Source organism: Anolis carolinensis, chromosome 3 (assembly GCF_035594765.1).
Source record: "Anolis carolinensis isolate JA03-04 chromosome 3, rAnoCar3.1.pri, whole genome shotgun sequence".
Classification (NCBI taxonomy): domain Eukaryota; kingdom Metazoa; phylum Chordata; class Lepidosauria; order Squamata; family Dactyloidae; genus Anolis; species Anolis carolinensis.
The window spans coordinates 174,854,841-174,926,929 of NC_085843.1; the positions used below are offsets into that span (position 1 = coordinate 174,854,841).

At 40.1% G+C, this 72,089-nt stretch overlaps 1 long non-coding RNA gene across 1 annotated transcript; it reads left to right on the forward strand.

Moving 5' to 3' along the window:
• The first annotated feature begins 38,105 nt into the window (after window positions 1-38,105).
• Window positions 38,106-44,417, forward strand: LOC134297664 (uncharacterized). The gene is made up of 3 exons (XR_010004489.1): window positions 38,106-38,354; window positions 40,070-40,199; window positions 44,259-44,417. It is a non-coding gene; the product is annotated as an uncharacterized LOC134297664 (long non-coding RNA).
• The last annotated feature ends 27,672 nt before the right edge of the window (window positions 44,418-72,089 follow it).

The following is a 72,089-nucleotide window of genomic DNA, read 5'->3' on the forward strand; positions in this document are numbered from 1 at the left end:
ACAAGTCAAACGTTCTTAGATTTGGTGAGCTAACAGTGGTTTCTGTATTCTACCACTGTAGCAAATTTCATTACGATAGCTCAAAAATGAGGGGGAGAGAGGCCCCTCAAGTTTCCCCATTGATGATAATGTTTTCCTTCATGTGTATGCGCATCTGCCATTAACTAAGTACATACGAAGATTCTGATGTTTTGGAAAGTTTTGAATTTTTTGCTTCAAAATTCGGAAATGACTTTAGAAATGAAGCACCAGCGCTCCCTACTTTTGAAGTGAGTATTGAACCATTTTTTTCATGGATCGCACATGCCTAATAATTAGGACCTCATCAGACTGATCCTCCACCCATTTTCTTCCATTTCTCCAGCAATCACTGTTGAAACGAAAGGCACATGCATTACCTCATACTGACCCACAGACCCTCCCTTCTTCCCCATCATATGGGGGGATCAGAGCAAGGGGAAGGACACCCTGTCCCTTCCCCAATCAGACAGGGGAAAGTGCTGTGTTGTCATTTCTCCTATCAGGAGAAAAGTGTTAAAACCACGGGTAGCTCCATTGGAGCTACCTAAAAGTACATTCTCTTACCGACGTGGCAAGGAAGCTAGAATGCAACATTTCCTCACCACTTCATCCACAGATGCAGCGGGGCCTCAGCCTGCGTCATCTGATGTGGTCCATCTAGATCTGTCTCTGAAGTAAGGGGCCAAAAACCACTTTTGTAATGAGGTGGTTAGTCTTAAGTTATCATACTAATGAACGAATGCTCATAATAAGCATTCAAATAATTACATTTATTTACAGGTGCCTCCTGCTTAATAGGGAAGTATTTTGATTTGAAAGGGGGAGGATAGTCCTTGAAGTTGTTGCATATATAAAACATTTTTGACAAAGACACATAATGATCCTCTTGAGAATTATTGAAGGCTCTGCCTAACTTGTTAGCAAGTCAGTGCTTTACTGAATATGATGTCCAAAGTTTTGCACTTGTAATTCCACAATTGTAGTACAACATGAATGAATAAGACTTGCACACGCACACCAGGGAACCAGGAATGCTTGTTTCAATAAAGTGTTCCATCAAATTAGTGAGTGATGCAAATGAACATATGCAATGCAATTAAAGAAGACAGCATTTAAGCCTCACCTACCTATTTTCAAGGTGACCATTTTTGTCTTGTCTATTTCCTTCTTTAATGGTAGTGCTCAAAACTGGACACAGTATTCCAGGTGAGGTCAGACCAAAACAGAATAAAGTGAGAGTATTACTTTCCTAATCTAGATTAATCAGATTACCAAAAATAAAAGTCAAATTGATATCAGTTAACAACAAAAAACTGAATGGTATTATTTTAAACTTTCATATACATATAATAATTATGCTTTCCTACTTTGAAGTCCCCTGCAAAGGATTGTTACCTTGATGTGGTGCTAGAGCTTGGGTGCCTCGATGATGCCATGAGCTAAACCGCGAAAGGGCACCCAAGACGGGAAGGTCATTGCAGAGAGGTCAGACTAAATATGATCCCTGGGAAAGGTAATGGCAACCCGCCCCAGTATTTTTACCATGAAAACTAAACTACAATCAGAGATATGTTGGTATACCATTGGAAGATAGGGCTCCCAGATCAGAAGATGGTCAAAATGCTACTGGGGAGGAACAGAAAATAAGCTCGACTAGCCCTAGATGTGATGATGCAGTTAGGTCAAAGCTGAACGGCTGACAGTGCTGGAGGTGAATGACGATTCTGATGTTCTAAAGATCAACACACTATAGAAACCTGGAATGTAAGATCTATGAGCCAGGGCAAATTGGACGTGGTTATAGGTAAAATTGGTGAGTGAACTGAAACGGACTGGAATGGGCCACTTCACAAGAGATGACCACCAGATCAAATATTGTGGACAAGAGGAACACCGAAGAAATGGAATAGCCTTCATAATTAATAATAAAGTTGCTAAAGCAGTACTTGGATACAAACCAAAAAAATGATAGAATGATCTCAATTCGAGTTCAAGGTAAGATGTTTAACATCACAGTAATTCAAATATACATCCCAACCACAGCTGCTGAAGAAACAAAAGTAGATCAGTTCTATGAGGATCTACAACACCTACTGGATAATACACCAAAAACAGACATTATTTTCAGGAGATTGGAATGCTAAAGTGGGCAGTCAAATGACAACCAGGATCACAGGCAAGCATGGTTTGGGACAACAAAATGAAGTGGCTCATAGGCTGATAGAATTTTGCCAGGAAAATTCACTGTACATAACAAACACTCTCTTCCAACAACCTAAAAGACGGCTTTATACATGGACTTCACCAGATGGTCAACACGGAAATCAGATTGACTACATCCTTTGCAGCCAAAGGTGGCGGACATCCATCCAATCGGTGAAAACAAGACCTGGAGCTGACTGTAGTTCAGATCATGAACTTCTTATTGCACAATTTAGAATCAGACTAAAGAGATTGGGGAAAATACACAGACCAATTAGATATAATCTCACAAATATTTGTAGTGAATATGCAGTGGAGGTGAAGAATAGATTTCAGGGACTAGATTTAATACATATAGTCCTAGAAGAACTATGGGCAGAAGTTCATAACATTGTTCAGGAGGCAGCAACAAAATACACCCCAAATAAAAAGAAAACAAAGAAGGCAAGATAGTTGTCTTCTGAGACACCCAAGAAATTCTTGGGCAAGAAATTGCCCAAGAAAGAAGGAAGGCAAAAGGAAACAGTGATAGGGGGTGATATGACCAATTAAATGCACAATTCCAGAAGCTAGCCAGAAAAGACAAGGAAATATTTTAAAACAAGCAATGCATGGAAGTGGAAGAAGACAATAGAATAGGAAGGACAAGAGACCTCTTCCAGAAAATTAGAAACATTGGAGGTAAATTTCAGGCAAAAATGGGCATGATAAAAAAAAAGATGGCAAGGACCTCACATAAGCTGAAGAGATCAGGAAAAGGTGGTAAGACTACACAGAAGATCTGATGAAAGGATAATAATATCAAGTATAACTTTGACAGTGTGGTGAGTGAATTAGAACCAGACAACCTGAGGAGTGAGGTTGAATGGGCCTTAAGAAGTATTGCTAATAACAAGACAGCAGGAGACGATGGGATCCCAGCTGAGTTGTTTGAAATCTTGGAGGATGATGCTGTCAAGGTGATGCATGCCATATGCCAGCAAATTGGACCAATCGCAGTCTGGCTTCAGGCCTGGGTTCAGTACCGAGACGGCTTTGGTCACCTTGGTGGATGACCTCCGCAGGGAGCTGGACAGGGGGAGTGTGACCCTGCTGGTTCTCTTGGACATCTCAGCGGCTTTGGATACCATCAACTATGGTATCCTTCTGGGGCGGCTCTCTGGGATGGGCCTTGGGGGTACTGCACTCCAGTGGCTCCAGTCCTTTCTGGAGGGTCGTTCCCAGTTGGTGAAGCTGGGGGACACCTGCTCGGACCCCTGGCTATTGACCTGTGGGGTCCCGCAAGGTTCTATTTTGTCCCCCATGCTTTTTAACATCTACATGAAACCGCTGGGAGAGGTCATCCGGAGTTTTGGAGTATGGTACCATCTCTACGCGGATGACACCCAACTCTACTACTCTTTTCCACCTAAATCCAAGGAAGCCCCTCAGATTCTGGACCAGTGTCTGGCCGCTGTGTTGGCCTGGATGAGGGTGAACAAACTGAGACTTAATCCTGACAAGACAGAGGTCCTCCAGGTCAGTCGTACGTCTGATCGGAGTATTGGGTGGCAACCTGTGCTTGACGGGGTCACACTCCCCCTGAAGGTGCAGGTCCGCAGCTTGGGGGTCCTACTGGATTCGGGGCTGACGCTTGAGGCTCAGGTGTCGGCCGTGGCCGGGAGGGCATTGGCACAATTAAAACTTGTGCGCCAGCTGCGACCATACCTCGAGAAGTCTGATCTGACCATGGTGGTCCATGCCTTAGTTACCTCTAGACTGAACTATTGCAATGCGCTCTACGTGGGGCTGCCTTTGAAGACGGCCCGGAAATTACAACTAGTACAGCGTTCGGCAGCCAGGCTTCTAGTCGGAGCGAATTACAGGGCGCGTTCAACGCCTCTGTTTAAGGAGCTCCACTGGCTGCCATTTACTTTCCGGGCCCAATTCAAGTTGCAGGTTATCACCTACAAAGCCCTAAACGGTTTGGGACCCACCTACCTTAGAGACTGCATCTCCCCCTACGAACCCACACGTTCTCTTCGCTTGTCGGGGGAGGCCCTTCTCTCGCTCCCACCACCCTCGCAGTCGCAGTTGGTGGGGACGAGAGAGAGGGCCTTCTTCGTCGTGGCCCCCGGCTTTGGAACTCCCTCCCTAGAGAGATCAGGCAGGCCCCTACCCTCCTCTCCTTCCATAGAAGCTTAAAAACCTGGCTCTTTCAAAAGGCCTTTGATACTTAATCTGGTGTCGGACTGATCGATCTGCCCATTTTATAATAGCCCCATTCTTGAGGTGTTGCCAATGCTATATTGCACTTTGTCCGTTAACTGTGAAATTACCTTCCCCATTTCGGCCCATTTCGGCACATGTAGCACGTTGCCTGGGTTCTATGAATTAGTCTCCAGTGTTAATATTGTATGTTTTATGTTGATTTTAACGATTGTTTTTACTGTAATTGATGTTTTTATTGGATAACTATTTTAGTTTTGATATTTGATTGTTTTATCGGGCAAGGCCCCATGTAAGCCGCCTCGAGTCCCTTCGGGGAGATGGGGCGGGGTATAAAAATAAAGTTATTATTATTATTATTATTATTATTATTATTATTATTATTATTATTATTATTAATAATATGGAAAACACAAGAATGGCCATCAGATTGGAAAAAAATCAATTTATATCCCCATACCAAAAAGAGGAAACGCTAAAGAATGCTCAAACTATCATACAGTGGCACTTATTTCACTTACCAGTAAGGTAATGCTCAAGTTCTTGCAAGGCAGACGCTAGCAATACATGGAGCGAAAGTTGCCAGATGTACAAGCTGGGTATAAAAAAGGCAGAGGAATGAGAGACCAAATTGTTGTATGTCTTTCGGGCTGTGTGGCCATGTTCCAGAAGTATTCTCTCCTGACGTTTCACCCACATCTATGGCAGGCATCCTCAGAGGCTGTGAGGCATGGATAAACTGGGCAAGGAAGGAAAAATATATATCTGTGGGAGAGTCCAGGGTGTGACAAGAGTCCTTTGTCAGTTGGAAACCAGCGTTTATGTTTCAGTTAATCACCCTAATTAGCATTGGAAAGATTTGTCTCTTGCCAGGGGGGCATCCTTTGTTAAGAGTCATTAGCCATCCTTGGGGCTCCTCTGCCCTCAAGAGTGTTGCTTCCCATCTACTGTTTTGATTTTTGAGTTTTTAAATACTGGTAGCCAGATTTTGTTCATTTTCATAGTTTCCTCCCTTCTGTTGAAGTTGTCCACATGCTTGTGGATTTCAATGGCTTCTCTGTGTAGTCTGACATGATAGTTGTTGGAGTGGTCAAGCATTTTTGTGTTCTCAAATAATATACTGTGTCCAGGTTGGTTCAACAACAACAGTTTGAAGTAGCTCTCGTCTCAGACATGCAATTACAACACAATGATCCCTTCCAACATGTTTTCACAGAAAATATTTCAGATAAGAGACAGATAGCAACTCTTTTTGAAACAATAATAGAAAGGACTATATTTATACCTTTGGGTGTATATCCATCTAGAAAATGAGCAAAATATGTGACACTGAGAATTAAGAATGGTATGTACATAGACAGTACTGATTTTGGAACTCCAACTGCATACAATTTATGGCCAATCCTTATCTTAGAGTGAAAGAAAGAAAAAAGTGGTGTTTTAACAGTGAAGGACACTGCTGTGTTCCATTAGGATTCCCCTGCTGCTACAGTTCAAATTGAAGCAGTGGTTCTCTGAACTTCCATGCTGAGGGCACAACAGGGAATGAATCAAAACAGTATACCTTTCCAAGACATGCTTGTCCATTTTGATAAAATGAGAGAGGGATCAATTTAATAAAAGTACTCCACCTACAAATAAGACAGTCACTAATTCTGCATGGGATTCTTGTCAGATCATTATTTCTGGCTATCTGATCAGTTCACCTGAATGTGGATATAGCATATTTGGATTTCAGTAAGGACTTTGACAAGGTCCCCCATGACCTTCTGGCAAACAAACTAGTCAAATGTGAGCTAGGCAAAATTGCAGTTAGTGGATCTGTAATTGGTTAAGCAAATGAACCCAAAGGGTGCTCCCCAACGCTTCTGCTTCATCCTAGAAATAAGTGGTAAGTGGAGTGTCATAAGCAGGGTTCCGTCCTGGGCCGGGTTCTGTTCAACATCTTTATTAATGACTTAGATGAAGAGTTAGAAGGCATGATCATCAAGTTTATACATGACACCAAATTGAGAGGGATAACTAATACTCCAGAAGACAGAAGCAGAATTCAAAATGATTTTAACAGATTAGAGAGATGGGCCAAAACCAACAAAATGAAGTTCAACTGGGACAAATGCAAAACACTTCACTTAGGCAGAAAAAATGAAATACAAAAATACAGAATGGGGGATGCCTGGCTGGACAGCAGTACGTGTGAAAAAGATCTTGGAGTCCTTGTGGACAACAAGTTAAACGTGAACCAACAATATGATGCAGCAGCAAATAAAGCCAATGGGATTTTGGCCTGCATAAATAAGAGTATAATATCTAGATGCAGGGCAGGCATGTAGCCGGGGGGGGGGGGGTCGAGGGGCTTCAGCTCCCCCCCCCCCGAAATACTCAGGGTGGTCCACGAGAAGGCCTTATATTTATTATTTAAAATGTTATGTTTATTCATATCATGATCTGATCACCATGCTCAATATATCCCATATGCATGGGGGTATTGGGATAAGGATACAAAAGGTTTGCTGGGGTAGATCCTACCTCTCCCAGACTCAGCCCTCCCCCCAAAAAAAACCAAAATCCCAGCCCCTCCCAAATCAAAATCCTGGCCACGGGCCTGATGCAGGGAAGTCATGCTACCCCTCTGTTCTGCCTCTGGAATACTGTGTTTAATTCTGGCCACTGCAATTTAAGGGAGATGTTGACAAACTGGAATGTGTCCAGAGGAGGGCGACTAAAATGATCAAGAGTCTGGAGAAGAGGCATGATGGCCATGTATAAATATGTGAGGGGAAGTCATAGGAAGGAGGAAACAATCTTGTTTTCTGCTGCCTCGGAACAATGGCTTCTACCTGACAATTAGGAAGAACGTCTTAACTGTGAGAGCTGTTCAGTAGTGGAACTCTCTGCCCCAGACTGTGGTGGAGGCTCCTTCTTTGGAGGCTTTTAAGCAGTTGCTGGATGGTCATCTGTCAGGAGTGTTTTGAATGTGATTTTCCTGCTTCTTGGGAGGGGGTTGGGCAGGATGGCACATGAGGGTTCTTGCAACTCTGTGATTTTATGCGTTTATGAAATGGATTAACAGTTCATTGCATAGAATAAGAATCTCCTTGTCTGTGCATATGTTTGTCCATCTTACAAAAATTTTGGGCCAAGAAAAAAATCATGTTCGTGAACAAAGGAGAAATACTCCTACATGCAATACAAGCAATCATAGGGGGATTGTTCCATGTATTTTCTATGAAGGGGCAAAGGCAAAGGCATAGGATAAAGAGCATGTTAAATTACACTGTCCCCAAGCAAACAAGTAAGAACTCTGTATTTCTGCCTAGTGGGTTATATCTTCTTGTTATTTTGAGTAACTTTCATAAGCCATGGGAAATTCATTTGGAAAACATTTCCTCTTGAAAGACACTATATGAAACAACCCTAAAAGGGCTAAATTCCTTCAACTAAGGACCTCATCACAAAGGCAGGCAAAACTTTCTGCTTCACCTGGCTTCAGCAAGAAAAGAGAGGGGTAGTGTTGCCCCAAGCGTTCCCTCTTGCCGATGCTTCCCCATCACATGTGGGGAGCATTGCTCTTCCTCAGAGGATCCATGCTGACTCCATTGACACCAACAACACTTCCACCTCGGTTGGGGTGGGGCCTCCACCATAAGTCACATGACATCAGCATGGGGCTCTGTCCCCAAGACAGAGTGAAAGCATCCTACGATGCTGATTTAGGTAAGTGTGATGAGGTTGTTAGTCTGCTATTGGCAGAAAAATACATTTAATGAAACACTAATTGGTTTAGATTTGCAAGTGTGCCCCTATCCAATTATCACAAACCATAGATTTCATAGAGAAGATTGAAACAATGAGTTTGAAAGCAGATCTGATGGACTCATGATAACTCTTTGCATTCATTGTCTTCATGTATTGGCATTTGAATACAAGCTTAGAGTAGGCTTCAGTGGCAGATTGGAAAGGTTGCTTTCCTAAACTACAACTCTGAGAAATTGTCTCTGGTTGGGAATTCTGACATCTGCTCTTGGAAACTTTGCAAGTCACGTTTTTATATTTTAGTTACATGGGGTAACAGATCTGTGTCATTATAAAATGAAAAATTTAGAGAATAGATTGTGATTTTATTAATAAGCAAAAATAATTTTTAAACTTAAAACTGCAATGCATATATGGACAGGAATTCTACCAGGGCAATATACTAGTGCAGAAGTAGTTGAGCAAGCAGGTGTGCTTCCTCAGTTGCTATGCAAATTTGTTTCTTATAAGGGATGTAAATTTTTTAAACTTTGAGAGTATAGCCTTTCTACTGTTGTACCGTGCGCCTAATGCACCAGTTCACAGTCTATCACAGCTGCTGGAAGTTGTGTCGGAGTGGGCCTTGAGGTTCCCCAGGCTTATCGTTTTGGAGGACTTCAATGTCCATACTGATGTAGGCTCCTTTTCCTCAGCAGCTGAAGACCTAGTGTCGACCATGGCGACACTAGGACTCTCACTTTATAATACTGGGCCTACACATCAGGCTGACCACACACTAGATTTGATCTTTGGTGTTGGAATCCAAGTGACCCTAACCTTTGTTTTGGAGGTTCCATGGTTGGACCACTGTGCACTAGGAATCCGTATAGAGCATACCACCCCACCCAGTCTAGGTGCCGAACCTATTTGGGTTCACCCGAAGAGACTTATGGAACCTATCAGGTTCCTGAATGCTCTAAAGGCCAAAGAACCTGTCAGCGACTCACTGGAGGTGCAAGTGGATACATGGAACACCAAATTATCCAATGCACTTGAGGAGATCGCCCCTAGACACCCTCTCCGACCCCGTAAGAATCGGTCTCCTTGGTTTACCGAGGAGTTCAGTGCGATGAAACGGGAGAAGAAACAGCTAGAGGTCATGTGGCGGGAATGCTGTGATGAGGAATTGGAATCAGCTTATAAGAATTTCCGAGTCTTATGAGCAGGCTATCACTGAGGCAAAAAAGTATTACAGTAGAGTCTCACTAATCCAAGCCTCGCTTATCCAAGCCTCTGGATAATCCAAGCCATTTTTGTAGTCAATGTTTCCAATATATCGTGATATTTTGGTGCTAAATTCGTAAATACAGTAATTACAACATAACATTACTGCGTATTGAACTACTTTTTCTGTCAAATTTGTTGTATAACATGAAGTTTTGGTGCTTAATTTGTAAAATCATAACCTAATTTGATGTTTAATAGGCTTTTCCTTGATCAGTCCTTATAATCAAAGATATTCGCTTATCCAAGCTTCTGCCAGCCCGTTTAGCTTGGATTAGTGAGACTCTACTGTATTATGCTTCCTTGATAGCGTCTGTGAGCTCACACCCAGCACAATTATTTAAGATTATTAGATCTCTGACAAAAATCCCTTCTGTCCCAAACAATAATGATCTGGCCCCTTCTGCTGAGGTTTTCCAGAGCTATTTCGCAGACAAGATCTCGCTTCTCTGCCGGGAACTCCCTGCCACGATGGATACAGTAAGTGAACTTGAGACTCCGTGGCCACTCGCTGGGCCCATCCTTGACCGGTTTACCCCGTTGGATGCAGAGGCTGTCGATAGGATCATGACTGCAACCAGGCCGACCACCTGCTCCCTCGATCCGTGTACCTCCTGGCTAGTAAAATCTTGTCTGGAGGGATTATGTGTACCTCTGTTGAATATAATAAATTGCTCCCTTGAGCAAGGAGTTTTTCCAGAGGGCTTAAAAGAGGCGATGGTATCTCCGCTGCTGAAGAAACCAGACTCAGATCATTCAGTTCCCTCTAGCTACCGCCCAGTCTCGAACCTTCCTTTTCTGGGCAAGGTGGTTGAGAGGGCAGCAGCAGAACAGTTGCAGCAGTTCCTTAATGACACAGCCGGACTTGATCCCTTCCAGTCTGGCTTCCGTTGGGGGCACTGGACGGAGACTGTGCTAGTTGCCATCACAGACCAATTTCGCTGCCAGAGGGATCAAGGTGGATCAGCGCTGCTCGTGTTATTGGATCTCACAGCAGCATTTGATATGGTCGATCACAATTTATTGACCCAGTGCCTAGCCATGTCGGGGATTAGGGGGATACCCCTTAAATGGGTGTCCTCTTTCCTCCAGAATCACGGACAGCGGGTGGTGAGGGGAGGGATGGTCTCCGAGAGGTCTCCGCTAACTTGTGGGAGCTATTCTCTCTCCTCTATTATTTAACATCTATATGCGACCGCTTGCCCGACTGGTGCAGAGCTTTGGGCTTGAGTGCCACCAGTATGCCGATGACACTCAGCTCATTCTGAGGATGGAGGGCTGGCCGGACTCCGTACCTGATAGTTTCCATCAGTGCCTTGAGGCCATTACTGGATGGTTGCGTGCCAGCAGGGTGAGGGTGAATCCAGCAAAGATGGAGATACTTTGGCTGGGCCGTTCGGGGGGGAGGGAGATCCAGCTGCCTACCCTGGATGGCAAGACACTATGTCCGTCATCTTCGGTAAAAAGTCTTGGTGTTTTTTGGACCCTCTGCTCACAATGGGGGCTCAGGTCTCTGCTGTGAGCAGATCTGCGTTTTTCCATCTACGTCAGGCTAGGCGACTGGCTCTCTACCTATCTAGGAATGACCTGGCTACAGTGATCCAGGCAACGGTTATCTCGAGGCTTGACTACTGTAATGCCCTCTACATTGGCCTTCCTTTGTCAGTGATCCAGAAACTGAAGCTGGTGCAAAATGCGGCGGCTCATCTTCTTGCTGGGGTGCTGGCGAGGTGGCGTATCACCCCAATTCTACCACAGCTGCACTGGCTACCAATTGAGTACCGGATTACTTTCAAGGTGCTGGTACTAACTTTTAAGGCCTTACATGGTTTGGGGCCGGCGTACCTGAAGGCCGCTTATCCCCCTACCAACCCCAGAGATTATTTCGGTCTAAAGACCAAAATTTGCTTGAAGTCCCTAACATCCGGACCTATCATTTGTCTTCTACTAGGCAAAGAGCCTTCTCGATTGTAGCCCCTTATTTATGTAATGCCATGCCAGTTGAAATTTGAACTATCCAAGACCTACTTGCCTTTCGGAAAGCCTGTAAAACCTTTCTCTTCTGACAAGCTTTCGATGGGTGAAAAACTTGGGGTTATGTTCTGTTATTATTGTTATTTAAAGCCAATTGTATTGTTTAATCTATTTCTGTAAACCGCTCCGAGCCAAATTGGGAGTAGCAGTGTACAAGCCCAATAAATAAATAAATAAATAAATAAATAAAACAAATAAATACATTTTTGTATAGCAGGACAAATAATTCCATTAGTTTTATCATCAATGCAGAAGAAAATTTCTCCTGATATTTTCTCCTGATATTTACATTTCTCCTGATATTTACAGATCTCAAAGCATATTGAGGAAAATAAATATGTACAAAAATTCACATGTGGGCATTTTTGAGGTTGGTGATGTAAAAATCATAAAGTTATTCAGCTTAGAAAGCAAAATGTCTTAGGCCAGTCCCATATACACAAGAAGAGCATAGCTGGCATTTCACTAAGGCAGAGCTTTCCAAACGGTGTGTTGGGACACACTAGTGGGTCGCCTGTAAACCCTAGGTGTGTCATGTGAAAAATAGTCCTCCCACTCCAAACTGCCTAGCCAGAATGGCTGGGTATCTTCCCTTGAATAGGCTTGTCATCTACTTGTAGGGAGCATGTTGGTTGCCCCTGGAAAAAAGGGAGGGGGAGGCAGCCACTCAGGTAACACGCCCAAACCCAGACCCTACCATACTCCTCCTTGTTGTCTTTAGCTGTGATGTCCAGCTTGAGCTCCAACTCCCCCACTCTCACATGGTAGCACCCAAACAGCAGCCCCAGCTATACAAGGGGAGAAGGAGGAGAGTGAGGACAAGTCCAAAGAGACTCCCAAAAGGCATCAAGTAGAACCCCCATCAGCCAGGCTGGAACTCACAATCAGAGCACCCCTGGATGGCAACCCAATCTTTGTTTTAAAACCTCCAGAGAGGTTTAATCACTACAGAAGTGGAGTGCTGGTGCTGTTCAATTAAGTACTGTTATAACTTTTATGATTTGCTCAGTTTGTTGATTCAGTTGCAGCAATTACTACTGAAATGTGTAAGTTTCTAATTAAGAAAAGAAAATGTGTTGACAATACTGTTTGTGATGAACAACATGGAGCAGCCATAGAGGAAACTGCACAGGAATCAACTGTCTTAAAGGAGGGGTAAAGGAAAGATTTCCAAACCTCATTTATATGGTAAAGATTATATGATATATATTGTTGTATGAAACTCTTGTAAGGGGTTGGTTTAACCTTTGGCTTACTAGTAACACTGAATTATCATTACCATGTCTCAAAAGGATGCGCGTCTAAAACCAACATGAAAAGTTTGGAAAGCTCTGGACTAAGTTGTGCGGATGCCTTTTTTCATTGCATCCCACATGGACACTAAATCAAGGCGCTGATCAAACAGATGTCCATCTTGTAATACAGTCAATCTTATGTTGTGGAGTGGTGTAGTTGTTTGTATGTGTGAAATAATTCCCTCGTTAAAATTGAAATTGGGAGGGAAATATTTCAACCACACACTTTCCAATGAAGAGTTCCAAAGAGAGAGTATGAAAGCTGGTTCAATTAAAATGAGACACATATCAAACTATTGTCAATGGCAGCCAAACACAATGCTGAATATCCAGGCCTCAGTTATAAGTTCTATGAGTGCCAAGGAGAAAAGAATTATATTAATTCAAATTGCTGGAGTCCAATTATTGTTTCCATTATAAACAAAGTGCTATACAGACCAATATCATCATGAACTCAAAAAGAAAAACTGAGTGTCAAGCATTCAACTTATCTCTTCAGTGTTTTGCTCAGTGATTATAAACTTGAGATACATGTGCAGATTGGATTTTGTTTTGGATTTTTATCTAATGCAAAAATAATTTAATACTAACAGGCATCCCATGAACAACCATGTTCTAGAATTTCATACATCTGTCTTTGCACAGAAAGATAGCAAAATACTTTTCTCCACCATTACCTGTAAACAATGCAGAGCAGAGATTATAGTCATTTTTTCAATCTTTCATAATAGGAAGTTTTCTCGTCTCTATTTTGACCAAGGGAATTGTTTCTCCTTCTGTATGATGAGGTCAGATAAGAGCAACCCTCCCAGATCAGAATAATAGCCTATGTCTCCAACACTAACTAAGCAGATGCTTCCAGGAAGTTTACAAGGAAAGCTTTCAGGATATATCCACACTCCTTACAGTCATTAATCTCTGAGAGCTATTTAATAGTACCTCAGATATGTAAGGTTCCATTAAGCTATTAGGGTAATCATTCCCATATAAAATAACAGAATACTTTTGTTTTGATGCTGTACAGTGTTCTCTCACTTATCGTGGGGGTTAGGTTCCAGGACCACCTGCAATAAGTGAAAATCTGTGAAGTAGGGATGCTGTATATTTATACATTATTTTAGTAGTTATACACTATTTTAAGTCTTTATGAACCAATTGTGTGTTGATAAATTGCCTCCTACTCCTCCCGTTGCCACTTGAGCTCCTTTTCTCTCTCTTCGGCTTCACCTTCTTCCCTTCCTTAGGCTGTAAATTGTAATTTTTTATGATTTATAATAATTCTTTTAGAGTTTATTGAAAAACCGCAAAACAGCAAATCAGCCAAAAGTGAACCACGAAGTAGTGAGGGAACAGTGTACACTAATGTTCTGATAACTCATGATAGAATCGAAATGTGCCTTCTCATATAGACTATAGAGAACAGAGGAGAACTTTGGAGATTCTTGGAAGGCATCTGTAAAGGAACTGCTTTTTTCATCATTCACTTGCTATAATCAACCTCAATACCACTGCTGTATTAAATGATCTTCTAAGTGTGGGGTTGGGGGCTATGGGACATTGTAGTTGAGGAACAGATTTGATGTTTGTAATTTTAATTGTTGTAGCAATTCTGAAAAGTAAAAAAGAAATATAAGGTCCAGTGATCCAGTTATTAAACCATATTGTACGGCTTCATCAGGGTGGTCCGCGAGAAGGCCTTATGTTTATTATTTAAACTGTTATGTTTATTCATATCATGATCTGATCACCATGCTCAATATATCCCAGATGCATGGGGATATTGGGATAAGGATACAAAAGGTTGGCTAGGGTAGATCCTCTCTCACTCAGACTCAGCACCCCCCCCCCAAAAAAAAAATCCCAGCCCCTCCCGAACCAAAATCCTGGCTATGGGCCTGCATGTACAGTTTCCCCTACAGTTTTACAATGGAGCCTGCTGGCTCCCATGCCATGACGTTGACCTACTTCTGGTGGGGCTCTGTCAAAAAAACTGTAGAGGAAACAGTACATGCTGCCATGGCAACAACATGGGAGGAGTCCCATGTTCAATGGCAATCAATGGAGGGGAAGCCAGGCAGCCAACTCTTCCCACTGTGGGTAATAAGTTAGCAAGGTGATGTGGGGCATGGAGGAAATGGTTCCCCATGCCAGGCACTGTCAGATTTGCCACAATATGTGGTGATTCCAGCGGCCCATCTGATGAGGTCCATAAGCAATGTAAAATAGATGAAGTGTCCTCCAAAGAACAAAAGGAGGCACAATTGGTCTTTACTGTTCCAACCACAAGCAGGTGATAGCACCAACAGATGATCATAAATCTCCTGCTAGAGATGTGGATGAGTTCTCCCATTCACCTATTGAAATGTTCATGACCTTAATTTCTTCCAATATGTCAAATCTAGAATGTTTAACAAGGCAATGCTTCTTGGTGGATAGTAATAATTGAAAATATTTATAATAAATCAGGAGAAATTGTGATAATTCAGTCTCATGTTTTGAGCAAAATATTAGCAAATGGTAATCCAATTGCATTCAATCAGCCCAATACACCAGTGGAGAAAACCAAATTATTTGACTAAGTCTTCACTCCTTAATTTTTTTCTCCATGCATTCTTTCTTACTAGAGTTGGGGGCATAAATGAGAGGGAACAAAAAGCCTGATTCTAATATTTCTTTTAAAAAGATGGCATGGCATTCTAGTGCCAAAACTATGAATTTATATTATGTGCACTGATTGTATTTATTATTTATTATTTATTTTCATCATTTCTATGCCGTCCTTCTCACCCGAAGGGACTCAGGGCGGCTCACAATCCGGCAAAATTCAATGCCGTATATAGTACAAAAAAAATAAAACATAGGCAATTAATCAATTTAGCATAATACAATAAATACATTTAAATTGTATACACCAAATTTGTATTTCATTTATTTGCAAAATTCAAGAAATTAGATCTGAGGCTCCCATGTCATACTCTACACATGTACAAGGCCTTCTGTGTGGTTCATATAATGTGACACACTGTTCTATGCCAATTTTATGCAGTGCCTGTTGAATCCCAGCATTCTTCACATTTACATAGCAACACCACTAGGAGCAGCTGTGGTGACAGTGAAATCAAATAATGGCCAGATCATGTGTAAAATTCTCATAAATGTATATATAGAATAAATCATGCAAATAAATTAAGAGTACATGATTCCACTCCTTTCACACACTTTTGTTTCCACAACAGAAATGTCAATTGTTGGCTATTTTGGAAATCAATGGAATGTTGGTTTGCATGAGATCTCATTTAGATGGGCATCCCAGGATTTGTTTCCATGCTAGCAGACTGTGGAGAGTCTTACATTGCTATATGTGGACATGAAGCATCAATTATTTTAAAATAGGAGAAAACCCTGCTCATTTACCTAGAGAGGTTAAGTGCAGGAATGGTATTTAAATGCTATCTAAATGCTATTAAAGTATTCCTTTCTCAGTTCTTCAAAATAACCTGAACCTTTGTTTCATCTCTTCTATCCTTGTAAAACTCAGTGCAATGTTGTTAATATGCATTTGGACAGATTTTAGTGCTAAATTTTACATTTCCAATATTATTGGTAAATACGTGTTAAATGGTTTTCATCATTCTTTGAATAGTTCTGTATCCTTCCACTACAGTCCAAATATGGTGACCTTTCCTCTTAAGGAAATTGGTTCTATGATTTGTTTCGCTTTTTCTCCACTTTCCCCCCACTCTATAATGTCCTTATTGAGGTACAATGAGTAGTGCTGCATATTTTAGCTTAACTCTAGTTTGTATTTTGTAACACACTACTATGCTATTAGTACATTCATTTTCTTATCTCATTCCTAATCCATCCTTACCTCAAAAATGTTATAAACAAGATCCATATACCCTTATATCACCATTTGTGCTTTACCTCACCTTGGCTGAAAAGATGGCATATTGTTAAATTGAGCTACTACGAATCTTGCTAACTAGGACACTGGATCCTAATCCAACTCATGTAACATTCTACCTTTGGAACCTGGATGAACCTGGATTTACATCTTGGTATTTTTTCTTTTCTTTTTCTTTTAATTTGGAGGATATTGCACATGTACTGTTCAGCTGTGAATTGTATAAGAATGAGAGAGACCAATGCCTCAGGCCATACACTATTCACAAAACACACTGGGACCCACATATTAAAACTTCATTTTTGTTGGCCAGCCAGAATCCTAAAATAACACACAAGACAGCCCTTTTCCTATTCAAAGCAACACAGCTGAGAATTGCATATTTGGAATCAATCGGGGTAAACTGTGGAGGTGATGCAGATATTTGACTTGAAGGGGATCTTGTTAACAGCTTGTTTATTTTAACTTCTTTTGTATGTTATATGTTGTATGTTGTATTTATGTCTATGTGTTAAAGGTTTTGATATAGCCAATGGGCTAATCAATAAAATGTGATTTGATTTTCTTTTAATTTCATTTGGTATCTTACTACCTGCAAGGACCTCTTCACACAAGGGATACAGTAAATTCAACAGCATGTGCCACCGAGCCAGCCGGCTCCCATCAGATGATTTTTGAATATTTTGCATAATCAACTACTTTCTCTGGTCCTTTCTAAACTACCATATAAAATCCAGGTTATCTACTCTGAACTGGATTCTATGGCAGTGTAGACTCAAATAATCCAATTCAAAGCAGATAATGTGAATTATCTGATTTGATAATCTAGATTAAATGGCAGTGTAAGGCCCCTTCTACATTGCCATTTAAGATTCAAATTATCTTCTTTGAACTGGATTCTATGGCAGTGTAGACTCATATAATCCAGTTCAAAGCAGATAACGTAGACTATATGGCAGTGCAGAAAGGCCCTCCATTAACCTTAATTACTGGGAAATCCCTAAATAGGCATCTGTTGATTCTTGAGCACTATGGTGGTCCTACCAATACTTAACTGGAATATTATTAATCTGAATACTACTTTTTCTTCCTTCTAGTTCTTTTGTTAAACCATTGTGATAGGTTTCATGATTTCCATAACCACGTACTCTCAGCTAAGATATATCCTAGTGAATTGGAGAAAGTGCATGCTATTGATGAGGTGAGCTGACCTATTCCACTATTGTAGAATAAGTTCCACGACTCCCGCTGTTCTACACAGAAATAGAATTAGCCAGTTTTCCATTTAATGGAGGTGAGGATCTTAACATACCTGAGTTAGTTGCTCTACACAAATACAGCATTCACATATTTCTTGCTGAACTCACCCCTTGGAATATTGTCATAGCATGAAGGACAGTTACAGAACAATGAAGCATTTAAAAAGTAGGTCCATGGACACTTTATCAGAAGGAAAAGAAATGAGTTTATATGACTGTTCTTTTACGTTAAACGCGAAGCCACTAAACTACATGATCATTCACTCAGAACAAAAAAATATTTTCCCCATCAGTAAGAATGAAAATTAGATCCAACAGAAAAGCAATTTAAAGTGAATTCCCCACTCTACAAAATTTATATGCCATGCAAAGAATTTAACTTCAGTGTGCAGGTGTAACAATTAAATCCAAAGAAAAAGTAGAGCCATTGAAGGGATGGCATTGAGGCCCTTCAATCTTTTTTCTTCTTCACTAAGATATGTAACATTTTTTCTACTATTCTGTGAAGAGATATGCCCCTTCCTGCAACTGGCTTTTACAAGAAAACTAAAATACTATTTTATTTGTTATCTGAAGCAATAGAAACGATTAAATTAAATGGGAATATGGTTCTATCTAAATTTAAAATTCAGTTTCTGAAAGTGGTCACTGGCTGTATTTTTAAAAGAGAATAAGTTCCAATTGACTGGAACAGAAACAGGGTAAAAAGACTACATCTTGTCCACTTTGTACCCCCATCTGAAAAAAAACAAAACGATGAAAGTGGGTTAATTTCCTGGTGGGGTATTAGAGGCAATGATTACAAAATCCACCCCTTTGATTTGGTTCAGCAGGACTTCTTTACACAAGCAATAAGAAATGCATTCAGAGATAATTAATCATGCCATAATAATGGAATGGTTACATGTGTGAGTGTGTCAAAGTATATATGCATGCATGCAAGTTGATCTGTTTATACCACAAAGTTTATTGCTAGGTGAATCGGCCCTCTGAGATGTCACTGGGAAGGAAAGGTGGCATTTGTATGAGAAGGCAAAATGGAAGGGAAAAAGAAGAGAAAAAGAAAAGAAAGACAGGATGGAAGATATGGAGGGGAAGAAAGAAAAAAAGAAGGAAGGAGGAGAAAGGAAAGGGGGAATGGTATGAGGAGAGGGGAGGAAAGGAGAGAGAGAGAGAGAAAGTGAAAGCAAGGGCAGAAGCAAAGGAAAGATAGGAAGAAAAGAGAAAGAAAGAAGGAATATGAAAAAATGGATAAAGAAAGAATGAGTCACAAAGATGGCTTTCCCACTGTTGCCAGAATGCTGCCATGGAGAGATTGTGAGGTAGGCCTTCTTGGAGCTGGAGAAGAGAGAAAGTAGGGGGCAGTGGCTGCAATGACAATTGGCCAATGCTGGATATATACGCTAGTAAGAAATAAAGCAACTGAACAAAGCCAGATGAATTTGTTGCACTTTCTCACATTTTAAAAGTGAGCAAACATTTCCTCCTTTTTGTTAGTAGAGAGATGCACATATCAAGAGATATCAAGAGCAATGATGTGATATCAAAGTTGCTAAAGGAGTTTTATTTAAGATGACTGCTGTACATAGTTGATGGGGAAAACAGACTAGAATCAGGTCCTCTAGCTAGGCTAAACTTATCCTCCAAGAACAAAGGAAATGGAAAATTCTAAAATGGGGCTGGAAAAATTGAGTCTAAGGTCCTTCCAGGCAGGGCCTTAAAAATGGGCCCTATCTGACTTTTACATGAAATGTCCAAATGATGCCTCAGGTAAAATAGAATTAATTCGAGATAAAGCAGGTAAGTCCTGCTTTCTCCCAAATTACTTTGATACTCCATTAGACCCGGGCCTTCCTCAAAGGCTCTAGTCTAATGGAGTATAGGGCCAGTGGAGATTGACCCATGGGATTGCTTCTGTAGCCCTGGAGTATGTCCCCACAGTCCAGCTCTGTTCTTCAGTGTGCAGGTATAACTGAAAAGCCCAGAGAACCAAGGAGGACACCCACCCCCACCCTAAACCCCCTTAAAAGCCATAAAAGGAAATAAAAACTTACCGGGTCTCCATAAGTTTGCTTTGGCAGCCGTCCTGACACATACCAATGATGTGCCAGGAGGCCTGGGGGATTAGCTCCTGCCTACCCCACCTCCTGGCATGTCATTGGTACATGCCAGGAGGCCTGCCGGAGCAGCCTCATGGTGACCTGAAAAGTTTTTATTTTCTTTTAAGTCTTTTTGAGGGATGGGGTTGGGGTGGCCCCATTCCAATGCAGTAGTTACTGTGCTGGAATGGGGACAACCCCTCAGGAAAGCCTGGGTCTTTTGGGCATGCATCTGTTGTGGTTCAGTCTGATGATGAAGGGGGATTTGAAAGGGGATTTGGGTTTCAGCAGTCTGTTCCAGGAAATGTGTAACAGCAGTTTGAATAGCAGTTTGTCCCTGGGAATTTTGACGATTCTGAATGCAAGTGGATTCGGGAAGTGTTGGTGGCTTAGAAAAACAGACAGAACAGGGGAATGTGGAGAGCTCTGAGTTTAGCAGAGATGCTTCTGAAGTTTGTGAGAAGGATGACCTTTCATGGGAGTCTGAGAATTGTCAATATCAACAAAGCCCAGATGGCAATGAGGGGGATGAATTCATGTTAGACAGGGATTCCAGACTGAGATCAGGCCCCAGATGCTCCGTGAGAATTGGAGGCAGGCACAGGGGAGCTATAGCCCAGAGTAATGTGTTTCTAGCTTGCAAGGAGAGTTTAAAGGAGATGTAATTTGGTAAGATTTTAGTCAGAGCAACATCGCTGTTGGAGATTCAACTCTTGTTTAGTTTTAGTTCATGCCTCGTCTCATGTTTAGAATCTGTGTTTGGATTATATTTTTGAAGCTCATGTTACCTGGTTTTTTCGGAACTGCCTTGCTATCCTTGGGACTCTGTACTTTTATCTACGGACACTCTGAACTGTGTTTTATGGATTGCACTCTCAATCAGATTATTGCTTTCGTTATTGTTTTTTATTAAGTTTTGCTATTTTTTTTATCAATAAACTGGAAAACTCAAGCCTGTTGTGGTGGAGTCTGTGTGTTGTAGCAAGGTGAACCAGTGCTGAGGTACGACAACATCAGGACTTAAACCCAAAATGAAGCAGGTTTCTTAAACCTGCTTAGTCATGGATTTAAAGCCTGTCTGGGAGTGTCCTAAACATTAAAGAAGGGGGCATGACATGTAGAGAGAGAGGGTGAGTCAAAGGGATGGGCTTCCCTACAAAACCATCTGTAGTCAGTCATCCAAGACGCTGATCATTGCACAATATGCTCCATTCACATCTACCAAGTGGATCAATACATGAAATATTGGAAACTGGTGGTAGATCCCAGTTCTGGAGATCTCTTTGTCTTGGAGGTAAAGTTGCATAAACACTTGCATAAACACTGGAGCAACTTCATTGCCCTCCTGACATGAGAACTCTCAACTAAGAGTGGCCCAGGCAGTGAAGATGTGCAATTCATTTAAAAATGGTTCAAAATCATTACAAAACTGGGGGCACTGGTGCTTCATTTCTAAAGTGTTTCTAAAGTATACTTACTGAAAATTTCATTATTATAACAAGACTAACGAAAATTAGTTACTATTTCATTACAGTAATTGTGCATAATTAAATTACTTCAGGGGCTTCTATCTCTCTAATTCACTTCACGTCACTTTACTTTACTTCTTAATTAGTTGCTCTCCACCAGAGTGCTCCGAGCGACTTACAATTTAAAATCATTTAAAATTGTGGAAATATAAAAACATTCAACATAAAAACATTCAACAGTGACTATTTGGCAAATTAGATCTGATTTACTTAAATGCACAACCAAACAGCCAAGTCTTGAGCGCTTTTACAAAAGGTCGCAACTCCAACATTGCTCTAACATATGGAGGCAATGAGTTCCACAGAATTGGAGCATAGGTCGAAAAGGCTCTATGCCTTTTTCAAGCTATTGGGGTGAAACTTGCTATAACGGTGGAACACATTTACCACTGTTAGCCCACCAAATTTCAGAATGTTTTACTTATCCACAGTTTTCATAAACAACATTTTTAATAATAAAGAAAATCTGTTCCTACTTTGAAAGTGTTATTTCCTCTTTAATTTTGTAGTCTTTACTTTGAAAGTAGATGTTTTACTCCAGAAACTTTGTTTATTGTGGCAGAAACTTTGTTAAATTGGTGGAGAATCAACAAAGCAAAATGTGCTATTGGATGATGTCTCTTGCGCAAAGACAAAGTTTTTGCAGTGTAATTAACTTTCACCATGTTTTTATGACAGAACCAATTAAGAACTGCCATTTATAACCCAGGAACAGAAATCATAGTGTAGAATATTAACAAATGTATTGGAGTTTGAAAGCAGATCTGATGGACTCATGATAACTCTTTGCATTCATTGTCTTCATGTATTGGCATTTGAATACAAGCTTAGAGTAGGCTTCAGTGGCAGATTGGAAAGGTTGCTTTCCTAAACTACAACTCTGAGAAATTGTCTCTGGTTGGGAATTCTGACATCTGCTCTTGGAAACTTTGCAAGTCACGTTTTTATATTTTAGTTACATGGGGTAACAGATCTGTGTCATTATAAAATGAAAAATTTAGAGAATAGATTGTGATTTTATTAATAAGCAAAAATAATTTTTAAACTTAAAACTGCAATGCATATATGGACAGGAATTCTACCAGGGCAATATACTAGTGCAGAAGTAGTTGAGCAAGCAGGTGTGCTTCCTCAGTTGCTATGCAAATTTGTTTCTTATAAGGGATGTAAATTTTTTAAACTTTGAGAGTATAGCCTTTCTACTGTTGTACCGTGCGCCTAATGCACCAGTTCACAGTCTATCACAGCTGCTGGAAGTTGTGTCGGAGTGGGCCTTGAGGTTCCCCAGGCTTATCGTTTTGGAGGACTTCAATGTCCATACTGATGTAGGCTCCTTTTCCTCAGCAGCTGAAGACCTAGTGTCGACCATGGCGACACTAGGACTCTCACTTTATAATACTGGGCCTACACATCAGGCTGACCACACACTAGATTTGATCTTTGGTGTTGGAATCCAAGTGACCCTAACCTTTGTTTTGGAGGTTCCATGGTTGGACCACTGTGCACTAGGAATCCGTATAGAGCATACCACCCCACCCAGTCTAGGTGCCGAACCTATTTGGGTTCACCCGAAGAGACTTATGGAACCTATCAGGTTCCTGAATGCTCTAAAGGCCAAAGAACCTGTCAGCGACTCACTGGAGGTGCAAGTGGATACATGGAACACCAAATTATCCAATGCACTTGAGGAGATCGCCCCTAGACACCCTCTCCGACCCCGTAAGAATCGGTCTCCTTGGTTTACCGAGGAGTTCAGTGCGATGAAACGGGAGAAGAAACAGCTAGAGGTCATGTGGCGGGAATGCTGTGATGAGGAATTGGAATCAGCTTATAAGAATTTCCGAGTCTTATGAGCAGGCTATCACTGAGGCAAAAAAGTATTACAGTAGAGTCTCACTAATCCAAGCCTCGCTTATCCAAGCCTCTGGATAATCCAAGCCATTTTTGTAGTCAATGTTTCCAATATATCGTGATATTTTGGTGCTAAATTCGTAAATACAGTAATTACAACATAACATTACTGCGTATTGAACTACTTTTTCTGTCAAATTTGTTGTATAACATGAAGTTTTGGTGCTTAATTTGTAAAATCATAACCTAATTTGATGTTTAATAGGCTTTTCCTTGATCAGTCCTTATAATCAAAGATATTCGCTTATCCAAGCTTCTGCCAGCCCGTTTAGCTTGGATTAGTGAGACTCTACTGTATTATGCTTCCTTGATAGCGTCTGTGAGCTCACACCCAGCACAATTATTTAAGATTATTAGATCTCTGACAAAAATCCCTTCTGTCCCAAACAATAATGATCTGGCCCCTTCTGCTGAGGTTTTCCAGAGCTATTTCGCAGACAAGATCTCGCTTCTCTGCCGGGAACTCCCTGCCACGATGGATACAGTAAGTGAACTTGAGACTCCGTGGCCACTCGCTGGGCCCATCCTTGACCGGTTTACCCCGTTGGATGCAGAGGCTGTCGATAGGATCATGACTGCAACCAGGCCGACCACCTGCTCCCTCGATCCGTGTACCTCCTGGCTAGTAAAATCTTGTCTGGAGGGATTATGTGTACCTCTGTTGAATATAATAAATTGCTCCCTTGAGCAAGGAGTTTTTCCAGAGGGCTTAAAAGAGGCGATGGTATCTCCGCTGCTGAAGAAACCAGACTCAGATCATTCAGTTCCCTCTAGCTACCGCCCAGTCTCGAACCTTCCTTTTCTGGGCAAGGTGGTTGAGAGGGCAGCAGCAGAACAGTTGCAGCAGTTCCTTAATGACACAGCCGGACTTGATCCCTTCCAGTCTGGCTTCCGTTGGGGGCACTGGACGGAGACTGTGCTAGTTGCCATCACAGACCAATTTCGCTGCCAGAGGGATCAAGGTGGATCAGCGCTGCTCGTGTTATTGGATCTCACAGCAGCATTTGATATGGTCGATCACAATTTATTGACCCAGTGCCTAGCCATGTCGGGGATTAGGGGGATACCCCTTAAATGGGTGTCCTCTTTCCTCCAGAATCACGGACAGCGGGTGGTGAGGGGAGGGATGGTCTCCGAGAGGTCTCCGCTAACTTGTGGGAGCTATTCTCTCTCCTCTATTATTTAACATCTATATGCGACCGCTTGCCCGACTGGTGCAGAGCTTTGGGCTTGAGTGCCACCAGTATGCCGATGACACTCAGCTCATTCTGAGGATGGAGGGCTGGCCGGACTCCGTACCTGATAGTTTCCATCAGTGCCTTGAGGCCATTACTGGATGGTTGCGTGCCAGCAGGGTGAGGGTGAATCCAGCAAAGATGGAGATACTTTGGCTGGGCCGTTCGGGGGGGAGGGAGATCCAGCTGCCTACCCTGGATGGCAAGACACTATGTCCGTCATCTTCGGTAAAAAGTCTTGGTGTTTTTTGGACCCTCTGCTCACAATGGGGGCTCAGGTCTCTGCTGTGAGCAGATCTGCGTTTTTCCATCTACGTCAGGCTAGGCGACTGGCTCTCTACCTATCTAGGAATGACCTGGCTACAGTGATCCAGGCAACGGTTATCTCGAGGCTTGACTACTGTAATGCCCTCTACATTGGCCTTCCTTTGTCAGTGATCCAGAAACTGAAGCTGGTGCAAAATGCGGCGGCTCATCTTCTTGCTGGGGTGCTGGCGAGGTGGCGTATCACCCCAATTCTACCACAGCTGCACTGGCTACCAATTGAGTACCGGATTACTTTCAAGGTGCTGGTACTAACTTTTAAGGCCTTACATGGTTTGGGGCCGGCGTACCTGAAGGCCGCTTATCCCCCTACCAACCCCAGAGATTATTTCGGTCTAAAGACCAAAATTTGCTTGAAGTCCCTAACATCCGGACCTATCATTTGTCTTCTACTAGGCAAAGAGCCTTCTCGATTGTAGCCCCTTATTTATGTAATGCCATGCCAGTTGAAATTTGAACTATCCAAGACCTACTTGCCTTTCGGAAAGCCTGTAAAACCTTTCTCTTCTGACAAGCTTTCGATGGGTGAAAAACTTGGGGTTATGTTCTGTTATTATTGTTATTTAAAGCCAATTGTATTGTTTAATCTATTTCTGTAAACCGCTCCGAGCCAAATTGGGAGTAGCAGTGTACAAGCCCAATAAATAAATAAATAAATAAATAAATAAAACAAATAAATACATTTTTGTATAGCAGGACAAATAATTCCATTAGTTTTATCATCAATGCAGAAGAAAATTTCTCCTGATATTTTCTCCTGATATTTACATTTCTCCTGATATTTACAGATCTCAAAGCATATTGAGGAAAATAAATATGTACAAAAATTCACATGTGGGCATTTTTGAGGTTGGTGATGTAAAAATCATAAAGTTATTCAGCTTAGAAAGCAAAATGTCTTAGGCCAGTCCCATATACACAAGAAGAGCATAGCTGGCATTTCACTAAGGCAGAGCTTTCCAAACGGTGTGTTGGGACACACTAGTGGGTCGCCTGTAAACCCTAGGTGTGTCATGTGAAAAATAGTCCTCCCACTCCAAACTGCCTAGCCAGAATGGCTGGGTATCTTCCCTTGAATAGGCTTGTCATCTACTTGTAGGGAGCATGTTGGTTGCCCCTGGAAAAAAGGGAGGGGGAGGCAGCCACTCAGGTAACACGCCCAAACCCAGACCCTACCATACTCCTCCTTGTTGTCTTTAGCTGTGATGTCCAGCTTGAGCTCCAACTCCCCCACTCTCACATGGTAGCACCCAAACAGCAGCCCCAGCTATACAAGGGGAGAAGGAGGAGAGTGAGGACAAGTCCAAAGAGACTCCCAAAAGGCATCAAGTAGAACCCCCATCAGCCAGGCTGGAACTCACAATCAGAGCACCCCTGGATGGCAACCCAATCTTTGTTTTAAAACCTCCAGAGAGGTTTAATCACTACAGAAGTGGAGTGCTGGTGCTGTTCAATTAAGTACTGTTATAACTTTTATGATTTGCTCAGTTTGTTGATTCAGTTGCAGCAATTACTACTGAAATGTGTAAGTTTCTAATTAAGAAAAGAAAATGTGTTGACAATACTGTTTGTGATGAACAACATGGAGCAGCCATAGAGGAAACTGCACAGGAATCAACTGTCTTAAAGGAGGGGTAAAGGAAAGATTTCCAAACCTCATTTATATGGTAAAGATTATATGATATATATTGTTGTATGAAACTCTTGTAAGGGGTTGGTTTAACCTTTGGCTTACTAGTAACACTGAATTATCATTACCATGTCTCAAAAGGATGCGCGTCTAAAACCAACATGAAAAGTTTGGAAAGCTCTGGACTAAGTTGTGCGGATGCCTTTTTTCATTGCATCCCACATGGACACTAAATCAAGGCGCTGATCAAACAGATGTCCATCTTGTAATACAGTCAATCTTATGTTGTGGAGTGGTGTAGTTGTTTGTATGTGTGAAATAATTCCCTCGTTAAAATTGAAATTGGGAGGGAAATATTTCAACCACACACTTTCCAATGAAGAGTTCCAAAGAGAGAGTATGAAAGCTGGTTCAATTAAAATGAGACACATATCAAACTATTGTCAATGGCAGCCAAACACAATGCTGAATATCCAGGCCTCAGTTATAAGTTCTATGAGTGCCAAGGAGAAAAGAATTATATTAATTCAAATTGCTGGAGTCCAATTATTGTTTCCATTATAAACAAAGTGCTATACAGACCAATATCATCATGAACTCAAAAAGAAAAACTGAGTGTCAAGCATTCAACTTATCTCTTCAGTGTTTTGCTCAGTGATTATAAACTTGAGATACATGTGCAGATTGGATTTTGTTTTGGATTTTTATCTAATGCAAAAATAATTTAATACTAACAGGCATCCCATGAACAACCATGTTCTAGAATTTCATACATCTGTCTTTGCACAGAAAGATAGCAAAATACTTTTCTCCACCATTACCTGTAAACAATGCAGAGCAGAGATTATAGTCATTTTTTCAATCTTTCATAATAGGAAGTTTTCTCGTCTCTATTTTGACCAAGGGAATTGTTTCTCCTTCTGTATGATGAGGTCAGATAAGAGCAACCCTCCCAGATCAGAATAATAGCCTATGTCTCCAACACTAACTAAGCAGATGCTTCCAGGAAGTTTACAAGGAAAGCTTTCAGGATATATCCACACTCCTTACAGTCATTAATCTCTGAGAGCTATTTAATAGTACCTCAGATATGTAAGGTTCCATTAAGCTATTAGGGTAATCATTCCCATATAAAATAACAGAATACTTTTGTTTTGATGCTGTACAGTGTTCTCTCACTTATCGTGGGGGTTAGGTTCCAGGACCACCTGCAATAAGTGAAAATCTGTGAAGTAGGGATGCTGTATATTTATACATTATTTTAGTAGTTATACACTATTTTAAGTCTTTATGAACCAATTGTGTGTTGATAAATTGCCTCCTACTCCTCCCGTTGCCACTTGAGCTCCTTTTCTCTCTCTTCGGCTTCACCTTCTTCCCTTCCTTAGGCTGTAAATTGTAATTTTTTATGATTTATAATAATTCTTTTAGAGTTTATTGAAAAACCGCAAAACAGCAAATCAGCCAAAAGTGAACCACGAAGTAGTGAGGGAACAGTGTACACTAATGTTCTGATAACTCATGATAGAATCGAAATGTGCCTTCTCATATAGACTATAGAGAACAGAGGAGAACTTTGGAGATTCTTGGAAGGCATCTGTAAAGGAACTGCTTTTTTCATCATTCACTTGCTATAATCAACCTCAATACCACTGCTGTATTAAATGATCTTCTAAGTGTGGGGTTGGGGGCTATGGGACATTGTAGTTGAGGAACAGATTTGATGTTTGTAATTTTAATTGTTGTAGCAATTCTGAAAAGTAAAAAAGAAATATAAGGTCCAGTGATCCAGTTATTAAACCATATTGTACGGCTTCATCAGGGTGGTCCGCGAGAAGGCCTTATGTTTATTATTTAAACTGTTATGTTTATTCATATCATGATCTGATCACCATGCTCAATATATCCCAGATGCATGGGGATATTGGGATAAGGATACAAAAGGTTGGCTAGGGTAGATCCTCTCTCACTCAGACTCAGCACCCCCCCCCCAAAAAAAAAATCCCAGCCCCTCCCGAACCAAAATCCTGGCTATGGGCCTGCATGTACAGTTTCCCCTACAGTTTTACAATGGAGCCTGCTGGCTCCCATGCCATGACGTTGACCTACTTCTGGTGGGGCTCTGTCAAAAAAACTGTAGAGGAAACAGTACATGCTGCCATGGCAACAACATGGGAGGAGTCCCATGTTCAATGGCAATCAATGGAGGGGAAGCCAGGCAGCCAACTCTTCCCACTGTGGGTAATAAGTTAGCAAGGTGATGTGGGGCATGGAGGAAATGGTTCCCCATGCCAGGCACTGTCAGATTTGCCACAATATGTGGTGATTCCAGCGGCCCATCTGATGAGGTCCATAAGCAATGTAAAATAGATGAAGTGTCCTCCAAAGAACAAAAGGAGGCACAATTGGTCTTTACTGTTCCAACCACAAGCAGGTGATAGCACCAACAGATGATCATAAATCTCCTGCTAGAGATGTGGATGAGTTCTCCCATTCACCTATTGAAATGTTCATGACCTTAATTTCTTCCAATATGTCAAATCTAGAATGTTTAACAAGGCAATGCTTCTTGGTGGATAGTAATAATTGAAAATATTTATAATAAATCAGGAGAAATTGTGATAATTCAGTCTCATGTTTTGAGCAAAATATTAGCAAATGGTAATCCAATTGCATTCAATCAGCCCAATACACCAGTGGAGAAAACCAAATTATTTGACTAAGTCTTCACTCCTTAATTTTTTTCTCCATGCATTCTTTCTTACTAGAGTTGGGGGCATAAATGAGAGGGAACAAAAAGCCTGATTCTAATATTTCTTTTAAAAAGATGGCATGGCATTCTAGTGCCAAAACTATGAATTTATATTATGTGCACTGATTGTATTTATTATTTATTATTTATTTTCATCATTTCTATGCCGTCCTTCTCACCCGAAGGGACTCAGGGCGGCTCACAATCCGGCAAAATTCAATGCCGTATATAGTACAAAAAAAATAAAACATAGGCAATTAATCAATTTAGCATAATACAATAAATACATTTAAATTGTATACACCAAATTTGTATTTCATTTATTTGCAAAATTCAAGAAATTAGATCTGAGGCTCCCATGTCATACTCTACACATGTACAAGGCCTTCTGTGTGGTTCATATAATGTGACACACTGTTCTATGCCAATTTTATGCAGTGCCTGTTGAATCCCAGCATTCTTCACATTTACATAGCAACACCACTAGGAGCAGCTGTGGTGACAGTGAAATCAAATAATGGCCAGATCATGTGTAAAATTCTCATAAATGTATATATAGAATAAATCATGCAAATAAATTAAGAGTACATGATTCCACTCCTTTCACACACTTTTGTTTCCACAACAGAAATGTCAATTGTTGGCTATTTTGGAAATCAATGGAATGTTGGTTTGCATGAGATCTCATTTAGATGGGCATCCCAGGATTTGTTTCCATGCTAGCAGACTGTGGAGAGTCTTACATTGCTATATGTGGACATGAAGCATCAATTATTTTAAAATAGGAGAAAACCCTGCTCATTTACCTAGAGAGGTTAAGTGCAGGAATGGTATTTAAATGCTATCTAAATGCTATTAAAGTATTCCTTTCTCAGTTCTTCAAAATAACCTGAACCTTTGTTTCATCTCTTCTATCCTTGTAAAACTCAGTGCAATGTTGTTAATATGCATTTGGACAGATTTTAGTGCTAAATTTTACATTTCCAATATTATTGGTAAATACGTGTTAAATGGTTTTCATCATTCTTTGAATAGTTCTGTATCCTTCCACTACAGTCCAAATATGGTGACCTTTCCTCTTAAGGAAATTGGTTCTATGATTTGTTTCGCTTTTTCTCCACTTTCCCCCCACTCTATAATGTCCTTATTGAGGTACAATGAGTAGTGCTGCATATTTTAGCTTAACTCTAGTTTGTATTTTGTAACACACTACTATGCTATTAGTACATTCATTTTCTTATCTCATTCCTAATCCATCCTTACCTCAAAAATGTTATAAACAAGATCCATATACCCTTATATCACCATTTGTGCTTTACCTCACCTTGGCTGAAAAGATGGCATATTGTTAAATTGAGCTACTACGAATCTTGCTAACTAGGACACTGGATCCTAATCCAACTCATGTAACATTCTACCTTTGGAACCTGGATGAACCTGGATTTACATCTTGGTATTTTTTCTTTTCTTTTTCTTTTAATTTGGAGGATATTGCACATGTACTGTTCAGCTGTGAATTGTATAAGAATGAGAGAGACCAATGCCTCAGGCCATACACTATTCACAAAACACACTGGGACCCACATATTAAAACTTCATTTTTGTTGGCCAGCCAGAATCCTAAAATAACACACAAGACAGCCCTTTTCCTATTCAAAGCAACACAGCTGAGAATTGCATATTTGGAATCAATCGGGGTAAACTGTGGAGGTGATGCAGATATTTGACTTGAAGGGGATCTTGTTAACAGCTTGTTTATTTTAACTTCTTTTGTATGTTATATGTTGTATGTTGTATTTATGTCTATGTGTTAAAGGTTTTGATATAGCCAATGGGCTAATCAATAAAATGTGATTTGATTTTCTTTTAATTTCATTTGGTATCTTACTACCTGCAAGGACCTCTTCACACAAGGGATACAGTAAATTCAACAGCATGTGCCACCGAGCCAGCCGGCTCCCATCAGATGATTTTTGAATATTTTGCATAATCAACTACTTTCTCTGGTCCTTTCTAAACTACCATATAAAATCCAGGTTATCTACTCTGAACTGGATTCTATGGCAGTGTAGACTCAAATAATCCAATTCAAAGCAGATAATGTGAATTATCTGATTTGATAATCTAGATTAAATGGCAGTGTAAGGCCCCTTCTACATTGCCATTTAAGATTCAAATTATCTTCTTTGAACTGGATTCTATGGCAGTGTAGACTCATATAATCCAGTTCAAAGCAGATAACGTAGACTATATGGCAGTGCAGAAAGGCCCTCCATTAACCTTAATTACTGGGAAATCCCTAAATAGGCATCTGTTGATTCTTGAGCACTATGGTGGTCCTACCAATACTTAACTGGAATATTATTAATCTGAATACTACTTTTTCTTCCTTCTAGTTCTTTTGTTAAACCATTGTGATAGGTTTCATGATTTCCATAACCACGTACTCTCAGCTAAGATATATCCTAGTGAATTGGAGAAAGTGCATGCTATTGATGAGGTGAGCTGACCTATTCCACTATTGTAGAATAAGTTCCACGACTCCCGCTGTTCTACACAGAAATAGAATTAGCCAGTTTTCCATTTAATGGAGGTGAGGATCTTAACATACCTGAGTTAGTTGCTCTACACAAATACAGCATTCACATATTTCTTGCTGAACTCACCCCTTGGAATATTGTCATAGCATGAAGGACAGTTACAGAACAATGAAGCATTTAAAAAGTAGGTCCATGGACACTTTATCAGAAGGAAAAGAAATGAGTTTATATGACTGTTCTTTTACGTTAAACGCGAAGCCACTAAACTACATGATCATTCACTCAGAACAAAAAAATATTTTCCCCATCAGTAAGAATGAAAATTAGATCCAACAGAAAAGCAATTTAAAGTGAATTCCCCACTCTACAAAATTTATATGCCATGCAAAGAATTTAACTTCAGTGTGCAGGTGTAACAATTAAATCCAAAGAAAAAGTAGAGCCATTGAAGGGATGGCATTGAGGCCCTTCAATCTTTTTTCTTCTTCACTAAGATATGTAACATTTTTTCTACTATTCTGTGAAGAGATATGCCCCTTCCTGCAACTGGCTTTTACAAGAAAACTAAAATACTATTTTATTTGTTATCTGAAGCAATAGAAACGATTAAATTAAATGGGAATATGGTTCTATCTAAATTTAAAATTCAGTTTCTGAAAGTGGTCACTGGCTGTATTTTTAAAAGAGAATAAGTTCCAATTGACTGGAACAGAAACAGGGTAAAAAGACTACATCTTGTCCACTTTGTACCCCCATCTGAAAAAAAACAAAACGATGAAAGTGGGTTAATTTCCTGGTGGGGTATTAGAGGCAATGATTACAAAATCCACCCCTTTGATTTGGTTCAGCAGGACTTCTTTACACAAGCAATAAGAAATGCATTCAGAGATAATTAATCATGCCATAATAATGGAATGGTTACATGTGTGAGTGTGTCAAAGTATATATGCATGCATGCAAGTTGATCTGTTTATACCACAAAGTTTATTGCTAGGTGAATCGGCCCTCTGAGATGTCACTGGGAAGGAAAGGTGGCATTTGTATGAGAAGGCAAAATGGAAGGGAAAAAGAAGAGAAAAAGAAAAGAAAGACAGGATGGAAGATATGGAGGGGAAGAAAGAAAAAAAGAAGGAAGGAGGAGAAAGGAAAGGGGGAATGGTATGAGGAGAGGGGAGGAAAGGAGAGAGAGAGAGAGAAAGTGAAAGCAAGGGCAGAAGCAAAGGAAAGATAGGAAGAAAAGAGAAAGAAAGAAGGAATATGAAAAAATGGATAAAGAAAGAATGAGTCACAAAGATGGCTTTCCCACTGTTGCCAGAATGCTGCCATGGAGAGATTGTGAGGTAGGCCTTCTTGGAGCTGGAGAAGAGAGAAAGTAGGGGGCAGTGGCTGCAATGACAATTGGCCAATGCTGGATATATACGCTAGTAAGAAATAAAGCAACTGAACAAAACCAGATGAATTTGTTGCACTTTCTCACATTTTAAAAGTGAGCAAACATTTCCTCCTTTTTGTTAGTAGAGAGATGCACATATCAAGAGATATCAAGAGCAATGATGTGATATCAAAGTTGCTAAAGGAGTTTTATTTAAGATGACTGCTGTACATAGTTGATGGGGAAAACAGACTAGAATCAGGTCCTCTAGCTAGGCTAAACTTATCCTCCAAGAACAAAGGAAATGGAAAATTCTAAAATGGGGCTGGAAAAATTGAGTCTAAGGTCCTTCCAGGCAGGGCCTTAAAAATGGGCCCTATCTGACTTTTACATGAAATGTCCAAATGATGCCTCAGGTAAAATAGAATTAATTCGAGATAAAGCAGGTAAGTCCTGCTTTCTCCCAAATTACTTTGATACTCCATTAGACCCGGGCCTTCCTCAAAGGCTCTAGTCTAATGGAGTATAGGGCCAGTGGAGATTGACCCATGGGATTGCTTCTGTAGCCCTGGAGTATGTCCCCACAGTCCAGCTCTGTTCTTCAGTGTGCAGGTATAACTGAAAAGCCCAGAGAACCAAGGAGGACACCCACCCCCACCCTAAACCCCCTTAAAAGCCATAAAAGGAAATAAAAACTTACCGGGTCTCCATAAGTTTGCTTTGGCAGCCGTCCTGACACATACCAATGATGTGCCAGGAGGCCTGGGGGATTAGCTCCTGCCTACCCCACCTCCTGGCATGTCATTGGTACATGCCAGGAGGCCTGCCGGAGCAGCCTCATGGTGACCTGAAAAGTTTTTATTTTCTTTTAAGTCTTTTTGAGGGATGGGGTTGGGGTGGCCCCATTCCAATGCAGTAGTTACTGTGCTGGAATGGGGACAACCCCTCAGGAAAGCCTGGGTCTTTTGGGCATGCATCTGTTGTGGTTCAGTCTGATGATGAAGGGGGATTTGAAAGGGGATTTGGGTTTCAGCAGTCTGTTCCAGGAAATGTGTAACAGCAGTTTGAATAGCAGTTTGTCCCTGGGAATTTTGACGATTCTGAATGCAAGTGGATTCGGGAAGTGTTGGTGGCTTAGAAAAACAGACAGAACAGGGGAATGTGGAGAGCTCTGAGTTTAGCAGAGATGCTTCTGAAGTTTGTGAGAAGGATGACCTTTCATGGGAGTCTGAGAATTGTCAATATCAACAAAGCCCAGATGGCAATGAGGGGGATGAATTCATGTTAGACAGGGATTCCAGACTGAGATCAGGCCCCAGATGCTCCGTGAGAATTGGAGGCAGGCACAGGGGAGCTATAGCCCAGAGTAATGTGTTTCTAGCTTGCAAGGAGAGTTTAAAGGAGATGTAATTTGGTAAGATTTTAGTCAGAGCAACATCGCTGTTGGAGATTCAACTCTTGTTTAGTTTTAGTTCATGCCTCGTCTCATGTTTAGAATCTGTGTTTGGATTATATTTTTGAAGCTCATGTTACCTGGTTTTTTCGGAACTGCCTTGCTATCCTTGGGACTCTGTACTTTTATCTACGGACACTCTGAACTGTGTTTTATGGATTGCACTCTCAATCAGATTATTGCTTTCGTTATTGTTTTTTATTAAGTTTTGCTATTTTTTTTATCAATAAACTGGAAAACTCAAGCCTGTTGTGGTGGAGTCTGTGTGTTGTAGCAAGGTGAACCAGTGCTGAGGTACGACAACATCAGGACTTAAACCCAAAATGAAGCAGGTTTCTTAAACCTGCTTAGTCATGGATTTAAAGCCTGTCTGGGAGTGTCCTAAACATTAAAGAAGGGGGCATGACATGTAGAGAGAGAGGGTGAGTCAAAGGGATGGGCTTCCCTACAAAACCATCTGTAGTCAGTCATCCAAGACGCTGATCATTGCACAATATGCTCCATTCACATCTACCAAGTGGATCAATACATGAAATATTGGAAACTGGTGGTAGATCCCAGTTCTGGAGATCTCTTTGTCTTGGAGGTAAAGTTGCATAAACACTTGCATAAACACTGGAGCAACTTCATTGCCCTCCTGACATGAGAACTCTCAACTAAGAGTGGCCCAGGCAGTGAAGATGTGCAATTCATTTAAAAATGGTTCAAAATCATTACAAAACTGGGGGCACTGGTGCTTCATTTCTAAAGTGTTTCTAAAGTATACTTACTGAAAATTTCATTATTATAACAAGACTAACGAAAATTAGTTACTATTTCATTACAGTAATTGTGCATAATTAAATTACTTCAGGGGCTTCTATCTCTCTAATTCACTTCACGTCACTTTACTTTACTTCTTAATTAGTTGCTCTCCACCAGAGTGCTCCGAGCGACTTACAATTTAAAATCATTTAAAATTGTGGAAATATAAAAACATTCAACATAAAAACATTCAACAGTGACTATTTGGCAAATTAGATCTGATTTACTTAAATGCACAACCAAACAGCCAAGTCTTGAGCGCTTTTACAAAAGGTCGCAACTCCAACATTGCTCTAACATATGGAGGCAATGAGTTCCACAGAATTGGAGCATAGGTCGAAAAGGCTCTATGCCTTTTTCAAGCTATTGGGGTGAAACTTGCTATAACGGTGGAACACATTTACCACTGTTAGCCCACCAAATTTCAGAATGTTTTACTTATCCACAGTTTTCATAAACAACATTTTTAATAATAAAGAAAATCTGTTCCTACTTTGAAAGTGTTATTTCCTCTTTAATTTTGTAGTCTTTACTTTGAAAGTAGATGTTTTACTCCAGAAACTTTGTTTATTGTGGCAGAAACTTTGTTAAATTGGTGGAGAATCAACAAAGCAAAATGTGCTATTGGATGATGTCTCTTGCGCAAAGACAAAGTTTTTGCAGTGTAATTAACTTTCACCATGTTTTTATGACAGAACCAATTAAGAACTGCCATTTATAACCCAGGAACAGAAATCATAGTGTAGAATATTAACAAATGTATTGGAACTCTGGCAAGCTACAAACCAATGTCCTCTCCTAATTGGGGCTTTCTGATGCTGATGCATGCTGGGAAATATAGTTTAAAGCAGAACCTTTTGAATTCTTTGGCATAGGTTCCTCCCCTTTCCAAATTACATTTCCCAGAGTTCTATGTTGTTCTCAAAATGCACTGCTCCTTCTTTTCATGGGTCCTAATGCCGACATTCTATTAATTCCAGGCAGGCAGGCAGGCAGCCTTTTTGGTTTAATTGCTTTGCTTCCTTGCACTGAATATGAAACTGACTTTGGGAGCCTTCTGAGATTTACAAAACAAAAACGAAAACGTTTGGGGTAAGTTTTGATTCTCAAATATTTGGTATGGGCCATGTAAATGTTTCGGATATGGCTTCCGACTTACAAAACTTCTGATTTTCTTACTATTTCTGACTCTTCCAAATTTTTTGCACATGTCTACCAGGCAGCATAAGCAATGGCCTATCTATGCCTTAATAACATGTTCACCACTTCTCTTACTTTGAGATGGTTCCGAATATAATGCAAAGGTTAACATTTGGTTTTCTATAATATGTGATTGGGGACAGATTTATTGTATTTAGTGGGTTGTGAGCAGCACAGGTCTGTCACATATCTGTCCTCTTTGTGGACTAAAATTTTAAGCTCTTATTATCTCAAAGGGCCAATTTCTTTTCTATTTCATTACCTTCCAACATCTCATTCTGCAATTGGAAGCCTTCTGTGGCTTCTCTTAAGATTTTCACTTCCTCTTATGTTTGTGGAATGATTTATGAAAACGTTTAGATTTGTCTGCTTTCTTTTGACAAGGGATTGAGTAAATTTATCAGGCAGGATTCAAAGTCACACATGGATCACCTCATGAAGACAACACCTTGAGCATTAATGATTTTGTATGAGGTACTGATGCAGTTGCAGGTGAAAAAACAAAACTCCACACTTTTGAATGTTCTCATGACAGGATGAATATGAACTATTTACACAGAATATAATTAATGGGGTTAGGAAAATGTAAAGAGGCTGTCTAAATTAGATTTGAAAAAAAGAAAAATAGCAGCCTACACATACATAACATTTTAGAGATTGTTTTATTATTTTTCTCATCTTGATAAAGGAAATTCTGATTTCACTACATTTTTGTTTTTATTAAGGAAAGCTCCATAGAAATAATTGCACACCATTTTAAGTACAGTCATTGTCAGGACCATAATTCCTGGGCCTGCATTCTGGCACCAGTAATCAAGGACACTGACATCGAAAAACTGATAAGGCACCTGCAGCTCTCACCCTGAAGGAAAACGGCTGTGGGCGAGTGGGAAGAATTGCGCGGGGGTTTCTCTGGGCGGGAATTGTTACTTTGAATGTGGGGGAGTGTATATAAGGAGATCTTTCTGACCAGCAATCTTGGCTTTATATGTTTGTACGGTATTCTTCAGTAAAGTCTTCGGTGACAACAGAAAGAGTCTCTTGTATTCATTCGGAGGCGGCTGGAGTGAGCTGACAGTCATATGAAGTGATAATCACTTCCTTCTTTTCCTTCCCCCCTTCTTATCGTCCTTCTTCTAGAATTTACTTCATGTCATGGAGAATACAGTCAGTAAACAGCATACTGTAGTTTTGCCAATTCCCCAGCCAATCTTTGCTTAGTACAAACTCTGGAATACCCATTTAATCACTGGGATTTACCTAAGTGTTGGGTCACCATTTAGGAGTTGATTCAGTGGGTCTTCTCTAGCAGAGACAGTCAAACAGATTCAAGATCACTGTTCCTTTCTCTTGACACATGGCAACTGAAATTGAAAATAGGAAGATGGCACATTTACTAACCACCCTATCACATTGAGAGGGGAAAGCATGGATGACTATCCCTTTAAGAGTAGAGAATCGCTCCTCTTATGTCATCAGCAGTCCCCATCACAATCACACTCACACTCACACATGGAAACTTAAGAGCTGAAAATACATTCATCTTACATTCATCACAAGGTCAGTATTACTTTTGTTTTTAATCAGGAGAAACAACAATATCCAAAAACCAAGAGATCTTTTCCCTGCCCAAAAGCCCCTTACATTAAAGGAGACTGACACCAGTTTAAAACCACTTCTTTCCATGGGATCTTATGGTTCTGCATCAAACCCCATAGGATACAAGAGACAGTGATCCATGTTAAAACCATTGCTTTCTAAGCAATCCTATGGTTCTGCATCAAACCCGACAGGATGCAAGAGACTGCTGACAGTTCAGCAATGAAACAGGATGGGGAGTTTTTGATGGTTTCCATCACATATATTTTAGTTGTAAACATGGGAGTAAAGTGCTATAAGACACTGGAGCTCTAAACACAATTGCTGGCCAGTATTCAGAGTTTCCTCCTTTCAGGACATTTCTGCCTCTTTTCAACCCTGGAGCATGTGATAGGCTCCATGCTTAAAAAGAAGCTGAAGTGTCCTATGAGGAAATTTCTCAATGTGATGAGGTCGATTGCCAGAGTTCTCTCCTTTCAGGACACTTATACCTCTTTTAAACCACAGAGGGCTATGCATGACAGCCAGAAGTAGTTTAACTCATGTGATGAGATCAGTGCCCCTCCCTGCTTGAAAAGAGGTTGAAGTGTCTTACGACTAGGAAATTTCTCAATGTGATAAAGTGGTAAAGCGTGACATCCATATATCCTCTTTTCCCCATTATGAGATTGTTTCACATATGTGTTCTTTTTATGGACTGGTGCCTGTAGATTTAAATATGGTAGACATCCCCCAGATAGGTAGCTTCAGGTAAGTGACTTTAATCAACAATATATTGCTCTCAAGGCATATATATTCACATTGGCATTCAGCTATTCATTTTTATATGATCTCTACAAACCTGCAATATATTTAACAGTGTGCAGGATCCTTAAATTTCCAAACAAAAACGAAGCCAGTATATTTTAAGAGTTTTAGAGTGGTTACATTTCCTCCTGATATATATGGGTAGCTACTCATGGAATTATCAGAGATGATGAAGGAAGCAACGACATTCAGAACCAGAATCATATATCTGAATTTATTCAACTGTAAATTGTAAATTAAGCCAGCTTAGCTTGAAAACATAACCATCCGAAATGTGTTTCAGTGGAAAACTGAAATGCTAGGAGGATTGTTTTCCACTCTACCCTAGCATTCTTCTTCCAGAGAGCAGTGTGCTATTTATCTAGCTGAGTCCCAAAAGCTAAAATATTTTCTGAAATTCAGAGGAGCAAAACACATTCAGCTTAGGGATACAGTCTAATAGTATACTCTCACAAGGTACTTAGAGGGAGAAACAGCAGTGAGATGAGACTTCTTTTGGAAACTGAGTTTTATTAAGAACACATTACAATGTGTCCTTCTAATAGGTAGATGTGAAATCTACTCTAATATGACGAGATCAATGGTACCTGTAGATGGGTGTGGGAAGTACAGATTGCACTGGATGACACAATCACAAGGACTGATATCAAAGCATCAGGAAGAGCAAAATGCTTGCCCAGTGACTGTGGTGGTTATTGCCTGCCCCATTACCAGGGCCAAAGCACAGATAAATTTTGGGAAGAGGAAAGCCTTACCCGGTGATCAAAGTGTTAACATGCTTTAAGGGAGACAAAAAGAGTGAATGAGAAGAGTCCCAGTGATGGAGCTTCTGTTATAATTGAAATTAAAACAGCTTTACATTTTCCTAGGGTACAGTATCCTCATGAAGCAATTTTCTCATAGTCATGGATTGGAAACAGTTTTCAGCTGTAGACAGTACAACAAACCTACAGGGGCAAGGCATGGGAAGTTCTCATTGGACCACTGGGTCCACTTCCTGTAAGTATCATTCATTATTCTTCTGTGTTCAAAGCTGACACTCACAGGAGTTAGGCAATATGGTTAAGCTAAGACATCAGATCCTGTCTGATCTTGGCAGCTAAGCAGTGTTAGTCCTGATTAGTACTTGGAGGTGAAACTGCCAATGAATGCTAGGTACTATAGGCTATATTTCAATGGAAGCAGCATGGCTCCTTATGGTCTGGTGTGGGAGGAAGTTTATGGGGTTTTTTTTCCGTGTCAGGAGCAACCTGAGTTGTTTCTGGAGTAAGAGAATTGGCCGTCTGCAAGGACGTTGCCCAGGGGATGCTCAGATGTTTTGATGTTTTACCATCCTTATGGGAGGCTTCTCTCATGTCCCTGCATGGAGGTGGAGCTGATAGAGGGAGCTCATCCATGCTCTCCCCGGGTGGGATTCGAACCTGGCAGCCTTCAGGTCAGCAACCCAACCTTCAAGTCACAAGGCTTTTATCCCCTAGGCCACCGGAGGCTCCAGTTTATGGGGTGACACAATGAGATACTGTACTGGATAATACCAACCATAGTGATATCACTGAGATGTAGTGATAGGGTGAAAAGCCAAGCTATCGCAGGCTAAAGGAGACTGTATGCCACATTTTCCTTTATCCCAGGGTCGGATCCCAGATTATGACTTTATGAGTCCCCACTGCCAAGTAACCTGGGATAAACAGATAATCTGGGATCAGATCCTGGGATAAAGGGGCAGTGTGAAAGGGCCCTGTGTCTCTTGGGTGTCCGCTTGGAAGTCCATAAAAGGAGCTTAGAAGACTCACAAGAGAGGAGATGGTAGATGCAATATGTTTCCTTCTTTATGGAGAGAGTAGTTTAAAAAAAAGTATCCACTGCAAGATGTTAACAAGACAGGGATCACAGGATATGGGAGTGAAAAAATAACATCATAGGGTCAACCAGATTATTTTTAATTAAACTTGTAAACTTTTAAACTTTTTAAAAAACTTTTTTTAAAAAATCATCTTATCCAAGGTTTTAGAAATGCAAGTATAAATACTAGCCCAGTCGTGCAAGTACCAGATGAACCCAAAAGGAATGCATATGTTATCTTAACTATGTACTGTGTAGATTAAGATCTATAATCTTTTTTTAAAAAGACTTTAAAGGAAATGTACTCTTCAAAGGTCTGGAGACCATACCCTATGAAAAGCATCTTAAAGAACTGGGTATGTTTAGCCTGCAGAAGAGAAAGTTGAGAGGAGACATGATAGCCATGTATACATATGTGAAAGGATTTCATAAGGAAGAAGGAGCAGGCTTGTTTTATCCTGCCCTGGAAAATAGGAATGGGAGCAATGGGCTCCAGTTACAGAAAAAGAGATTCCACCTGAACATTAAGGAGAACTTCCTGACCATAAGAGCTATTCAGCAGTGGAACACTCTGCCTTGGAGTGTGGTGAAAGCTCCTTCCTTAGAGGCTCTTAAACAGAGGCTGGATGTCCATCTGTCAGGGGTACTTTGTGCTTTTCCTGCATGGCGGGGGTTGGACTAGATGGCACATGTGGTCTCTTCCAACTCTATGATTCTGTTATTCTAAATCCAATCCAGATTGGTACCACTGCTCCTGGAAAATAAAAGGAGGGGTTAAACCATTTTTCTAACAGCTTTCCTTTAAAATTACTTCCTCCATATGGGGTTTTAAAAGACTCCATGGGCACTGTACCCCAAACCCATTAATCTTCCATAAAATCCAAACCTGCTGATCTCTGTACTTTTTGAATGTACAGGAATTTACTAGTGCTAGGAACTGAAAGCATAATACTACAGGCAGTGAATTTTATCCCAGTGTCAGTTCCTGGAAGGTGTAGGAGACAAAGATAGGCTCACACAGCTTGTAGCTATGGAAAACTTTATTGAATCTGCCTTGCCAAAATGACGGCAAAGTTTCTACTGGCCTTCTTCCGCTCTTCCCCCAGTATATTAAGTTGTTGCTTCCCTCCTCCCCTCAGATCACACCTCCCCTTCAATTGTCCTTTCCCACGTTTGAAGACCAGATCAAGTCATAAATCAGCCTTCCCAACCAAATGGTCTTCTTTTATCCTTCTTGTTGTGGTCAGGTGTGAAAAAGGGCAGCTTGGAGAATGCTGGCCTTTTTTGCCTCCTGACACCCAGTTAGGAATGTAGTAACAAAGCTTTAAACTAGAGCAGTCCTACAAGAAGTCTTTGGCACAAACTTGAGATGGCATTAGCCATACTGAAGTTATTAAGGATGCTTAGTTCAAAGAGATCTACAAGTTATTTATCATTGTCATGATTATCGCCATCTTCAGTCAGTTTCTATCATTTAGCGATGCAACTACTGAGAATTGTATGCCATTCACAGTAATCTTGCAACAGACTTCTACACTCCTCTTTTGAACTTCTTGTCCCTTTCTTGATGTTATCTCTGTCATCAGTTTGTTTCTTCAGCATATTTCACTGCCAGACAACTCTTCCTGATGATAACAGCTATTCAGTCGTGGAAAATATTGCCTCAGAGCATGGTGGAGTCTCCATCTCTAGATAGTTTAAAGCAAAGGCTGGATGGTCATCTGTTAGAGGTGTTTGAACTGTGCTTTTCCTGCATGGCAGGGGATTGGACTCTCCCAACTATGATTTTATGACTCTATGATTCAATTATTCTTAATAATTCAACCTTCCATGGTGTTTAATCCTAGCTGCTATTTGTTGAGCCAAAGAGTTGTAAATTCCCGTAGTGGGTAATTTTGGATAGAAATATTGTGAAAAAGTAAGTAATTAACATATTGCTAAAATATTAATAATGTATTAACATATTAATGGTGGTTACTATAGATTCCATTAACATATTATATTCTTTCTCTTCTAATGCATTAATAAATTATCAAATCACATAAAGGAAAACAACTAATAATCCTTGTGGCAACTGTGTTCCAGAGTGTTTTTGTGAATTCTCATAACCGCTAATTGCATATGGATAGAATAGAGGAATGGGAGATCACCATCTATGGACCTTATCAGAAAGGCCAGGTGAAGCATCGTGCCAGGAAAGAGGGAGCAATGGGGCAAATCTGTCACTCTACGCACAGCACCCTCATGGGGGAGGCTCTGTGCTGACTCAATTGGAGGCAGAACAACACAGGAAGTCTCCTAGTTGGGGGCAGGGCCTATGCCAGAAGTCACATGACACTGATTTCACCCCATCTGATGAAGTCATAAGGCAAGAGGAAACCATCATTTTGGAACTTTTTGGGCTTTCTTCTCCACTCCATTGTTGCTTATTTATTTGTTGGTATCAAATGAAACATTGTTGTGACCATGGATGAATGTCTACAGAAATTGAAAGGGTTTCATTTCACTTCACTTCACTTTATTTCTTAATTAGTCGCACTCCACCAGAGTGCTCCGAGCGACTTACAATTTAAAATTTCATTCCACAATATAAAAACATTCAACATAAAAACATTCAACAGTGACTATTCGGCAAATTAGATCTGATTTACTTAAATGCACAACCAAACAGCCAAGTCTGTGCTGTCCTCCTCCCCCCTGTCCTACTATGATGGAGGTACAACAAAACATGAGAAATTGCCTCAATGGATGCACAAGAACTGTTCAAGAATGCTTTACGTTTAGGTCAGGTGTAGTCATCTCTGATTTCTTCTATCCAGTTGTGACCTTTTTTTCTTTTCTTTTTTTTCTTTTTTCAATTTTTAATTATTTTATTGAAAAACATATAACATGAGTGATAAACACACATCTATACCACTGTGCGAAAAATACAGAACAATAACATAAGAATATATATATATATATATATATATATATATATATATATATGAAAAAAACAAAAAAAACATGAAAAAGAAAAAGGTAAAGAACAAAAAAAAAGTTAGAAAATAAAGAATTAAGGCCTAAATTATCCCTACGGACTTCACATCTACACATAAACAATACAATCACACTAAAATTGACTTCCTTCTATTTTGTGGTGCTTTGAAAACTATTCTTTTTATGCACAATGTACCTTTGTTTCCCTTATCTGCTTATTTTCTCTTTATTACATAGCCTGGGACGATAAGATAATAATATGAAAATGGTTCAGGGAAGAGTGAACAAATAAAGGATCGTCCCAAGTGACCTTTTTTTCTGAAGGAGGACAATGAGAACCGCCAGTCTGTGTCTCCATGATGAGAAATGGAGTTAATAAACAAAATGTTGATAACAGTCTGATATATTTATTTACATCTTTAAAAATAGCCTTATGCAAGAACTGACATGGGTATCTACCACTGAAAGGCTACATGGAAATGACAGCACAACACCACAGGAGACTGAAAAGCTAAGAAGCTCAAACTTAATAGCTTTGCTCTAAATTTTCCTGATAAAAGACCATGACAGTCTTTTGTAGGACAGGGGATTAATTTTACTGAAATTGAGATTCATGATGAAAATATCTATTTCACACCTCCCAGGATTCATTGCAAAAAAAGAAAGCATGTCAACCCTCCAAAATGTATTCAGCTGAGAATTTGCCTGTCATTTTGGAAAAAATAAAATGAATACAAAATTGTATGACAATGTAATCAACTACAATGTTTACAGTGGAAGTATATGCACAATAGAAAAACACACACAAGTGTAAACACTGAGGATTAAGCATCCAGTAAATGCATATGAACTTTCATGCATTAAGAAAAAGTATCTTGTCACCCTCTGTTTGATACAAAGATGGGAAAAGAGAGAAAGAACAAAAAGTAAGGAGAAAGAATACAATGCATGTAAGATTTGTGTAAATGTAACAAAGCTAAGAGGTTTTTTTGCTCAGAATATAGGAAGAGCTCCCAGACCCAAATGATGCTTTTATCTTAAATTTCTGTTTTTATTGTCTAATCCATGCCTTTGTAATTGCTGTTTTACATTTAATAGATTTTAATTGTTGTAAACTGTTCAAATTGGTACAGATAAATTAAAAAGACACAATATAAAGCCTTCTGTCCTTTTCCAAAAACAAAAGATGGAGTGACCATTATTATTTGTTCACGTCTGTCAGATCAAAGGGAATCTACTGAAATTTTCTCTTAGTACTCCTTCCCTAAAAAAACCCCTATGGAAGTCATTAGATTTTCATCAGTCAACAGATGACATGAATGCACGCATAGACACACATATAACCCATGTAGGAAGGCATGCCATAATAATAATATTTTTGCGAAGTGAAGTAAAAAGATAGGAGGGTTATTTTAACCCTGAATTTTTAAGGGTTATTTTACATAGGTAAGCTAGCTAGAGGGTCTTTAATGAAACTTTCAGCCAGGTGTAAAAGCAACATGTTTCCTTTCTGTTGCCTTTTAAAAGCAGTAGCTAAATAGTTTGTCATCAAAGTTGGTGTTGGGGTACGCCTGCTCTGATTTGTAAATATCTTCTTAAAAATGAAACAAGACACACACACACACAAACCAAGACAATATACAGGCAGGGAGTAACTATACATTGATATTCTTGCCTACTCAATAGGCATGTGTGATCCATAAAAACATTGTTCTAAACTGTGTTCAAAATTAAGATGCGCTGACACTTCATTTCATATGAAGTTCAGCACATTAACTGAGTGGGTTTTTAAAAAAACTTCTACCAGATTTCTCCCTTCTCCCAATTGTTTGTTCTACCTATGTCTATACAGTTTAAAATAAAGAGATTCAGAGAATTCTAATTGCTCTCCATTTGTGCTTCCTTTAAATGAACTGTGTGTCCGTTTCACAGCTCAATCAGCAGATCAGCTGTTTCAGGCTTTTGAAACAGTGGACATGTGCTGGGAATCATGTGTTTTTTGTGACAAAGATGTGAATACATGTATTTTTCAACCAGAATTGGGATAAAAGGGGTCCTTTGTACCCAGTGTTTTTCATCCATTGCAATGAATCAGCGCTGATTTACCACCAGTGTCATGTAGCCACCCCCTTTTAACCCAGTATGTTTTAGATGCCATGTATGCAAGTCCGCAGAGAGTGGTTTGGGATACTGCTGTTCAGCTTTTTGAGTGTCAGCCTATGAGGTTTCATAGGGGGGTCAAAACTACCTCCTTTCCATGTTGTTTAATATTTGCATGAAGCCACTAGGAAACATCACCCAGAGCTTCCAGTGTGAGTGTCATCAGTATATTGATTAAATCCATCTCTATTTCCACTTTGCAACTGATGCCAAGCAGGTTGTGGCAGTACTGAATCATTGTCTAGATGCAGTAAAAGGACTGGAGAAGGATGAATTTTAACCCAGACAAACTGAAGATGCTTCTAATCAGTAAGAAAACAAATTTGGAATTGGGATCACAGCCTGTTATGGATGGCATTGCCCTCCCTCTGAAAGGGTCATAGCCTAAGGGTGCTTTTAGACCCAGTACTGATCCTGTTACATCAGGTTGCGGTAGCAATTTTGCACAGCTTTTGTTTGTGCAGCAGTAGCACCTTTTCTTTGGCAAAGCGAATCCAGACTCAGTAATTTATGGTTTATTTGCCTCCTGGTTAGATGACTGTAATGTGTACTATGTGAAGCTGCCCATCAAAAGTGCTAAGCTGCAGCTAGTGCAAAATGTAGCAGCCAGACCAGTGTCAGGGGTGTATTTTAGAGACCATAAGACCAATCTTATAAGTTTGGAATGGGGTTAAATAAGTATATTTGCTGTTCACATTATATTCTACCATGGATGTTTATGGGGAAGGAATTTCTGTGCATGAAACAACACTGTTTGCACATTATCTCCTCACCCTCAAAATGATATTTCTTGCATAGAAAATGCTGCTTTCTGCAGCAAAAGCATATATGCAAAATTGCATATTGAACTGTAAAAATTCTTATCTCTGTGGAGTGTGTTGGATTACCTATTCTTTGGGTACTTTGCAAGTTTATGATTCAAACTGGGCCTTGTGTGGAGTTGAAGTAATTTCCAGAACAGTAGACTTCCCTACCCTATGGTTCATTTGAAAAAGATATGTGGCAAAATTATATTTAAAATGTCTTTTATTCTGCTTATTATCTCTGCAATTTTGCCTTTGTAATGTAATGGATGGAACACACATTTTTGAAAGCAAATATCTTTTTGTCAGGTCAATGTACGTTTTTCAGCTTTAGCCTTAGACCAGGTTCAAAATTCACCCTGCATCTGGATTTGGACCCTCAGGGCAGTAAGTGATAAAACCTTTTCCTGTCTTGCAACAGAGAGTACATGACCTGGTCAAAATGGCTTTGATCTCTGTCACCAGAAAAGAAAAACCAATCAAGTGCAGAGCAATGGACAGACATTTTTGCCTATTTCACAAGCTTTTCTCAGCAACATAAATGTTTCACAGAATACTACGTTGACACTTTTTGTTCTAGAACTAACTCTACTTATTGACAGTGATTATAAATGATAAAGCCATGTCTCCACCCCCAACAGCCCCATATCATTAAAACTCTTTGTAAATCCACTTTCCTTATGCAAGATTCTCTCCATCATTTATTTTGAACAACTCCCCATATGTTTTAAGTATTGTTTACTTAAATGTCATTTGTGGCTTTGCTATCTTTTACAGCTGCTTAATGAGCTATTTCCCATTACTCAGGGGCACTCAAAGTGAAAACAAACCCAGTGATTTAGAATGAATTTCGATGTGCACTTTTATCTGTATCATTTGTTTATTGCAGTTGTATCTTGCCTTTCCTTCAGCTTGTTTTTGGCAAGAGGAAAAAGGGAGTTACCTCATTTTATTATCAAAATGACCCTGCCAGGGAAATTTAGTGGAAAGATGCTGACTGATCTAAGACCTTCCTGTAAGCTAGAGAATTATGACAGTACAAATACAAACCTCTGTACTCAAATGTGCTGTAAAGGAGCCTTCCACCCCATCCCACATTCAAAGAAGCCAAGAATGATTCTTACATTGGAGTGTTGTGTGTGGTTTCCAGGCTGTGTGGCTATGTTTTAGCAGCATTTTCTCCTGACCTTTTGTCTGCATCCTATGGAGGATCAGATGACAAGTGATGGGTAGATTCTTACATTGTGATAGTCCCTTTAAATTACATGGTACATATACAGTTCAGCAAGGGAAATTGTGATTATATCTTGAACTGAAATGGAGGTTACATCTGCACTGACCATTTAGTTCAATGTAAGCTCAGATCAGCCCTATGGCAGCCACACAGGGCTGACCCAGGTTAACTCAGAGCAAGGCCACCTTAGTGAGGCTTTGCCATGGATTAATCTAAGTAGGGGAAAGTCCAAATCTTGTGACATGTGGTGTCATTCCCCTGTCATTCACCCCCCCCCCTTGTCATAACTTTCCCCTTCCCCTCTCCCATCTCCCTCAGTATGGCAGCACTCTAGTTGATGTCAACCAGAGTGCTGAGGAGCAGATAGGTGGTATGTCATGGCTGGGAACCATCATGACACAAGTGGGACTCTAAGGTGGTCACCCAGTGGCATCAAACTAAGTATGGTATGGCTGGTCAGTAAGGTCTCATTCCAATTTCTGAGAAAGTTGAGGAAGTCCCAATGAAGACACCATGTGGGCCTGATCAGGTGTCCCAGACAGCAGATCTGCCACATTTAATGTCATTGTAGAAGGGCCCCAAGTGTCCTAGATAATGTGCTTCTAAAAACCAGCAGTGTTGTTTTTCTTAATGCACTATAATTTGTGTCCATTAGAAAAAATTGTTTCTTTCTTTATAATAATAAATAAATAAACTTTATTTGTAGACTGCCCTATCTCTCCGGAGGGACTCAGGGCAATCTCCAGCATATATGGGAAGCATTCAATGCAAAAAAGGAAAAACAAGCAAGTTACATCAAAACAGATCACATCAGGCAATATAGAAGCAGCCTAACTTTAAACTTAATAAGGAACAAAAGTGACCAAAGATGAAACTGAAATTATCCTTACAAACATAAACACATAGAGAAAAACATCTATGGATAAAAACATCTAAAAACTAATAAATAAAGCCTTATAGAAAGATGAAATGATTTGTCACAACCAGCAGGCTGCAGTCAATTCCAGTATCTAGGCAAGATTTAATATATCTAGGTGAGGATGTATGTCGAGATGTGTTAGTCTTCCTCCTCCCCATACATCAGGTGTATAGCAATTTTTGAAGGCGAAGAGTGGGGGAGGCAGGTTTTAGTTCTTTTGGGAGGGAGTTCCAGAGGTGGGGAGCGATCACAGAGAAATCTCCCATTTCCATCAGCCATACTTCAGATGGGGGTGGGACTGAGAGCAAGGCCTCCTCTGCAGATATCAGTGCTCAAGCTGGTTTGTATGTGGAGATGCAGTTTTTCAAATAGTCTGGGCCTGAAATGTTTAGGGCTTTTTAGGTAATGACCAACACTTTGTATTTACCCAGCAGCAGATCGAGCTGCCACAACACGGAAATAATCCTTTCACGATACAGGCTAGTAACCTGGTTGCCGATCTCTGAACTAGTTGCAGCTTCCGAACTATCTATGTAGAGTAGTAGACTCTACATAGATAGTTGCAGTAGTCCAGACGGGAAGCAACAAAGGCGTTTATTACCATGGCCAGATCTGACATCTCTTTCTTTCTGATAACTCTTACAGACAGCCAGCCAATGGCTCTTGAATGAGTACCATGACTATGAATAGTACTGATGCCTGTAGTTCTGGACATTCTGACCCATCTCTAGATAGAATTCAAAGTGCTGTTTTTGACTTTTAAAGCCATAAATGGCTTGGGTCCAGACTGTCCAAATGCCATATCTCCTTTTACAAACCAGATTGAGTGTTAATATCTGAAGAGGAGATCTAGTTGGGGAAAGCTGCTCCCAAACTGTAGAATTAGTTCCCATGGGAAATCTAGTTGGCCTCCTTTCTACTCTTAATTTTTGCCAGCAGGTGAAGATGGTTCTACTTAAGCAGGATTTTAAAGTCTGAATTTTAATTATGGAATTTTAATTTGTATATGAACACTGTGCTGTTTGAAAATATACTTGAATTTATGTTTGATAATTTTAATCATCTTTTAATATAATTTGTGATATTTGATTCATTTTTACGTTCAATAATTAGGTATTAGCTACAACTTTTCTGAATGGATGTAAGCCTCCCTTAATTCCATTTTGAACTAAAGACAGGATATAAAATCAGTAAATAAATAAGTTGTATTTGTGGTCTTGGGCCGGTTCCATAGATACATTAAACCCACTTTAACTTAAGAAACCTGCTCCAAAGGGAGTTTAAAACCAACCATGCTGAGGGAAAAATGGGCTTTGCCCATTGCCTGTCCACATGCCATCCCAAATATTTTTGGAATGACATGTGGCCATCCACCCCCCCCCCCCCAAAAAAAAACCCCTCTAAAATAAAAAGGAAACACACCAGGAGCCATTTGGCTTCTCCTCCTGTCTGAATGAACATACCAATGACATGTGAAAAGACATGGGGGACAGGAGTGATTTGGGGCCCCCTTCTTTTCAGGCATCATTGGTATGTTCCTTCAGACAGGAAGAGAAGCCAAATAGTTGAGGGTTTTGGGGAGGGATGGGGTCCATCTCACATCTCTGGGCTCCAGGAGCCCAAAAGGTGTGAGCTGGGTATATGGACAGGCCTCCGGTAATCCTAGGATTCCCCATGGGCCTGTCCACATAGTGCCCATAGCCCAGGTTAGACCTGGGCCTTTCACAAAGGAGTGGGTCTAATGGGCTATCAAATTAATTTGAGATAAAGCAGGGTTTTCCAATTTTTTGTCCAATTAATTCTCCTTTAATGGAGGCATTGTTTGGATGCCTCCAGTAAAAATGTGAGGGAGACCGGGATATGGGTCCTGTCTGGATGGGCCCTCTTTGGAGAAAAATGCTTGCACTCTTTCATGGAAGCCATCCTATTGTCATTGCTCCTACTGGGGAAAGTTTCTGTGAGTCAGCTTTGGAAAAGGGATGGCTAGATATCCATACTTAGGGCCGGGCTTTGGCGCAGCTGGCTAGTAACCAGCTGCAATAAATCACTACTGACCGAGAGGTCATGAATTTGAAGCCCGGGTCGGGTTAGGCACTTAACCATTAAATAGCTCAGCTTGCTGTTTACCTAAGCAGCCCGAAGGACAGTTGCATCTGTCAACTAGGAAATTTAGGTACGCTTTATGCGGGAGGCTAATTTAATTCATTTACAACACCATAAAACTGCCAGCAGCACATGGAAAGGAATGAGGAAGTATGGCACTTGGTGGCACTCATGGATGATGAAGCAACAGCCCTCCCCCACCACCACCCCGGCCGGAATCGAGCATACCCTCATGAAGCTGGAAATGTTAAAATTACCTCTGTGTGTGTCTATACTGTATGTTGTTTGTCTAATGGTATTGAATGTTTGCCATATATATGTTCATTGTAATCCACCCTGAGTCCCCTTCGGGGTGAGAAGGGTGGAATAGAAATACTGTAAATACATACATACATACATACATATTTCTGTGTGCATTTTCCAAGTAAGATGTATTAATTAGGCATGCATCTGCATTAATAGGGAAGATGTGACTTTAAAATAAGTATAACTCCTATCATCACTATCTAGAATAACTCATGGTGTGGGTTTCTAGGAATTAAAGTTCAACAACATCTGGCCAGATGTTTTCCACTCCTGAGTATTTTTATTCAGTTTTCCTTTATTTTCATTTTGCAGGTTCATGTTGCCCAACTCTTCTTTTTCTTTCACAAAAATCCTCTGCAGTATCTGAACAAAGCTAAATGGATTGAGATTTAAATCTGTAAACAGAAATGGTCAGAACAAAATCTGTACATCCTTCTACCAGATAACCTACTTCTGACTAGAATCTGCAATTGGATATTTATTCCAGAAGTAAGGATTTGATTTGATATCTTTATCCAGATTGTCAATCATGATATATTTCAATTTGCCATTGATAAGCCCATGTTCCATGATTTTATCTTGCTACTCTGTGTGGAACAAAACAAAATGTAGTTCCTAAAAAGCATTCATTTATCATGAAAATCAGATGTGAATCCATTTAAACAGTTGTGTGACTGACTTAATGGAGTATGAGCTCCCCAAGCTTCATCTTTAGAAGCAAACCTTTACACTGAAATGATGTTATTATCAAACAATATTTGTGTCACTGAGTTCCTTAGTGGTCTTTGACAAGGCAGTTATTTTCAGAGTTCATATTTCAGTTTGATGAATACAGTTCATTTTAGTCTGTTTTGTCCAAATGTCTATCTATTTTTAGTATACTGCCATTTTTTAAAAAAGAAAAATATCTCTGTGACTAGATTTTGAAAACACAATGCTTCATTTGAATAAATTAGCACATCAACACCACAAGATCATTCATTTAAGGATGAAAGCAGTTTAGCATATTGTTATTTATTATTATTATTATCTCAAAGGGGTAAAAAACTAAAAGCACATGAAAAAAGGAGGAATTTGCCAAGATTTCTGATCTTTTTAAAGCAATTAACAACTTTCATGCACTTTTCTATTGTGCTTTTTTCAACATCTCAGAAAATATTGGAGATAAGTTCTAAAGCTCTTTGATTTTAACAGATCAAGATGCTAACATTGCTGCACAGTGAAATAAAAAACATATAAATCACATGGGAAAACCTAAAAATTTAGCATAATATAAATCCTCTTAAAACAGATATCCTTTGATGGATTTTGATTTGATATCTTGCACCCTAACTTCAGGACTTTGTGAGGATGAACCATCATACTACTTGAATATATTTAGAGACATGCCAGGCTATAAATATAGATAATCAACGTTGATGTTATGCAAGGGTTGGAGACTCAGGCCCTCCATGTTGTTGAATGCTAATTCTCATTGGCAATTTGGACAATTGCGGTGTGATAAGCATTAGCAACAGTAGTTGAGGTTTTAATTTTTTCCCCAATGCTTTTTAGCATTTAGGTAAAGATGCTAGGGGAATGATAATCTAGAGTTTGGCAATGAGGTCTCGCCTCTATGCTGATGACAACCAACTCTACTTTTAAAAAAATGCCAAGGAGGTTGAGGAAGTCCTGGATCCAGGCCCGGTTCTTCATTGACGCCGCTGAAACCGCCGCTTCGGGTTCAGCCCTTCCTGGGCGCACCCGAAGCGGCGGTGGTAGCGGGCGGTGGCGACCATTGTGTCGCTCGCTGCGGAACCAGGAAATATTTTGTATTCTCCTGATATTTCGCAAGATCTCGCAAAATATTGTGAGATTTCTGTGAGATCTCGTGAGATCTTGTGGAAATGTTGCGAGATCTCATGGAAATCTCGTGAGATCTTGTGAGAATACAAGCTACTTCCTGGTTCCACAGCGAGAAACCCAATGGACGCCAGCACCATCGCCCGCCGGCGCCAGTATGTTTGGGGTGGGGGGTGTAATTTCGGAGTGGGGCGCGGCTCTAGGTTGGCTTACAATCTGAAAAAACCTAGGGCCGCTCCTGCCTGGATCATTGGTAGATGAAGTGAGAGATTGGCCATAGTAAACAAACTTATCTAAGTGAAGCTGCACTTCTTCTGAAGAACTAGGTTTACAGCTTGGGAATGTTCTTGAATGCAACCCCGCTTTAAGAGGTCTGCCTACTGGGCCAGGAGTGCCTTTGGCCAGAATTGCCTCCAGTGTAAGCTATATCATTTCCAAGGGAAGATAAGACTTGTCTGGAGGGACCCATATCTTAATCATCTCTTAGTTATATCTCTGTAATGGTCTCTACAGGGGTCACTGTTCTTAAAAAGTATTGAAAAGCTACATTTTGTGCAACGCATGATATCCAGACTATTTTCTACCAGATACTTCATCATTCCTCAACCAAATACACTAGCTTCCAATTAGCTTCTGATCTCAACTCAAGATGCTTATTTTGTTCTACAAATTCTTAAATCGTTTGAGCCCAGAATATCTGAAATGCATACTTTCCATATGATCCTGCCCAGAATTAGAGCCTCTCTTTCATCTTCCACCAAGATCTTAGGTTGGTGAATATATGAGGGCTTTTTCTATGGTAGAATCATGACTGTGAAATCCTCCCTCAGGAAAATGATGTTAACTCTACTTACCTATGTCGAAAGGTCCAGTCATTTGGTCAGATGGCAGCCTCGAATTCTTGTGGATGAGACCAGGACTATCATAATGAGACTGACATGCAAGGTAGTCTCTGCAGGTGGGAGGAGTTTGCAGCAGGATATTTAAGGCTTCAGCCTCTCTCACCTACCTCTTTTGTACTTCTCTAAGTTCTGGAGCCTGGGGGGGGAGTACTCCTGGCAGGGCTGTAGCCAAATTTTTCAGGTTAAAAAAAACCTTGGTTTACTCATGAATTTTAACTAGTTAACCAAATCCCCATGATAAGTCTATGAGAAGCATAAATTAAACAAGTCCCTCCAGAACTGCATTATCTCAAGCAAATTTTGATAATTTATTCACACTGTCATTACTTGCAGCAATAGCTGATATTGTGGAAGCAACCAAGTTGGCCCACCCATAACTGGCAGGCAAAACCTAAGGTGTGTGTGGGGGGGGGGGAGGGTTTAAAGGCCCTCATGTGTTAGTTTTTCTGGTGATTTTTTGTTTTTTGTATATTGTGGGATCCAGGAGTTGTCTGATCTTTTTCTTGTATTGTTCCATTTTCATGATTACTGGGGCATTCCACTTGTCTGCTGGGAGAATGAAGATTTTTAGATCTCAGTTGAGGTCTTTGATGGCTTGTCTTTCTTTCTTTGCTGCAGTATATTGCTGGGAGGAAGTTTTGCCTTTCTCAGGATCCTCACCATTTCCTCTCTTACTTCCTCAGCTTTTTCCTCGGGGAGGCGGTAAATCACTGATTTGACATTGACAATGATGTTTTCTCCTAACATCATTGCCAATGTCGAATCAGCGATTTACCACTTCCCCAAAAAACTAACACTCTGATCAAGAACTCCTCAATTAACCTTGACATACTCCAACAACTGTGCAAATCAGAAGCACTCCCACCTAGGCTTATGAATTCCCAAAAGTCCATAAGGACTCAACCCCGCTCAGACCCATAGTGCATGCCATTGGATCCCTCACATATGATTTGGCAAAAATTTTGGCTGCACAGCTACAAACCCACATTGAGCTCACCATGCACTATATCAAGGATTCAGCCCACTTCATAGAAAAAACCAGGTACCTCAAGCTCAACACCAATGACAAACGGATCAGCTAACAACTACCTTGTCAAACTACACAGAGAAGCCATTGAAATCCACAAGCATGTGGACAATTTCAACAGAAAGGAAGAAACCATGAAAATGAACAAAATCTGGCTACCAGTATTTTAAAACTCTAAAATCAGGACAGTAAATAAAGAACAACACTCTGAAAACAGAGGAATTCCAGACAGGAGACAATCAGAGCCAGCTAAAGCCTCCCAACAAAGGATTAACCCAGGCAGGAAGCAGCCAGGCTTTGAAGCTGCAAGGCTATTCAATGCTAATCAAGGTGGCCAATTGCAACATTCACACCTGTCTCAGACAGACAAGAGTTCTTTCTCCCACCCTGGACATTCCATAGATATAAACCTCACTTGTCTAGTTTCCAACAGACCTCACAACCTCTGAGGATGCCTGCCATAGATGTGGGTGAAATATCAGCAGAGAATGCTTCTGGGACATGGCCATACAGCCCAAAAACCTCACAGCAACCCAGGGTATCTGGCCATAAAAGCTTTTGACAACATATTAATCAAGAAAAATAAAAAATCAAAAGGTATAAGATTAGTAAGGAAGAAACTTCTTAACTAAAGAAGATAATTGTTTTAATTAAGTCTATATAAAATATAGAATGAACCATACTATTTAAATCATTTTGTATTATGGAACTACTCTTCATGATTTGCTAAGAAAAAAAGGGGGGGTTCAACATCCCCCTCCCCCCCAATTTTCTGGCCATGGCCTTGACTCCTAGAATTGCTTTCCAGTAATTACCGGCTGGGGCCAGCAGACCACCCCCATGGAGTACCCTCAGTGTCAGGTGTTTCATTCAGAGGTTGGTGGAGGAGGTAATCATGGAGTGATACCTAGCTTTATGCCATTACTCATGTCATGTTGCTCCCTCCTCCAAAATGTTTACTTAGTTGCCTAGGAGTTCAATTTAATTAGGTCAATAAATGGTCCTTTATTTCTCCATACTTGCTGTGTCTGGTCTCTTTATTTAATGTTGGGAATTCAATAACCTTACTGTATTTCTGACAGACAATCAAAACTGAATTATATTGTCAGACTTTTAATTTAAATTTTCTCTTTAGATTTTAAAAACATCTGCCTCTGCTCTGTTCACATGTTGTAGTTATATTGTCCACTTTTTGTGGGGGCTGAAGCGGGGTGATAGATAGAATGATTCATGCATATATTAATGAATATGTAGATAAATGTCCTGAAATAGAGGCAGCCAGCATTAAATAATTATTCAGCTGCTCATTTGGTCAACTGCTATACATGGTATGCTTGGCAGTGGGGAGAGGCACTATTTAATTATTTGCTTCTGGTCCAATAACTTGTTAGAATGGTCTTGGTTTGGCCGGTCATAAGCACCACAAATCCCTTGTGTCATATGGTTTCATTGGCCAGAGTCTGTTTTATTAGATCCATCTCACAAAGAGGTTTCTGCCTTGGCTCACAGAAGCTTATACTACAATAAGCTTACTTTTCTTTAAGGTGACACAGGAGACTTTGTTGTTCTCAGTCCAGAGGACACTCTGAAATAGCAATCTTTTTTATTGTTGTTGGTGGGAGGACACTCTCATCTCTCTTTAAAGAGCCCGTAGGATGTCTCTTCCCTTCTTAGCTGTTGATCCTCCTCCACTGTTCCCATTCTGTGAGATCAACATGAATATAAAGACTTTTATCTTGTAGTGTGTAAGATACTTTGTTCAATAAAGTGTTCAGATCAAAGATGGTCTTTTTTTAATTCCCCTTTGCCACGAGTGAATTATCTTCTGAGCAAAACAACAGTATTCTCATTTTATGATCTTATGTTGTCAGTCAGATCACTGCATTAATGTTGTAGAAAACGGCTAAGTGGTTGATGTTTTTTAAAAAAATCATATTGAAATTTCTTCTTTTTTAAAAGAACAAAAATAGTCCCAGACCACTATCTGAAAAATTACTTGGGATAGGTCATAACCTAAGGGGTAGTGAATAGGAACATCAGATTATTTTAGGATTGGTGTGTCAGGGTTTGTTTTGCTTATCTAGGAGTTATAGTGATGGTTTATTATTAATTGCAGATAGTTTATTCAAAAGCAGGGGTAATCCCCATGGATGTTGTGATATTTGCTGATGCCACATGGAATATTTTGCAACTTCTTCATCAGGCCTTTATTTGTTGAGCCAACCACTGAATTTCTAACTCCCAGTCTCCATAAATCTCTTCTGAAAAATTGTCTGCCTTTGTCAGAAGTCTTTTAGCTTTCCCTGAAAATCCCTCAGAGGTTTCATCTTAGTTTCATCTATGAACTTCTATTTTTGCATCAGATTTTTGATTTAGACAGAATTATGTCAAAACAATGCAGTAGTGTGTAAAGGGTATTCAGTGCTGTCTGCAGTATAGTCTCCAGGTTTTTTATGATATCAAATATGGAGCTACCTTTGAAAATTATCTGAAAAGTGCAGTTCAAACTACAGCTACCTGGAACTAAGTGCTGGGCTCATATGTTGCTAGTGTTTCAACAAAAAGAGGCACCTTCCACACAGCTGCATAACATCCACATTGAACTGGATTATATGGCAGTGTGGACTCAGATAAGACAGTTCAAAGCAGATATTGTGGATTATTTGCCTTGATATTCTAGGTTAGATGGTTGTATGGAAGGACCCAGTGTAGCTCTTGGCCAGTTTCCAGACACTTCTCAAAAGTGTCAATGCTCATATTCAAAGTAAGGGTAAAAATACTGAGAAAATATTGGAAAATATTCATAATTTTTTTAGTGTTGAGAAACCCTGACAACAACCCTGACAAGTGTCACGCCCAAGGCTACGGAGCACCAAGAACCATACACGGAGGCCAATAAACTATCTAATATCTTTATTAAGGAAATATATAAGAATAATAAAAGCAAGTAGAAAATATAGTCCAGAAGCAGACCTTTCAAATGAGGTCAAATATAGTCCAGAAATAGTTTGTCCAATAAATGATATTAGAGTTCAAAGTTAAATCCCAAACCGAAACACACACTATTGCCAAGCAATAGTGTGGGGAAACGTCCAGGGTCTTTCAGGGTCCAAGGTAAAAATCCACAACAAGGTACGAGGCAAGACTTGATTCTTGGAGCAAGGTCTGTGGCTAAGAGCGAAGCGAGGCAATTCTTGAATACTTGGAAAGACAAGGCAGTTCTTGAATACTTGGATTGGCAAGGCAAGGAAGCTGGGTTTGCGGACTTGCGAAGTCCACACTAGACTGGGACACCAAATCACTCCTGAAGCTGCTCTGTTGACTCCGCACGGATCCAACCGTGCCAGGCACCTATATCTGGGTCTCGTTTTCCCGCCAAACAGGTGTCCAGCGTTCTCTTTCCCTAGAGAACGGAAAACGAAACCCAGTTTTCTCCAGATGTGAGACTCCCTAGATTTTCCCAAGGGAAGCATGGCTAAATATGGACATCTGGTCCATATTTATTATCTTTTTTAAATTGAAAATCCCTCCCCCCACAGAAAAAAACATTTCTGGTGACATTTCAAAATCTACCTTGAAATCAACATATTTACAGTATTTCTTTAAGTGGATCAAAAATAAGTAAGGTCTGGCATGACTTGTTTTGGAGAAACCCGTGTTGATTTTTAAATGCAATGAAATCCATTTTTAAGTGCACTGCTTATAATAGGTAATGATTTCACCTAGAATCTTTCTTAGGCTGGATCTATACTGCCATATAATGCAATTATGTGGTCAGTGTATACCCAAATAATACAGTTTTAACTGCACTGAACTGCATTACATGGCAGTGCAGGTCCAGCTTCAGTACTTATATCTGGCTAGCTGGGTGATAATTGATTGGTTCTTTTTTCCCCTCTTTTGAAGCTGGGGTGAATATTTATCCTCTTTCAGAATATATATGTCTCTCTTAGATGTCAAATTGCACTTGCTGCAGGTGTAGACACCACAGCCTCCAGCAACAAGCACACTAGCATAATTAACTTAAACTGTTCCTTCACCATCTATATTCAGTAGTCTCTCTTATCTTATCTTATTTTTATATCTGTAAGCCACCCCGAGTCCCTCTGGGGAGATGGTGGCAGGGTACAAAAATAAAATAATAATAATAATAATAATAATAATTATTATTATTATTATTATTATTATTATTATCATGATTAAATCTAATTATATTTCATGTAAGCATACAAGTTAAGATCTATGTTCTCCTTGAGAAGCACCTCTCTAGATTTAAGTTTCATTCTATTTTGTTCCAAATATAAAAGGTTATTATAAATGTAACCATCTTTTATTTTTAGCCCACTCTTTCCTGAGAAATACTGGCTATTTCTATTTTAGGAAATATTCTTTGTTTACATTTATACCAAACTCTCAGAAGGGCATATCTAATGCTGTGATTTTAAAATTTGGCATGTTCCCTCATTTTATCATACCAAAAATAATAATGCCACCTAAATTGTAGATCATGACTTTCAAGTTCCAAAAGCCATGAGCTAAATCCAAAACCTTTGCCTAGAACATAACATTGCAGGAATCAATACTTTGGAATTGCAGAAAATGTCTTTAATACACCATGAGCAAATTTATGTAGAAGAAATTACAGGGTTTTTTTCTACACAGAAAACATCATTCCATGCACAGCAAACAGCATTTCTGCATGGGAAATAATATTACAATGTAGAAATGTTGATTTCTGCACATAAATTACTGTTTTCTGTGCCAAATAACATTGTGTAAATGTTGTACAGAATATATCCCAAACTGTAAGTCACCATCAAAACCTGTGTGCTTTTCAATGAAGAAAATTGCTACCTTTGAAATGAAACTTTGTAAAGAAATGCCGCCCTGCTTCAAAGCCTACGTAACTTGGAAGCTTTCATACACTGATGCCAATTAATCCCTGTCATCTCACATAAAGTGTGTGAAGAAGTGTATAATTATATTTTGTTTATAGATGATATGTGTATTTGATTTTGTTTAAACAGCCAGGTTTGGCTAAGTTAAAATGGTGAGTATTTAAGTTGACAATATGTATGGGGGAAGGTAGCCATCTTAGAGTGCTAGAACAGGTTACCATAGCAACAGGGGCGGAGCCAACCGCTGCCTGGAAAGGAGAAGGGGGAATATTTTAAAACCCAGCAGTTGGTGAGTCTCTAGTCACAGAGAAGGATCTGATTCTTGTGTGGAGAATCAGGCTGGCTTAAATAGAGAGATTTGAGTCAGATTTAGGTTGGACCAGACTAGGCAAGTTAGGTGATTTGTCTAGGGTCTTTTATAGAGACTGTGGATTAGGGAACATTAATCCCAGGGGATCCAGTAGGATCAGGGTTTAGTGTAACTTAAAGAAAGAAGTATTTTGAAAGTTTAACCACCTCATAACCGTTTGTAACCATTAAGCGAAGTGCCTTTACCAAGTTATCTGAAACCATCAAGCTCTGTACCTGCAATAAACTTGTTTTGATTTTATTCTAACCAAGCCTCTGTCATACTCTTATATTAAGTTAAGTAACATCATCATCTAAAGTAAAACAAATAGAGAAGGCTTGAAAGAACCAGTACCATCTGCCTGACGTCTCTTCCATTGGTGGCAGCGAAAAAGAAGATAATCAAACAAATAATTAATTAACATCATCTCTCATAAAACATCTTTATTAAGTGGTGGTATCTGTGTGTGTGCGTGTATGGGATCAAAAGGGTTCCATCCCGGCCTCACATTCCTGTCAGACACCTCACCTCTATGCAATTTGGTGGCAAGGCTGGGGGATTCAAAGGGGGATTCCATTCCTCTGTCACCCTCAGCATCTCTACATAAATTGGTGGCAGCGGTGGGATTCAAAGAGGGATTCCATCCTCTGCCACATAAGCTCCTTACAGTGGCTGACACTGTCACAGTATTTCCCAGTGCTGGCAACTCAGTTGTGAAATGCTGTTCTTGGGAAGATCCTTCAAGCATTTTAAAAATATTTCTGATGCTAGATGAAAATAGTTTTATTTCCTTAGTTCATTTAAATAGTGTTGTTCTCTTGGAAATTGGTTTTATGCAGCTCTTTTAAAAGTATTTTTGGCTTTCTGCAGAAATTACATTGTATCAATATGTTTTCATGCAGTCTGGAATATTGTTTTCATTCTGTATACCAACACTTTCCTTTTGTCTTAGATACATTCTCACTGAATTGATTTTTTATGGTTTATCTTAGACTTGATTGATGTTGAATTATATTTGGTATTTAGCAGTTCTTCATACCTGCCAATCAGAATTACAGTCCTTCTGGTGTTCGATTATAATTTCCATTGTCCCCCATTGTAAAAACTGGATCATGGAACTTCAGTATAAGCAGAAATATCATGGATTATGTTGAATAATATAAGATTGCTGGAAATAGAAAGACACACTCTGGGATTTGGTTGGCATGGATACTTGTGGTATGATAAAGTTAATGTGAATATTCAATTGTAACAATCATTTTGTGAGGGATAGCCAGAGGTGGTCCAACCCAGAGGCGAAGTAGGCGCTTGCCTGTGGCACCATCGTCTAGGGGTGCAGGTAAGGCCCCCAGGAGGATGGCGCCACCCCCCGGCCTCCTTTGCCTTCTGGTCGGCATGGGAGGCTGTCTCCCACTGGAAGCGGCATGTGCACCACTTCCCTCCTCCTGGCCAAAGCCCCAAACCCCTTCTTTGAGCGAGGAAGGAGTTTGGGGCTTTGGGGAGAGAAACGCCGCTTCTCTCCTCCTGGCCAAAGCCCCAAACCCCTTCCTCGAGCGAGAAAGTAATTTGGGGCTTTGGAGAGAGAAACACCTCTTCTCTCCTCCTGGCCAAAGCCCCAAACCCCCTCCTCAAGCGAGGAAGGAATTTGGGGCTTTGGGGAGAGAAACGCCGCCTCTCTCCTCCTGCCCAAAGCCCCAAACCCCTTCCTCGAGCGAAGAAGGAATTTGGGGCATTGGGGAGAGAAACACCACTTCCCTCCTCCTTCCTTCCTTTGGGCTGTCTTCCCTTTCTTTCCCCGCCACCGCTGGGAGAAGAGAAGAAGCAGCACAGCGTCTTTCTAGACTTGGAGGAGTATCCACATGAGTTTCAACCAACTTGAGGTAAAGCCCAACGAGGGGCGAGTGCCGGGGAGGGAAAGGGAAGGGAAGGGAGAGAAACGTGGTGGCAGAGGACAGGGCCACAATATCTGCTTTGAACTGGGTTATCTAAGTCCACACTGCCATATAATCCAGTTCAAAGCAGATAATGAGCATTATCTGCCTTGATATTCTAGGTTATATGGCACACAGCCATATAACCCAGAATATCAAGGCAGAATAACCCACAATATCTGCTTTGAACTGGGTTATCTGAGTCCACACTGCCATATAATCCAGTTCAAAGCAGATGATGAGCATTATCTGCCTTGATATTCTAGGTTATATGGCACACAGCCATATAACCCAGAATATCAAGGCAGAATAACCCACAATATCTGCTTTGAACTGGGTTATCTGAGTCCACACTGCCATATAATCCAGTTCAAAGAAGATAATGTGCATTATCTGCCTTTATATTCTGGGTTATATGGCTGTGTGGAAGGACCATTAGGGCTCTTCCACACAGCCATACAACCCAGGATATCAAGGCAGAAAATCTCACAATATCTGCTTTGAACTGGGTTATCTAGGGTTCTCCCTCTGGCCCCTTCCACACATAGCTGAATAAAATCCCACATTTTCTGCTTTGAACTGGATTATCTGGAAGTGTAGACTCAGATAATCCAGCTCAAAGCAGATATTCTGGGATACAGGGCTCTGGAAGGGTCCTCTCTCCGGCCCCTTCCACACATAGCAGAATAAAATCCCACATTTTCTTCTTTGAGCTGGAATATCTGTCAGTGTGGACTCAGATAACTCAGTTCAAAGCAGATATTCTGGGTTATATGGTTGTGTGCAAGGACCCTCTCTCTTTGCCTCCTTGTCATGTTGCTCAACTGACCCATGATTTGCATTTCTACCTGCTGTAGCAGGCAGAAGGAATGCCCAGTTTGCCAAAGTTTATATGCCACTTAGGGCCCTTCCAGACAGGACCTATATCCCAGGATCCAATCACAAATTTTCTGTTTATCCCAGATTATCTGGCAGTGCGGAATCATATAATCCAGTTTAACATCAAAAGCCTGGGATGGAATCCTGGAATGTGAACTATTTTCACACCCTGATCCTTTGGATCGTAATAATGATAATAATAATAATATTTTGTGTGTTGTCATGACGAGAATCAACACTTTTATTTTTCAGTGATTGGTTTGAGGGAGGGGGGCGTCAAAATTTCTGTTCACCTACACTTACCTTGGACCTCCTCTGGGGATAGCCTGTTTAGAATGAGAAATAAGTACAAACCTGTTGAGAACAAAATGCCTTCATGAGTTTCAGCATGAGCAGCTTTCTGCAGAAAGTAATTAGATTAAAAGAAAGATGGTTAATAGGGATGTGCAATTTTTTCATTAGTCATCCTATGTCATCAAATTTGTTAAATTTGTACTTACAATGTGATACCCAGGCACAGGCATGGCCAGCACCAAAAAACTTAAAAATTGAAACTTACCCAATACCGTTTTTTTTGCTTTTTGTAAATCTCGGAAGCCTCTCAAGTCAGTTTCATTTTCAGTACAAGGAACTAAAGCAAAGCCTAAAAGGCTGCCTTTTTAAAAAAATTAATGGCCTCTTACCATAAGGAGAGGGAAGCAGCAGGGAGAAAGCAGAATTTACTGGGAAAGAAATCACAGAATTCTGAGAGACGTAGTTTTGGGAAGGTGATGAGCCTTATGCCAGAGAATTCAAAAGGCCCTGCCCTATGCTACATTTTCCAGAATTCTGCTCAGCATCAGAAAGCCCCAATCAGGAGAGGGGAGAGATTTGTCCCTCTGTAGCAGCCAGCCAGAGTTCTAATAAATTGTTGAATCTGCAAAGAGGAGGACTGACTGATACTAGTAAGTAAATATCTGTGCTGAACTGGGAAGAAATCCCTAAATGAAAGTTGGTTAATATGAGAAAAATTAAATGAGGTAGGTGTTGGGGCTTTAAAAAAGTTTTTTGTCAAAACTTTTTTAAAAAATTGCCTAAAATGAGTAGATGTATGAATACTCCCCCTTGGTTGCCAACCAGGATCCTGCTCTGCACTCATTGCCTAGCCCTTCGTAGTTAGTCATGTCCATTCTGAAATTATGGCCATTGTTATCTTTAACCATCTGATGGAGTAGATTGAAACTAGATTTTAATTTTTGTGGTTGTTTTAGCAGGATTGTATGTTTTTGTTTGATGATGTTACTCTTCTTGTATGATCTCCTATTGGCAATTGATTGTTATGTTGGAAACCACCCTGAGTCCTCTGGGGGAGATAGGGTGGTATATAAATAAATAAATGATGATGATGATGATGATTATTATTATTATTATTATGAAAGTTGGGAGGAATGATCCCCTGTTATCTTGTGTGATTGTGTAGAAAATTCAAGGAGATACCTCTTGTAATTTTTTAAAAAAACAAATGTTGCTTCTACAATTTTGAACATTCCCCAAAAATCTGTGGATAAGTCCAATGTCTGTGGTGTGCAATGAACTGTGATGTTGGAGGAAAATTCTGAGAGTGCCTTGGACCACAAGAAGATCCAACCAGTCTATACTCCAGGAAATAATGCCTGGCTGCTCACTGGAGGAAAGGATATTAGAGGCAAAGATTAAGTACTTTGGCCACATAATGAGAAGACAGGAAAGCTTGGAGAAGAGAATGATTCTAGGGAAAATGGAAGGAAAAAGGAAGAGGGGCCGACCAAGGGCAAGATGGATGAATGATATCCTTGAAGTGATTGGCTTGACCTTGAAGGAGATGGGGGTGGCGATGGCCAACAGGAAACGCTGGCATGGGCTGGTCCATGAGGTCAGAAAGAGTCGGAAGCGACTGAACAAATAAACAACAACGACAAGTGCAAAGTTCTGAAACTTGATGGGCTAACAGTGGTAAATGTTTTCTACCATTGTAGCAAGCTTCATCCCAATTGCTATAAAAATGAGGGAGAAAAACCCCTGAAGTTTCCCCACTTGGACAATTACTGTAATGAAAAAAATAATAAAATTTCATTACTCTTGTTATAGTAATGAAAGTTTTACTAATAATACTTTAGAAACACTTTAGAAATAAAACACCAGTGCCCCCTACTTTTGTAATGACTTTTGAAACATTTTTTATCAATCGCCTATGCCTATTTTGGAGTTTTGTCAAGAAGAATTAAGTGAATTGAGAAATTATCATTAGAGTGCTAGAGTTACCAATAGCTTTGGAAACTAGTTGTTGAAAGATTTAAGGTGGATAAAAAGATATATGGTTTTCAGTGATGTAAAGTTTTCATTGTAGTTATGTACTCATAATGAAATCTGATTGGAAATGGAAGTGGAAAACGTTAAAGCCAGTCTGGTAGATTGGTGGCTCATTGAGAAAGTTTGCATTATAATGTTCTTCTTTGTCTATATTTATTTTGCCTTTTTAATGGAGATGATACTTTTCAAGGGAAAACCTAAAAATTACTCTCATATTTGAAAGTATTTGATTGATATTTGGTATTATTTGTAATTCAATTATGTCAGATAAGATTAAATGGCATTGATTACCTCACATTTTCTAAACAAAATTCAGTGATGAAACATTATGTATAATATAGAAATATGTAGACCAGAGAAAATGTCATGTTTGCTTCTAGCCAAAAATCAAGCCTAAAATATTCTTGAACATTGAAGCTTATATTTCATATTACACATGGGGCTATGAAGTGACAAGTTCTTGTTTATAATTTGAGTGGTAACATGGGATGTTTCTATAGCTTATATTTGTGAATAATCCTTTCTGCTCTATTGTTTCCCCATTATTTTAGTACAAAAGATTTCTACTTCTCATCTACTACTTTAAAATGCACAATTCCACCACTTCCCTTTACTCCTCTTTAGAAACTCTGTAATTGAAATGAAATAGGAATACAGTACTTCACAGTTCGCTTTTTGTGACTTCACTGTTTTGCATTTTTTAAATAAACACTAAAATAATAGTATAAATCATAAAATAATATTATATATCCCTCTTTCTACTTCCTCCCTAAGGAGAAGCCTGAGGAAGAAAGGAAGGAGAAGCCGAAGGGAGAGGAAAGAAGGCCAAAGTTGCTTTGTTTTCGCCTCACAAGGCAGCGGCAGCAGCGGGAGCTACTTGCCAGTGTGATTGTAAACAACACAAATATAGTGTCCCTACTTCGTGGATTTTCACTTTTTGCAGGTGGTCCTGGAACGTAACCTCCGCGATAAGTGAGGGAACACTGTATATTTTCCCTGTGATCTTTCAGATATAAACCTTCTTTGTATAAGATTTCACTGCTGTAGGCACTTCGAACAGTCCATCATGTTTGCCACTATCACTACTGCCCTCTGAGAAATGTTAAACTACACAAAATATGTTATGTTTGGGGTTAAAATATATCCGCAGGGTTTTTTTTTTCTTTACCATTTTCTGTTTCCCTATTCTTATCTCATAAAGACACCTTTGTCTCTCAATGTGTATGTTGTGAAACATAAACATTGTAGCGTTTAGCAAAGGTATTCTATTTTTTCTTAAACTTGAAGCGTTCTTTTGTTCAGTAATATTACCCATGCACTGAACATATGAAGGAACTTCTAAAAATGTGGCAGCCAGCCCCACCTCCTAGCTGGTTTGTAATTATAGTGATTATATATCCAAGCAAGTGTAATCATGCCCAGTTTTTTATGATTTTATTGAACATTTCCATTTTTTTAATACAAAAGAAGGAGGGTAGGGAAATCATGGGGAAAAGAAGAATAAAGAAAATGGGAATAGTGGAGCTATTGTTAGTAAATTAAGTCTTTACAAATATCTAGTGTGGCGCAGAGGGAGAGGAAGGGTATAGGAGGGAGGGGGAAAACATTGTACAAAGTTGAAATTGATACATCTATTTCTTCATTTCAGCTACAATTATACACATTAACCAAAGTATTAAAAAAATCTATTTATTCTCTATCAAATGAGGAGAAATGTTGTCCTCCAACTTTAAGTCTGGTCTTTGTATCTTCTTGTATTATCTTATGTTCTTTCTGTCTTCTCCCCCAGCTCTTCACCACTAAAAGTTCTTCATTATTCTTATCAGATTGTTTGTTTTAAATCTTTTATCTAATTTTAGTTATCTCTTAATAAATTTAACTATTTAATTTGATCTGTTAGAAAATTAGTATTGTGTAGGCTATTTACAATATTTTACTAGCATCCTTTCTTCCCCTTTTAAACATTACACAAACTTTATGTATTTCTTTATGAATCATTTTCATGTAAGATTTCACTGCATTAGACACTTCAAAATTATCACTACTTCCCTCTAAGAAATATTAAACGATATACAAAATACATTATGTTTGAGGTTAAAATATATCTGTATGTTTTTTTTACCATTTTCTGCTCCCCTATTTTCAGCTCATAAAGACACTTGTTGCTCAATGTTAAATTGTTAAACATGAGCATTGTGGCATTTAGCAAAAGTATTCTGTTTTTCTTAAACTTGAAGCATTTTTTGTTCAGTAATGTTACCTAGGCACTGAACATGTTGTGAAAGAACTTCTAAAAATGTGCCAGCCAGCCCCACCTCCTAGCTGGTTTGTAATTATAGTGATTATATATCCAAGCAGGTGTACTCATGCCCAGTTTATATTGACAGACTTGATGGTAGATAAATCTCCATATTTCAGCAACAAAACCAGTTAGTTGAACTTGTCTTAGACTGTATCTACACTGCCCTATATCCCAGGATCTGATCAAGGATTATCAGCTTTGAAATGGATTTTATGAGTCTACACTGCCAGATTATCTGGGATAAACATATCCCAGGATCAGATCCCAGATTATCTTCTTATATCAGATTATCTGGGATCAGATCCTGGGATACAGGGTAGTGTGGAGGGGACCCTATACTTACAAGGACAAATCCAATTAAGCTCAGTGTTTGTGAATTACACTAAACTTTTCTTAGAGGCATCCAGCATGAACATCATAGTGAAAGGCTACCATCACTGGGAAAAAGTAAGATGGTTGCATTTGCTAACATATATGCTAAGGCTGTGGTTCTAAATCTATTGGCTAAGCTGGTTGAAGTATCTGGTGGCTGAAATCCAAATTACTTGGAAAATTAAAGTGTGCAAGCAATTGGGCTTGGTGTAGAGAAAGCTGTGGTAGTAGTCTCTTGATCCTCTTTCAAGGATAATAGATCTGTGTATAGCAGGTAGTCTGAACTGCATCTCCAAAACTAGCATGTCTCAGTGGTAGTGAATGATGGAAATACCCAGCAGTTTGATTCTATAGGTGGAAAATGGAAGAAGCACCATCTCAAGTTATATTAGGCAGCACGATGACATGGATCATATCTACCACTGTGCCATGACTAAGAAAAGGACATGGGCTTAGATGCACCCATTGTGTAACAGTTTTGAAATTAAGAAACAGTGAGCTTACTGATGAATTCACCATCTTTTAAAACATAATAACCATGAACAAATGCATGTGTCACAAATGGTCACTAGAAGGTGGTGGTTGCTATTCTTTGGCACCCCATCACCACACTTGCAGTTGCTGTTGAAATGAACAAATGAACAAAGGTAACATTCTCCTGGCTGGGTCAAATCATGGCAATCAAAATGGATGCATAACCAAAAGTTAAGTTCTTATTTCAAAGACTTCCTATTCATTTAACAGAGACATAATGTAATAACTGGCAAGTACGTTTCAAGAGATTTATATCTGAGAGTAACTAAATCCTTAATGCATGGAAAATCTTCAGATGGTGGAATAGGGACTCTGGATATATCCAAATATTATAACTCATTTCAGTTGAAACAACTTCTTCCACCAATAAATGAAAACAAAAACAACTGAAAGGTTCAGATAGAATGTCAGATACAGAACTTAAATATTTTCCCCTAAATGTTAGCAGAAAGATAATGGAGATGTTTGATAACACATTTTTGAAAACTGCTTTGTCTATCTGGAACAAATGGAGAAAACTATCCCAAAAATTTCTCCTTTGATACCTGTCATCATACATAATTTCTTTTATCACAAAGATAAGAAAAGTTCAGTTTGGGGACTGGGAAGAAGCAGGGCTTTACAGATAATTAGATTTCTACCCTCAGAATAAATGCTTAACCAGGCAAAACATATTAGATGTACAGGGCTATGGTTTCAAATTCATCAGATGTCACATATTTTAAAAAATAATGAAGTCACCAAAGAAGAAATCAATGAGATTTCTGTCATATTCTGTGCAAACCATGCTGCTGCTTCAAAAGGAGGCTCCTGGAAAGAGTGGTTTTGGAACACCAAATGTCATTCACGATTGAAACGTTTAGATCATGAAAAACAAACATTTTCTATAGCCAGACGCATCAAATCTATAAGTTGGGGAATCACTGAATTGGGGGTTAGATGTATGATATATGTTAGGATAAAGTGACACGTCTTTACAACATGGACAGCTTGGAAGTGTTCCTGGATCTGGCTAGATTCCTGAATGTCCAGGTGGCTGCATTCACTGGAAAAGGATTCCCACCACCCACCCCTTTGCTTAGGATGGCATTCCAGCTGCAACATTTTCTGAAGAAAAACTCAGCCAAAGTCAGACATTTCTTAATAAACTATAAATAAAGAAATACAGAAATACATTTGTGTGAAATCTCATGTTAGGAAAAGGGAACCTGTGTACAGGGCCGGTTGATTATAAGAGGCCGCTGACGCGGCCGCCTCGGGCGCTGGCCGCTAGGGGCGCTGTCGAGGCGTCGACAGCAGCCCGTAGCGCCACTGACGCCTCCGCTGTTGGCGCGGGGCTTCAATCCCCGCGCCCGCGCCAAACCACTCAAAACAGATAGGCCATTTTGCCCTTAGTCTACAAACTAAGGACAAAATGGCCTATCTGTGCTGTGCGCATGCGCACAGCCAGATAGGCCATTTTGCCCTTAGTTTGTAGACTAAGGGCAAAATGGCCTATCTGTGCTGTGCGCATGCGCACAGCACAGATAGCCCATTTGGCCCTTACTTCCTGGTCGCGGCCGCCGATCGCCCAGGCGATCAGCGGCCGCGACCAGGAAGTAAGGGCCAAATGGCCTATCTGTGCTGTGCGCATGCGCACAGCCAGATAGGCCTTTTTGCCCTTTGTTTGTAGACTAAGGGCCAAATGGCCTATCTGTGATGCCTCATGGGCCTTGTAGTCCTGTTCCTAGTACTATTGTGGCAGATGAAGATGAAAACATGGGGTTTTCGCCGGTTCAACAAGAGCTGGAGTCTCTTCACCTGCCGGATGTTGACGTTTGCCCTCAAGAATTCAGTAAACCAGGCCTTGGGCAGTACTCCCCTCCGTTTCCCAGGAAGGAATCTTATTCTAAAGACAGGGGAGTCAGAGAAGCTAATCGGAGGAGTCTAAGAATCGCTGCCAAACAAATGGCTGATTAGGTCTGCTTCCCTTGGGAAATTCTAAGGAGTCTTGCATCTGGACAGAGTTGGGTTTCGCTTCTCGTTCTCTAGGGAAAGGGATTGTTGGCAGGAAAACGAGACCCAATATAGGGGGTTGGCGCGAGAGATTCTTTGCGGAGTCAATTGATCAGCTTCAGGAGAGAGATCGTGTGTGGACTTCGTAAACCCAGTTCCTTGCTTCCCGGATCAAGCTCCAAGCCTTGCCCTGCCTTGCGGTTTTACCACGGACCCTGCTTCAAGCTTCATGTTTTGCCTTGTCTCCAGTCACGGACCTAGTCAAGAATCAAGTTTATTTCCAGCCTTGTTGTCGAGCTTCATTGGACTCTAAGACTGTGTTATTTCCCCACACTATTGCTTGGCAAAGTGTGTGTTTCGGTCAAGTGGATTAAAACTTTGAACTCTAATATCATTTATTGGACAATACATTTTTGGACTATATTTGACCTCATTTGAAAGGTCTGCTTCTGAACTATATTCTTCACTTGTTTTTATTGATTTTATAAATTTCCTTAATAAAGATATTAGATAGAGACTGGCCTCTGTGTAAGGTTATTGGTGCCCAGCTGCCAGGGACCTGACACTATCTGTGCTGTGCGCATACGCACAGCACAGATAGGCCATTTGGCCCTTACTTCCTGGTCGTGGCTGCCGATCACCCGGGCGATCGGCGGCTGTGACCAGGAAGTAAGGGCCAAATGGCCTATCTGTGCTGTGCGCATGCGCACAGCACAGATAGGCCATTTTGCCCTTAGTCTACAAACTAAGGGCAAAAAGGCCTATCTGGCTGTGCGCATGCGCACAGCACAGATAGGCCATTTGGCCCTTACTTCCTGGTCGCGGCCAGGGCACACTGGGCGGGGGGCGGGGCCAACTCTGGCCCCGCCTCCCGCACTATTCGCCCTGGCCCCGCCTCCCACGCAGCGTGGGAGGCAGGGCCAAGGCACGCTTGGTGGGGCCAGGGCGTGGGAGGCGGGGCCGGTGGCGGTGGCGCTTTTCAGCACCCCCGCTTAACATTGAAAAATATCTCCTGCCGGCCTGCCTGTGAATATCTGCCATTGAATTAAGTATTCTGGCACCCTCCCCTTACCAGTACACCACCCCTTCCCCAAAATGTGATTTTTTCCCCCAGTTTTTAAGCATTGTATTAAAAGATCTCAATAAAAATACATTTTAAAAAAAGTATTCTGGCATTTCTTAAT